Source organism: Bombyx mori, chromosome 22, assembly GCF_030269925.1.
Source record: "Bombyx mori chromosome 22, ASM3026992v2".
Lineage (NCBI taxonomy): Eukaryota > Metazoa > Arthropoda > Insecta > Lepidoptera > Bombycidae > Bombyx > Bombyx mori.
In genome coordinates this window covers 14,616,714-14,679,174 of record NC_085128.1, presented here as the reverse complement: position 1 = coordinate 14,679,174, position 62,461 = coordinate 14,616,714, and the positions used below count along the sequence as shown (strand labels likewise).

Here is a 62,461-nt window from a genome sequence, read left to right as displayed (position 1 = left end):
AAGAATAACAGAAATACGTTTTACAATCACTAACAAACTAACATCTCATTGAGGGCTTCGTTTTTTTCCCTGCCTTATTCTCTGTTAACATAAGAGGCTATTTTGCAGGTACGCCCGGAAGAGTGTCTGAGCTTACCGGCTCAACCTGAGAGATCTCGCTAACACTAGTCCTAACAAGAGCAGTGCTTCGCAGAATCTAACACCGGATCGGAATGACCCGCGACCCACTGAGAAGATCCAACGAGAAACTCAGTGGGCTGTGTCTATGGGTTAGTTCGCTCCTCGAAGTACGGTGACCGGTGCTTGAGATGACTAAAAGCACCGAGAGTGAAATCGGGGAATCCAAGAAGCCATGTTTAGGGCGACGACAGCTTCGCGTTACAGGGTTACTTTTGTTTATTTTCGTGCTCACAGAATTTTGGCCCCGAATACGGGTCAGGCGCTGATCAAATTTTCATATTGTTACGCCGGTAAGAGTAACGCCATCTATCGCCGAATAGTCGAACGAATATCGAAGGATCTAGTACTTAATATCTAGAACGCTCGAGAAGTACAACGCCATCTATTGTCGGATACCGGAAACACAATACTAAAGATGTGTGGAATATTCTCGATAATTCTAGGGATGTGGTATCGGCTTATGCAAGCAACCGTGAATGAAGTGTACGACAATAAGTTCACACGTTACCGAATGACCGTGGGTTGTTGCGAAGCCTCCAGTTTTATTGTCTTTATACCTCGAATAGAACTTAAAATTATTATTTTTATAATAAGGAACTTCGTTCCTATCCGGCGTCCTACGACACCACACATATTTTTTTCTAATCTCCGCTAGATTCACGCCTGGGTAAATAATAACGCTTCACACAGCACAATTCGGAATTTCGTTTAGTACTACATCCATGTTATGGACGGTGCTCCCAAATATCTGCTAATTCTATCACATTCCATTCAGAAGAGGGCCGTTCGGAATGTCGTTAATCCCATTCTCAAAGGTCGTTTGGAGCTTCTGGATCTCTTCGGGTCTCATTGTGTTCTTTACCATATGTTCCATTGGGAGTTCTCGAAAGAGTTATTTGAGATGATCCCATTATCTCCATTTTACCATCATACCTCTCGCCGCCGGAGTAGAGTACATCCATACCACTTGGAAACACTACAATCAACACACTTAGTTTCCAAATATGTTTTTTCCATATTTTTTTTTTTTATTCCCCTTGTAGGCAGACGAGCATACGGCCCACCTGATGGTGAGTGGTTACCATCGCTCATGGATGCCAGAGACAGAGCCAAGCCGCTGCCTACCGCATATACCATATAACTCCGGAATAAGCTCCACTACGATCTCAAACCTACACCAGATTTCAAAAGATTCTTGAGCCTTGAGCAGCAGCGCAGTTGAGTCTCAGACATTGCAGCTGACCACTCACCACGTTTGATGACCACTCATCGGTGATCACTTACCATAATCCAATGACTGATAATAACCGTAATGATTTTCATTTTATTTGACAAGTAACTCACCATCAGTACTAGATACGTTATACAGTTTTTTTACCAATTGATTTATCCTTAGATAAAATTGTTATAGTCAAATTGATATATTTACCCTAGTATGAGATAATATTTGAATTTTAACAAGTTAGCATTTCTAAATGCCAATGACCTTTTCTTTTTTCTTTTTTTCGGGATGGGGTCCGAACCTCCTACGAGGTCCGCGCGCCTAGGGGGAAATGCCAATGACCTAAGAAAGCCTTTAAAATTCGAACTATTTCACTGAAGGGCGAACTTACTTTGAATTAATTAGTAACTCAAACTGATGATTCACGGTGCTCGCGCGCTCATCGTTTCATTCTGTAATGACAGGCCTGTAACCTTCATTAAAGTATCAAAAAAACATTGAAAAATAGTATAAGCGAGACAGTTTGGACATGGTACTAAATGTCGTTCAGGATGACCATAATTCTAGTCACAAGGAGCGTGACGAATTTCTGAAGAACCTTCTGATTTGGCATCGTATTTTCTTGGAGAGCGCTCTGATATTATTATTTTTTTGGAATACGACAACGTATACAATGACGAGCAACAATCTGACTTTTAAATGGGCTTAAATGAAAATAATTTGTAAACATTAGAAAAATCCCGATTCTTTATTTTCTCTAACAAATAAAACAAGTCTTATACAATTTCAAAAAAGTACACACTAAATTAAAAAAATAAACGATACATACTATCTAGTCTATAAAAAATTTAGACAACTAGGTTGTCAAGCATTTTAAAATTCGAATTTAGGTGTGGTTAAGTAGGTACACATTAAGGTTTACTGAAACTTTTCAATAAATAAATCTTGTTCCTACCGTTTTGAACTCGGAAAATACAGAGTAAATAAAGTATACTCCTTACAGAATATCCTTAACCTGAATAAACTATTAATTGCACATTGACAAGGTAAATCGTATCTACATTATGAATTAGTAAAATAACGAAATACTTATTTAGATTAAACTAGAAAGTACACTAATTACTAATGAATTGCAAAGAAATAGAATTATGACGTGGCAAACGTGAGAGATATTGTAGTATACCCAATCTTTTACTTTTATATGTACGTAAATATTTATTTGTCTGGAATAACTAATTGATTTTCAACGCAAAGCCATTGTGGTTACAAATTTGAAATTTCGGTAGTTGATTCGTCTTCCGTTTTGTAATCATGCGCTAAAGAAGGATTATTGGAATCGTTCTCCCTCCCTACCCCCCTTTCTAGGACCTCGTCACGAGTTAGGCGTGGTAATTCAATTTCCGTTATCAAAATATTTGGCCAGCCCATACCATACCAGGCATCGAAAGCCTATGGTATGGGCTGGCCAAGGTAACGCCTAGGTACTTCCTAGATTTTACCTTGGATAGAAGGATGACATTCGGTCCCCACACTAAGTCAGTACGCAACCAAGCCGCGTTAATATTCGGTAGACTCCATAGAAAATAGTCCATTCGCAATAATGTGAAACTCTACAAAACTTGCATATGTGCGGTAATGACTTGTGCAAGTGTAGTGTTTGCTCACTCGGCCCGCCCTCACATTAACACCCTACAAGTAATAGAATCCCGTTTTTACAGGACAGCCGTCGAAGCGCCATGATATGTGAGGAATGTAGACCTTCACAACGACTTAGATTTCGAACCGATTTATAAATACCCGAAAACAGCGTCAGAACGCTTTTTCGAGACTAGGTAACTACGGTACTTTTAGGCCTTTCAAGTGCCAGTCACCGTTCTCTTTGAACTCGTCAAATGCGACAAAAAGTTCAACGTGGAACTTAACCCACAGATACAACCGACTTTGTTCCTCACCGAATATCCTCAGTGGATGGTAGAAAATTCAACCAAGGACTGTTTTAGCTAAGGCAGACAGCAAATCCATTCAGGCTGAGCCCCGTGAGTTCACCCACCAGCCATGGTGAAGCCAGGGTAGTCCGTCTAGACTTGCACATGTGTAGGTAAAAGAAAACCTAATCGGTATCACGCGCGATTCTCATTGAAGACGTCGCAGATTCAACATTTTCAGGTCGCATAATCTTAATGATAATAGTCTGGGCGGCTATTAACAGAAGAATCAGTTATACGACCCTGGCACTCCAGAATATGTATTTAACAAATGTTCACGATTGACTTCCACGGTGAAAGAATAACATCGTGTAATAAAAATGACATCAGCAAAATTATAATTTGCGTAATTACTGGTAGTAGGACGTTCTTTAAGTCATTGGAACTGATTTCTGTCACTCGTTATCAGAGGTGACGTTCAGCTAGAAATAACATAAGGACAGATTAGCAAAAAAATATTAGGCCGAAAAAAAAGAAAATGCTGTGATACATAATGGCTTTCACAGTCAATGAAATGAAAATTGAGAAAACCCGGTTGCGCATTAGAATGTTAACTAGCAATAGTCGTGAAAGATTTACAGTGTTCAAAAAAAACAATTGGAATAACTATTATTTTATATCGAAATTCTGATTCTTTGCATTCCATTACCAATACTAAACAAAAGGCTTGATTTACAAATTTGGAGGAAAGAATTAAATATCACCATTAACTCCGTGCCAATAGGAACTTGACACATATCACATGCCTAAGTTTGTACTTTCAAAATTATTCTAGACTAACCTAGTAATTTGAAAACTATCAAAGTAATATCGAGGGGTGAAAGAATAATATTTGGTATAAGTGACATTTTTGCAACTTTAAAGTACCTATATGTAGAAGCCACATAAAGTTTAAAATTTGAAAAAAAATATCATAGCAAAAAAAAAAACTTCAGATATTTCAATGGAGAAAACTTAATTGAAGTTCACTGTTGATGCTAATGCCAAATAAAACGCACCTTTGATTACAATGAAAAATGTCACGTATTAAGGGAAATATCGCTTAAGCCAAATTACCTTTTACCACTCGTATGAACTTCATATTATGATTTTATATTATGAACGCCATTATTGACATTTTATTATCTTTATAGCAAAAATATATGCTCTAAAATTGTGCTGGAAATCAAAAGGCTTGATATTGAGTGGCACACATTATGACTATTAATTAGGCATCTGCTAAATTTTAGCTAAGTATATGTGATGAACTATTTTAAGTATTTAAACTATATTTTGAGTACTAACGATATATCTATTTAGAGTATTTATCATTTTCTATATATATATAGTATTCGTAAAAAAACAGTCACGAATTTTTTGTTAACTATATAACATTCGGATATAAATTGGAAGACCAAAAACATTTAGTGCCATTTTCTTTTTTGTTGGTTAACTAATTTTTTTCTTTAGCTTTTGTTGACCGTTGGCGCTATAGAAATAATAATTAGGAATATTCTGTTATTCACTTCAAAGTTTCAATAGTAAAACAAAAAAGAAAATATATTACATAAACTGAATTAGATAATAGCCGAATTTCGATTATTGAGCAAAAATTGGTTAACGTAAAATTGAGAATAAACATGCTTATAGTAGTTTTTTTCCTAATAGCGATTGTAAAATAAGCCCACAAAGTCTTTTAACTAGCACTCTTTCGCTTTTCCGTTGGCAGAAATTTCGGTAGGTTGCGTTTTGTTGATTTGCAGCTTAGGCTTGATGTAATTTCTGTAGTAGAAGTTTCCGAACATGTACAAGAAGAGTGCAGCGTTCAAAGAGAGAAGGAAGTTGATGAACTTGGGATAGTTGCAGTCTCTGAACATCACGGTGAAGTTGTGATAGAAGATTATGCAGAACTGGATCTGTAATGTTTAAAAATCAATTAACAATGTATTAATTGTATGTATATTTACGGATATATGTATGTATGTATGTATGTATATAAGTATGTGTACATAAATGTATTTATGTATATGGTTGTCTGGAAGAGATCGCTCTTAGCGATAAGACCGCCAATTGTACTTTTTTGTATTTAATGTATCGCACTGTTTATTTGTTTTTTTTTTGTGTACAATAAAAAATACTCTCTCACTCTCCCTCTCTCTCTCTCTCTCTCTCTCTAACATCCAATGGCTGCAGTCAGTCGTACTTAGGGTTGCCACTCGTACTTTATAATAAAGTATTGTACGTTATTTCAGGTAATTGTACTCTATACTTTATGTGAAAAATAAAGTAAGTACACGAAAATACTTTATTTGAAATGTTTTAGTCATATGTAATTTTTCGTTAGGCGAAATACATCGATCGCTCAATCGATGTCGACGCTCGCCAACGCCACAGCAACTAACGTTTTTGTAACAATTAAATCTGAACGCGACTTAACCTCAAATGTCAATAATGTCACTGTCATTATTTTGTCACAATTTCGTGTTTAATTTTATCAATTGTAACAAACAATATGAATTTAAACATAATAATAATAAATAAATATTACTTTATTTTAATACTATGTACTTTCCTACCCATAATAGCCAACGTACTTTATCTGCAAAAAAAAAGGGTGGCAACCCTAATCTTACTGTTAAACAGAGGATATGGGTGTATCCACACCAGTAGGTCGCTTGAGCTGCTATCGAACCTTATTGGGACTAAAGGGTTGAAGTTAAAAAGGCCGTTTTTTTTTAAAACTGTAAGTTAGATCAAACTGTTACGAGTTTTCGGACACTAGCCCTAGCTAGAGTAGTGCTTCGCAGAATCTACCACCGGATCGGAATCGCGACCCACTTAGAAGATCCGGCGAGAAACTCAGTGGGCTGTTAATATTGTCTTGAATATGTTTAAAACTAAAAATGTAGGTGGCTGCCTAATTATTGCGTTGTTTTACTGTTGATTTCGTTATTTTCATAATTCATGAACTCAATATGATTTTTTCTATTGTATAGAACAGATCTTTTGAACAGTCTCGTAGTTGAGTTGGTACGCCGATTAACTATTTTTAATTTTTATTGCTTATTTGTGTGGACGAGCTCACAGCCCACCTGGTGTTAAGTGGTTACTGGAGCCCATAGACATCTACAACGTAAATGCGCCACACACGTTGAGATATAAGTTCTAAGGTCTCAAGTATAGTTACAACAGCTGCCCCACCCTTCAAACCGAAACGCATTACTGCTTCACGGCAGAAATAGGCAGGGCGGTGGTGCCTACCCGTGCGGACTCAGAAGAGGTCCTACCACCAGTAAACTCAGAAGAGGTCCTACCACCAGTAACTAACAAAAAAGCAGTGTATTTTTTGGCCAGGTATTTTCGCTAATTCTCTTTCTGTTAGTTACCTCGCTGTTAAAATTGAAAATAAAACCAACGCATTACCAATTGCAATGTTGTAAGATGCTTCTTCCACCACAAGAACTTCTGGTATTGTGGACCGAGACCAGAGATGAGGTAGTAAGTGTACATGATGATGTGGATGAAAGAGTTGATAACTCCGAGTAGGGTGCCATGTCCACCTGAAATTTGAAACATAACAAATTTAAAAACAGAATTGTTCATGTTTTCAATGAATGTATACACATAAAAAGTCATCATTTAACGGCCGTCTGGTGTAGTGGTGAGTGACATGGTCACTACACAAGGGGGTTGCGGGTTCGAATCCCGCCAAAGGAAGATATTTGTATGATAAATATAAATGTATATTCCAGGGTTATGGATGTATATTAAATATATTATGTATGTGTATAATAAAAATCTTACATTTATTTCCGTTATCTGGTACCTGTAACACAAGTTCTTTACGAGCTTATCACGGGACCAGTTAACGTGGCGTGATTGTTAGTAAATATTTATTTATTTATTATTTATCTTGTGTTTGGAAATTTTGTTTGTTTACTTTTTTATTTACGAATTAGTACGTAAATTGTTACGTATCGATTTTAATAATTTTAATCGCATTTTCTTGTAAAAGTAACTTTTAAAACTCATTCATTATAAACGTTCTCGATTGATCGTTCAAAGCAAATGTATCGGAATGAATTACACAGATCTACAAAAAAAAAACTTCGTTCTTTGTCCTAACGTTTATACTAACGTTTTTCCGGTTAATTATTCACAAAAATGAAAATAAAATACCTTTTTTTTGGTATAAAGTTTAGACATTCTTTAAATCTGTTTTTTATTGTATTTTCTTTGTGTGTACAATAAGTATAAATAAAAATAAATAAAATAAAGTTTGTTATAGTTATAGTAATAATACTTATTTTTAATTTTTTTATAAATATTAATTATAATTAAAATTTAATACTTTCAAAAAAACCGCGCTATGAGAGGGGTGTTTACGTTTACAGTGTCACTAGATGGCGCTCGAGTCATAAACAATGATCAGGTGTTTTGTACAAGCCCAGAAAAACTTAAAATGTCACGAAAGTGTAAATATGATGCTGATCCATTTTGTTTCATATGTGGTCAATTTATTAAAGTTCAAAAGCAAACTGTTTCATGTCATGTATTTTTTTTAAGTCTAATTAAGATCTAAAATATCGAAATTTTATGCTTTGCAATCAAAGTAAAATTTGGTGTTGACCCGTGTTATCAATTGATACTTGATAAATTGATAATGTAGGGAGATTTTAAATTGGAATAGCATTTAATTTAATATTGAATAAAATTACTAATAGGGAAGTTAATTCATAGATAGATATGACACAGGAAAAACCATTTCTCTCTCTAGCAATGTATCAGAAACTAAACATAAATGCGTTTTAGTTGTTGATAAAATTTTTGTACCTGGCAAGAACTTTGCACCGATCCAAGCGCAAATGGGCATCATAAAATGGTGGTATAAATGTAGAAAGGAAATCTGCCTGTTTTTCTTTCGAAGAACGAAGAACACCGTGTCGAGGAGTTCGCTTATTTTTGCCGCGAAATACCACCAGACTGCTGCGGCCATCTGTATAGGCAAACCATCAGTTACTGATTATTCGTATAAAATAATTATCGAATAGCACTTGTCATACTTTATATAACTTTATATACAAATATATTTATATTGACTATAATTTAAGAAATGGGTGTCGTAATGAAATACGAAGTAATATTTTAATAACTAATCATTTGGCGAATGAAATTGACGTAAATTTTAATCCAACTTTATATATATCTACACTAATATATACCTAAATCTACACTGTTTTTACGGATGTTCTGTTATAACTACTGAAACATGCATCCGATTGACTTGAAACTTGGTATCCATGTAGAAAATACATGTACTTAATGGATAGGCTAATATTTATATGAGTGTTGGACTCCCTAATAATAATGACAATAAATAATAATGTTAATTTTAAATTCCCAGCGAAGCGGGCAAGTACGGCTAGTTTATTATAAAACCGATCACATTTCGTTGTGATTGTGGCTACAGGCTAATTGCATGGAAGCATCGAATTTTGAAACTTCTCAATCGCCATCTATTGTTTGTTAATGGTACTATAACAGAACCCTGTTCTAAAGCTACAAACAAAGTGGTTCCAAGTTTCATCACAATCCAAAGAACAGTTCAGGAACAGATAAAGGACATACGTTGCTCTGTATTTTAATATACATATAAATTATATCATTAATGAAACGTTTAAATTTAAAATTCAGCCGCATCTATTAAACACTTGAAAGTCCGGATTGGAATACAGCGCCATCTATTAGATAGGTACTTGCAAGTTCGGATTGGACAAGTATTTGATAGATGGCGCTGTATTATTGTATGTCTAAAGCTGTCTAGCTAGCAAGATAACTTATAGCCCCATGTGATAGAAATTTTTAGAGCTCATAGATAGTCTAATAAACGAATAATTTGCAATCAAAGATATTATTATTTGGTTGAGATAAAAAAACCTATATCTCAAGTTATAACACATTGAATGCACCGGCATAACTAAAAATTTTTAGAAAATAGTTTTACATTTCGAACGACTTATGAACATGTATTCTATCAGTTTATAAAATTAAGCCGTCTCTTATAGTCCAGAAAAGAGAAACGTACTCTTTCCATCATTTAGCGCATACCTCAAATTATTAAAATCAAAAACTTAAAAAATTACAATTCTTCAATTATTATATTTTTGGCATTTTCTAAAAAAACGTAAATTTTCTTGTCTTCAGTTCAATTCCAAAAGTGAGATTCAGTTAGTTTTCTACAAACATCGTCACATGTGAATTACATCTTGATATAAAGGATATGGACCACTCTCCATACATTGCGCGGCCCACTAAACGAAGTTCAAGGACAGTAATGAAATTAAGTTTAAATAACAGACTATATTATTATATCCCTTTTATTATAAACAAATAAAAATCAATATTGTTCATGGGGATACAGAGATATTTAAAAAATGAGATTTGAATTTTAGGTTATATCATATGATTTTGCTGTCAATACACTGACACTTTAACATCATCATCAGCATAAATATTATTTATATTACTATACTTTATATTACAACAAAATATAATAAGCAGGTATATCGCAACAAAACATTTAATAATCAAATGTAAAACGTCAACAAACATTAGAACAAGCGTAGTTTTTTTTTTTGCTTAAGATCAATAAATATTCCATGTAATGATTTATTCTACGCATTTAAAAATATAAAAATAGATTTTTGTTTTCGATATAATATTTTATATTAATTTTAAAATCCATTAGTTAAATATGTTAGTATATTTTGCTAGTTTTTGGCAATATAATGATTTTTTTTAAGAAGATATAATGTGAATTGTTTGAAATATAAAATTAAATATATTTTACCTATGGCAACTCCTTCAATATTGTCAATGTAGCTTAGTCATGCTAATTTCTTTTTATTTATGATTTTAATTATCCCACCATTAAAATACCCTTAAATTTTATAATAAGTATGTAAAAATGAAATGTTTTTTTTTTCAATAGATATTTCATTAATGTCCTTGAGAGCACGAGTAGTTGGGCCCTAAATGGCCCATGTCCTTTGCGTTGGATACATGGCAGTTATCTGAGTATGTAACTGCCAGTCATCATCTAAACCTTTAAATTTTTTCTTAAATAAATTCATAGTCCGGTTTTAACAGCGACATAACTACTTTTCGACAAAACAAGAATGTCAAAGTCGTTAATTTATTCTACTACTAGGCTCAACGCTATATAGGAAATATGTGAAAATTTTCACAAGGCCTCCAATATATAGCAATAACCCATTTCTTGAGCCAATTAATACAACTAAGACAAAAGAGGCACTTGATGTTTTTGGGACAATTCGATTGTTTTCTTGAATCGTTGTTTCCATTTTTTTATATTGCTTATCTGTGTTGACGAGCTCACGGCCCATCTGATGTTAAGTGGTTACCCATACACATCTACAACGTAAATTGCGCCACCCACCTCTAGACATTAGTTTTAAGGTCTCCGTTTGTACCGTATAACGGCTGCCCCATCTTTCAAACCGAAACGCATTACTCCTTTACGGCAGAAATAGGCAGGGTGGTGGTAGCTACGTGTGAGGACTCACAATGCGTCCTACCACCAGTAAAGGGTCGTTATGCAATACATTCACGTTATGCTGATATCAATGGGCTCCGCGAACTTGAACTCAGGCGGCCTCTGGATTACGTTCGCTTGTCTTCAAAATACATTAAGATACAATAAATTCCGTAACCACATAAAACACGTTTTGAATAATTTATACAAAACCTTACCTAAATTATCAATATCGGTCGGTAATCGGAAATTATCCGACAAAAACAACGATATAAATATATATATCTAATAATATTAAATGATCTCATATACATATTATATTATTACATCAATGAATAATATATAAAGATACTGTTATAAATTTAAAGTACTACGCAGAATATTATTCATAACAAAATATTCTTCCGTCTTATAATATTGTATGTAGAAGTCTAGTGAACCAAACAATATATACTAACCCAAATCGCATAGAGCTTAAGGCTACAGAAATCAACAATCACGCAACTATAAAATTTATCTAAAATAATATAATAATAATATTGTGTGTTTGTTTGCTCGTAATTTATCGTGTATTTACGATTCATTCGATTAGCTTAAAACTTGGCACAGTTATTGTAATCACTTGTAAAATAAGTTTTTCATAATAGTACCATTAGGGTTATATGGTCAGATCGAAAACAATTATTACATAGTAGCCGAACACGCCCGCTTCGCTGGGCATTTAAAATTAACATTATTATTTATTGACATTATTATTAAGGAGTCCAACACTCATATAAATATTAGCCTATCCATTAAGTACATTTTCTACATGGATACCAAGTTTCAAGTCAACCGGATTCATGGTTCAGTAGTTATAACGGAACATCTATAAAAACCACTGTAGATTTATATATTAGTATAGGTATGTGGATTAGCTATATATAAAGATCGTCAAAACAGAGCGTGCATGCTATTTACCGATGTGGTAAATAAATAAGTTTTTGGTTTATCTAAAAAGCAAGGTTTTTTTCTATAAATCAAGAGAACGGGATTAGAAACATGACGTCATACCCTCTTGGCCTTTGGGTCATCACTGTAATTGACTGGTTCACAGGAAAAATTGTAGTCATTCCACCATCCCGCTATGAGACCCTGTAAATTACAACAACCATAAGGTCATTATCCCACATAAATAACATAAACATAATATAAATCACATCGTAAATCACAGATTTTATTGGATCAGTTTAATGACGTTGTCTCTAAGACAGTTTAATCCTACTAAAAATCAGTATGGTTCTTCAATAGCTAAAACTAAAAGTCAAGTCATCAAAGCACGAACCTCGTAGACCAAGTAAGCACTCATCAGAATTTGGACTACATTGTACAGTATTATTGGGTTCTTCAAGTCATAAGGCTTCCGGTCTCTCATGTAGCGAGGTCCCACTGATGTGCAGAAGTAGACGTATGTCGCCAGCAGAGTGAGAAGAGGTCCCGGGCCGGACATTAACCACCAGTTTTCTGTCCGCGGATCTGTGAATGAGATTTCGTGGAGGTTAGATCGTATACCACCCTGCCTATTTCTACCTATTTTGAAGGGTGGGGCAGCCGTTGTAATTATACTTGAGACCTTAGAACTTATATTTCAAGGTGGGTGGCGCATTTACGTCGTAGATGCCTATGGGCTCCAATAACCACTTAACATCAGCTGGGCTGTGAGTTCGTCCAACCATCTAAGCAATAAAAAAAATAGGCAGCGGCTTCACTCTGCCCGTGGCATTGCTGAAGTCCATGGGCGACGGTAGCTCACCACCACTCACCACTCACAATCAGGTGGGCCGTATGTATGCTCGTCTGCCTACAAGGGCAATAAAAAAAAGAACAAAAAAAAAATACGGCTTAACAATATTGATAGAAACGTAATGGTAAATCGCAAAATGTAACAGATTGTGTTCATAACTGCAGCAAATCTTATACCTTTAAACGAGCAATTCTTGTATATATATATATAATCTGAATCACGGAAACTGCTCCAACGATTTTCATAAAATTTAGTATACAGGGGATATCGGGGGCGATAAATCGATTTAGCTACGATTTATTTTCAGAAAATGTTGTTTTATTCGTGTTTTCAATAATCAACTTTATCGATAATCAACTTTATGACTCTTACCGACATCTATTGGCGAATAATAATATATGTACTATATTTACTGCTTTAAAGACACAACAAGATGGCGTTAAAAAAAAAAACAAAAAAGCCGAGCTAAGCTCGGTCATCATCCAGTACTTCTTAATACGAAATAACTAAAAAAAATCCCGAACTCTCCCCGTTCTTTAGATTAGAAGCTTATGAATCGTGAACTTGCTGAAACTTGGAATGTTCGGTATCAAAATATATGTATATTTGGAGATTTATAATTAAAGATGTTGTGTATCGGTTTCTAGTTCTTATAAAACAGGAAATTCTAGTTTGATTGCGTGTTATTTGATCCCGTTTATGAATTCATTTATGTTAATGAGCATTGTTTTCCTTTTATTTGACAATTACTGTTTTCCTTGCATGTGTAAACACTATTGAGTTTTTTGGTACAAAGAAAGAAGTATTCTATATCTGTATATATAAAAATGAATTGCTGTTCGTTAGTCTCGCTAAAGCTCGAGAACGGCCAGACCGATTTGGCTAATTTTGGTCTTGAATTATTTGTTGACATATGAAAATGCTCGGAATTAAATAAAAATAACAATTTTGTTTTCCCTTTGATTTGTCCCCCGTCGGACGGATTCCTTTTGTTTCCTTGTCTTAAGCTTATTTTATACAAAAGTTTAGGTCTTTTATCTATCGTTGAGGCAATACGAAGTCTGCCGGGTCAGCTAGTTATTAATAAAATAACAAACACAAGAGATACACTAAAGGGGAGAAGAATTGGTTGATTTCTTCAAACGGGCTTTGAAAAGAACCGTTAGTATTGTTAGTGCTAGTAGTAATGCCGTTACTATCTACCGTTAGCCAGATTGCTACCAATTTAAAAAAGATGATAAATACCGTTTAGTTTCTACCAAAAGTATACAAAATAATAACAAATGTATTTCTGCCGCGAAATATGAAGCATTTCGGTATCATTCGTAGGACAAGCGCTATACAAAACTGAGGCTTTGACCCAATTAACTGTCCAGCATTCACGTAGTCGTCGTCTATACCAAAAAATATTTATTGCATTCCTTTAAAGTGCGTACAATGAGAATGCTTCTTTATACGGGTACAGTTAATTACAAAGTTCAAGTTTAATGCTGTTTTGCAACTAGCAGTGTCACGGACCGAGGTAAATCTGTTTATGTGTAGTCAGAATCGTAGCTGATTCTCCATTTTTGTGCTAATTCGTTAACTGTGGCTCAGCTGGTGATTGATATATCGCCGAGCGAAAGCTGCCAATCTCCAACTTTGGATCGAAGTCCCAAATGGCAGAATGACTGACCAAACCTTAAAACATAACATAACAATTTTTTTTTTGCCATTGTAGGCAGACGAGCATACGGCCCACCTGATGGTAAGTGGTCACCGTCGCTCATGGACGTCAGTAATGCCAGGGGCAGAGCCAAGCCGCTGCCTACCGTTAAATGTGCAGAGTGACCTCACTTTTTCAAGTTAAATAATATTTTAGATTATCAATTCCATGTACGCAAGTGTATCGCAAGTGGATCGTAGGGAGACCCACGTACCGTTGGTCTGACGTTGTGGAAGTAAACTTATGTGATGAGCTCCTAGTGTCGGACAGACAAAGTATTACGCAGTGCCAGAAAGAATGGCAACTTTTATTGTCGGAGACCAAGACCCACTTCGGGGTCATAGCGTCAGTGCAGTAGTACCTAGTAGTAGTAATTCCGTATGTGATGTTAGGCGGTGATTTGGTCGTAGTATAGTGTAATGTATATAGTATTTGTTTGTATGTGTGGGAAACGGAACGCTTAGAGTGAAAGGGATGAATGTATGAGGAAGAAAGGGACGGAGGGGAGAAGATTAAGATAACCATAGCGAAGTGTGTGAACATTTTACGACGTGTGTTAAAAAAATATATGTGGTGTCGTGGGACAACGGATAGGAACGAAGTTCCTTATTATAAAAATATTCATTTAAAGTTCTATTCGAGGTATAAAGAAAATAAAACTGGAGGTTTCGCAACAACCCACGGGCATCCGGTAACGTGCGAACTTATTGTGGTACACTTCGTTCACGGTTGTTTGCATAAGAGTTAGTGTATTGCGCAAACGAACGCTCTAAGATCGTGGTCAGTGAATGATAAAAAATATGTTATTTTTTGGACGTTATTACAAAGTTAAGTCGTACAGTGTGTGCATTACTAATAAAAATCTTACGTTACGGACGTTTTTTCCCAGTTAGGGACCCCTCCGCATCTTCCCATAAGGAGCTTCGTTCCAATAATAAATTTTGTTACTTTTCCAAAGAGCTACTATTTACTTTGACCTTATCCCACATATATATATATATATATTTTAGTATTGATTGTCTTCGATATATTGAAGAAAAATAAATTTCTACTGATAAAATATTTTATTTTTCAACAATAAATTTTATCAGTAGATACTCGGCAAAAATAACGCCAATAAAAGAAAATCGGCTAAAAAACAGAGGAGATACTGAACTGTTTTGACTTTGCCAACGTATAGAGATTTTTCTAAGCTAATGATAAGTAAGTATTGCAAGGAAATGATTCATACGTGGAATTATAATATTACGTGTCAATAAAAATATGGAAGATTCCATTTGGTCTGCACTGTGATTAACATAATTTACATATTTGTTTGCTGACAACACGCCTTATGGATTTATTAAGTGATTCTGTTATTTAAGAGCTGTTTTTTAAGAATTATATGATCTGCCCTTAAATTGATTGTGTGTAAACAATGGTGTGTAACGATGCATTGATATTGCCGCAATAACTGATGGTCGTTCAAGATCAAGGTATATAAATGTTATTATTCCTTGGAAGTGTTGAAGAACTTTTATTTTTACTATTGACTTGAGTTTTGTGTAGTTGTTCTTGGCACTACTGAAACTGATATCGAGGGGTGAAATTCTGTTTGGTTTAAACGCCATTTCGCTTATTACGCGACATTTATATTTTTAATTCTTTGTAATTAAAGGTGCCTTTTATTCTGTATTAGCATCAACAGTACGACGCTTTTAATTGAACTTCAATTGAGTTTATCGGTGAAAGATCTTCTGTTTGTCGTCTCATTTAAATCACATTTCTGATCATTTGAGATTTAAAAAAAAAATTGCTTTGATGTCTGAACGAGCTCAAGGCCCAACTGGTGTTAAGCGGTTACCGGAGCCCATAGAAATCTACAACGTAAATGCTTGCACTCACGTTGAGATCTGAGTTCTTAGATCTCAGTTTTTGCAGAACAGGTTTATTAGGATCAGATATCAGATACAGTACAGTATTAGGACCCTTACTTCTTTTTTTGATTAGCCTAACCTAAACTTCAGTGCAATCGAAACTTTAATCAAGAGAGGCAGCAGTGGACCTTACACAGAATAGACGGCTTAAAAAAAAAAACAATGTAATTCATGACAATGCTATCGTGTCATAGTGATTTATCGTTTTTGATACTGTTAAAATTAATTTTAGCCATCACACGAAATTACTTAATTATTTTGGCGAAAGAAACAATCGAAAACATTAAAATAAAGGTCGTTTTGTTTTGAAACAATAGTCAATTGATCGTTTCAAACGTACGTAGCGCAATAACGAACTGATCCCTAATCAAAGAATAAAGAAAACAAAAGTAATTTCACAAAGATTGCACCTCGCTAACAACTGAGCAAGTTCGTGTCGGATATAACATCGAATGGTTCAGTGGCGAGAATTGGGATCACCGCTAAAATTTTAGTAGTAAATTTAAAAAATTTTGGTTCTTTAAATAGAAGCAGGGCTTAAAGCAAAATATTGCTTAAAAGGTACTTAGTCAATGCCAGTTTTGAATTGCTCGCGAAGCCCATAGTAAACACATCACATCATCATCATTTTCCTAAAACATTGCCTTACCGTTTAATTTTTTATTTATTGCTTAGATGGATGCACGAGCTCACAACCCATCTGGTGTTAAGTGGTTACTGGAGCCCATAGACATCTACAACGTAAACGCCACCCACCTCGAGATATAAGTTCTAAGGTCTCAGTATAGTTACATCGGCTACCCCACAATTCGAACCGAAACGCATTACTGCTTCACGGCGCGGAAATAGGGGGGGTGGTGGTACCTACCCGTGCGGACTCCCAAGAGGTCCTACCACCAGGACCTAAATCCGAAACCACTACTTTACACCATAGAAATTTATTTATTAAGTTGCACCAACAAAGTGATCATCAATACAAAACATTGACCAATTGAAAAAAATTCATGGCAGATGTCACCTCAATTATAGGTGCAATCGACAGTGCATTAACAAAAAAAAAAAAAAAAACAGTATAGCTAAGATTTGATTACATTTGATGGATTGCTTAACATTAATTTATATTTAATTGGGAAATGATCCGCGACAGATTTTTCCTGTAAGTTGTGAGACAATTAGAAAAAATATACAGGATGGTGGCATACAGTTATGTAGAGGGCGTTCCCAAAGCAGAAACACAAACACAATTCGTTTTTGACTAATGGTCAAGAAACCTTTACTATATTTCTGTTCAGAGGAATTTTATTAAAATATTTTTGCAGAATCAATTTCTTTCGAATTTTCTTTTTATTTAATAATTGAAAACGAGGTATTCTTTATACAATTTAAATCAAAGAAGAGCCGATTTCACCGAATTTTGATATAACCAAATTATATTTATAGGATATTTATATATATAGGAACCGTTAATGGGTAGGTACAATTTTTTTTTTCATTAATCTTCGTCATTAACAACAATTCCTACTTTTTTATTAAAATTCAAAACTCCGATGTGTAGCAGCAGAGAGAATCTTATATCGACTATTAAGATACTTAGCTTAGCTGTAATACTTTGCTTTAAATAACATATCTACGTCGAATAGAATGGTATAACGAAATTGTTACTTTACTGCTATTGTATTGCCAACGGAACTCCGAGAGGTGAGATTGATTTCCGAAATAGACCATAAATTGTCATAAAATTGCGGTATCGAAATGATAAACTTTAAATTGCCGTTTTAATGTCTTTAATGGGAACATTATTAAAATTGATATTGTACGTTTTGTGCAAGTTATTGCTTAAGGTCAGTTTTATTAAATTTATCAATATTATAGCAATAATTGGTGTGCACGTAATCAGAGATAGTGTGATGATGATGAAGTTGAGGGATCTCTGTCAATGAATTTGGACTAACTTTTTTCTTTTAAAGGATCATTAATATTGTTTATTAGTAGATGAGTTCACGGCTCATTCGGTACGATGTGGTAAGCAGAATTCACAGAAATCAAAACGTAAACGCTTACCCACCTTATGACAGTTGAAGGGTTAATTTTTTTTATTTTCCTACCTATACTGATAGCCTTGAGAGGCTATTTCAGCTTACCCTACCCTAGCATATGTAGGTGAGCTCACGGGGCTCTAACCGGAGAATTGCTAACAATGACCCTAGCAAGAGCAGTGCTTCGCAGAATCTACCACCGGATCGGAAGCGCGACCCACTGAGAAGATCCGGCGAGAAATTCAGCGGGCTGTGTCTGTGGGTTAATTCGCTCGTCGAGCCCTTCGTCGCAAGCGACGGGTTCGACGAGGACGGTGACCGGTGCTTGTAGTGCCTAAAAGCACCCAGTTGAAGGGTGGGGCAGCCGTCGTAACTATACTGAGACCTTAGAACTTATATCTCAAGGTGGTTGGCTTATTTACGTTGTAAATGTCTATGGGCTTCAGTAACCACTTAACACCAGGTGGGTTGTGAGCTCATCCACCCATCTAAGCAATTAAAAAAATCAAGGAATGAAAACCTTAGATTGTGATAAATAGAGACTAACTAGTGCATATAATTATTTCGCGGCAGAAATAGGTATACTGATTGGTGATCTACTCGTATAAGCTCACGCTACGCGAAGCCGTTAGAAAAACTTTAGTTATCATTAAGTAAGTAAACAAATTTACCTAACACGATCTATGTTTTTGTCTTCTGTCATTCTGCATAACATTTGTGAGCTTGATTGAATAATCAAATAAAAGAATAACACAAAATATGTAATTTGTAGTATAATCTGTTCGAATAAAAAAGTGATTCATGGCTTATCATAAAAATAGCTATTATCGGATTTATTTTTGTTTAACTTTTTTTATTTTAATGTAGATATTTTTTAATACGTTATATCACAAGCTTACGTAAAAACTCAATGGTTTTTCCAAGATCCTTTAATATTTTAGGAATTGAGATACGATATTTTCCGCCTATTTCTGCCGTGAAGCAGTAATGCGTTTCGGTTTGAAGGGTGGGGCAGCCGTTGTAACTATACTGAGCTCTTAGAACTTATATCTCAAGGTGAGTGGCGCTTTTACGTTGTAGATGTTTATGGGCTCCAGTAACCACTTATCACCAGGTGGGCTGTGACCTCGTCCACACATCTAAGCAATAAATAAAAAATAAAAATTTTATAGGATGTTTTTAATTTTTGTTTTTAATTTTTTTTAATGGATTTTATTTCCACTTAGAATATTTGGCAGCTGGTATAAAGATTATTAAGATGACGAAGCGCTATTCTTCTGGCGGCATTATTGACTCTGCAAAAGCCAAGTCTCTGATACATTTGACTTAACTATTATATAAAAAAAATACTTACCACTGTTTCTCTCCATGAATTTCCGATACGAATCCACGATCGATATGTTGTATGTGTTTTCTACAGCTCCTGTAAGTAAAAGGATACTTTAACAAACAAAAAAACATGCACAATGTGTTCATAGCTGTTAATTTAATTGATTTTTTTTAGTTTTTGTTATAATAATCAATCACCAAAAATTTAATGCATACGTATTAAAACTAGATATTTAAATTTATTTTAATGTCAATATTTAAATGTATGTCAACATCTAAACCCAAAACTTAGTGAGCTAAGCTAAGCTTAGTAACCAAATTAGTGTATCGATATTATTGAGTCAAAATAATCTTATACACTAGAGGTCCCCCGTGCTCGAATCGTGGTCGAGGCGGTTAGCCAACCCCACGTGGGGCCTACGGACTGTCGAGGCGGTTTACCCAGTCTTTTATGACTGGGTGAATCGTGGCCGAGGACGCCTCACCTTCCGTCTGGTGCAGGTGCTGACTGGGCACGGATGCTTCGGGAAGTACCTGCACCGGATAGGAGCTGAGCCGACGACGAGGTGCCACCATTGTGGATACGACCTGGACACGGCGGAGCATACGCTCGCTGTCTGCCCCGCTTGGGAGGTGCAGCGCCGTGTCCTTGTCGCGAAGATAGGACCAGACTTGTCGCTGCTTAGCGTCGTGGCGTCGATGCTTGGCGGCGACGATTCTTGTAAGGCTATGCTCGACTTCTGCGAGTGCACCATCTCGCAGAAGGAGGCGGCGGGGCGAGTGAGGCAAAGCTCTCCTCACTATGCAGAAACCTGCCGCCGCCGAGCAGGGGGTCGGGACCGGGGTCCCGCCCGTAACCCGGCCCCCTAAGAGCTTCGGGCTCCACCCGCTTTGTGCGGGAAGGAACCTAGGCGTGGGGCGGCGTGGTAGGTCGCGTTCCCCCGACCGCTCCGGGGGAAGGTGTAGCGCGGCACTATCAATCGGGCTCTTGGCCCGTCGACCGAGGGAACCGGCGCGGCGGTCATGTTGCTGGCGGCCGCCGGTCCGGCGTCTGGGAGAAGGCGGGATGGATGTAATGTGCTCTGCGTAAACCCTGTCCCGCCGTCTCAATAGCTCCGACTGGGTTTCCGCCCGGTCCGGGGTAGGGCGCCGGCTGTGAGCGGCAGGAGTTTTTAGTGAGGTTCGACTCCCACATACCCCACCTGCCGTGCGGGTGGGGATCCGGCGACTTTCTCATGTGGTAAAAAAAAAAAAAAAAAAAATACTAGAGGTCCCGCAGTAATCGAAATTCGACTATAATTAATTGGAATTGTATGTTTGTACACTATTATGATTGTATTTTCAACGCCAAGACTACAACACTATAGAAAAATATTAATAAAGACAAACAATATTTAATCTATTCTCAATTTGACCACAGACGTCAAGAACAAAAGTTTGACAATAAATAAATAGTACCTATGCATGCGTGTGTGCGTCAAATACATGGTAGTGTGTGTAATGTTTTCTTTATTGATTTAATGTAACTTTTGTGCATTAAAATTTTAAAATAATATGAGCATTGTGCACTCCTTCTCTATATTCTCTATAAGTGTGGAAAATTTCATACTTCTCCGTCCGCGCAATTTTCGTAAAAAGGGTTACAAAGTTTTTTTTTTTACGGGGTCGTCGTACTCCCTTACGGGGGCACGGAGCGGGCCTCGGGGTAAACCCCACTACCCGGGCAGACGCTCCCTGCCACACAGGGCAGGGGTGAAATAGATGCAAGACTGAATTGGGGGGAGGGCTGTTCGCAGCGTGCTTCGGCACACTCACATCGACAAAAATACATACATATATATAATACGACGGGCTTGATGGTGCAGGAGGAGTGATGCCCGTGGACGACGCTCCCCTGCGCCGGCTGCTGTCCTCTGCTTCCTAATGGTAATTGTTTTTTTTTTTTTTTTTTTTTTTTTTCCTTATTATCTAACTACAACTAACTACAACTAAACTAAACTAACTAAACTACTATATACAACAGGGACAACAGTCAGCAACCGTGGGGCCCGCCACCGGCCCCATGCCGCGGCCCCACCTCTACAAACCAGAGGAGGAGCCGCGGCACTAGTTTGGCGCTCACCCGTTCCCGTTTGGGCTCCCCAAAAGGAGAAGACCATCGCGGGGAGGGACCGATATGAAACACTCCCCAGACGGGGGAGTGGTCCACCCAACGGGGGTGGAAAATGGGTCCCCATAGGGGGGCACCCCAACGATGTGGGGGGAAGTGAAGAGTGTGGACAGCTCAGTCCCATGGGGGCACTCATTATGAGCACTCCCATATCACTCCGGTTAAGCCGACTATCTTACCATAGCCGGGGGTTCCAGTAGCTCCCTTGGTAGCGCCCGACCATCAGGTGGTCTGGCGTGCAAGGGAGCTATATTGTGGAGGTGCTCGTGGGGTCCACCGTCAGCCCACTCGTAAAGATTACGAGCTAGCCTCCGGATGAACTCCTCGAGCGACTCCACATCCAGATCCCGGGCGATTACGTCATTTCTGACGTAACGCCCTGCTCCGACTATCGTGCGAAGAGCCAGATTTTGCTGGACCTGTAACCTCGCCCGCATACCCTGCGGGATGAGGTGATACCAGGCCTCAGCGGGTTACAAAGTTTTTCCTTCACGTATTAATATATAGATTCCATTTATTTCGCAGCGCTTGTGCAGCAGCGTTTGTGTTTGGCTAGAATTCGATGGTCATACTTCTGACCGATCCCTACACTCAAAATTAAACTTTAAATAATGAGCGAATAAAATTGAAATTTTAAAATCCAAACGTACCCGTCATGGCTGAAAACCATTTAATTACAATAACGATAAAATTTAATAACAACTGTAGAAGCATTTCAGTAAATTCAAAATATAGAATCGCAATTTAGTGCATTAAATATATTAATTAAAAATCTACACGTATGTACTATAACTTAAGATACAAAAATAAACAAGCCACAAGAGCTTTAATAAAGAAACTAGGTATATATTATATTATCATATTCTATTTACCGGTATATATAGATTTATTGTATGTATGTATTTTCTTTAACAATCTATTATTAATAGTACATCGCAACATACATATCTGCTGTACCTTTATCTTTGTTAGAATTTCTCTTAAATAAACGATTTTCTGGAAGAAATCGCTTTTAGCGATAAGACTTTTCTAATGTTAATTATGTTTTTGTGTGCAATAAAGTATGCTCTCTCTCTCTCTCTCTGATATTACAAAATATATTGAATCAAAAACCCGACTCGACGAAATTACAATTGGAAAGTGACGCACGCCCTAAAATAAAATCAACTTTAAAAATTACTATATTATTTGTTGCGCAAAATTCACAATCAGACTAGTTCATATTAAATGAATGCTATCAAATCAGTGTTTCAATCAAATTGAATTTCACTTATATTTGCATAACTTCACAGCGCTTACATATTTTGTTAATTTGACAAAACAATTTTAGTTTGGTTACTATGGCATTAAGTCCGCCTTTATACTGTCAAGTATATAAAGTTATAAATAAATATTACCCACGTTAAGATATTACGAATTTAAAGTTTGAATTGCGCTTGGATTAATTTTTTAAAGTAACGTTTTTTTTTTTAACATTAACTTTAAATGTAAATGAAAAATTAATCTCTTCAAAATAACAAAAAATCTAGTGACGTATTATGAAAGTATAGCATGACTTGATCTTTAATCTTGGCTCATAGCATCGCTCTTAGCGATAAGACCGCCAATTGTACTTTTTTGTATTTAATGTATCGCACTGTTTATCTGTTTTTTAGTGTACAATACAGAATATTTTCTCTCTCTCTCTCTCTCATAATTATTTTGTAGAGATATAAAAGAAAACTGTATTTATCTGCTGAGAAACGAAACAACATTCATCATAAATCTCAAAAAAAGTAATTGACCATAATAAGGAATCTTTAAAGATTGGTTCTTTAGTTATTTTCTTTTGTTTCAATCTTAATGAATCTAATTATATAAGGTACAAATCAATTCAATTCAAATCACTACATACGTATATCAAATTACTATTCTTCACGACATGCTTACCCAGTATGAGGCACGCCCCGCATTATTGAGGTACCTTTTATTGACATACTTAAAATAGCTGTCCATCTCAAGACTGAACTGGTTGTGATATCAATAGTATTGTTACTATACCTATTTTTCTCCTTTAATCGGTATGCACGATTAATTCGCAGTATATGTGAGTGTGGTATAAGAGAGTCAATATATATATAAGCAAATAGTGCTCGTGAAAGCCAAAGATTATTCCCAGAAACCAATTGTTTCAAAAATCGATAGTAGATTAATATAATTATTCATAAACTAAGAAACTGCCCTAAAACAGATACACATTAACTTTACTAAGCTAGTTCCCATTTAGTATAATTTACCCATTAGCATCTATTTTTTTCCAATTTAGAGACCATTAAAAAACAGGAATTTATTGCAGGTTTTTGATAGATCAATTTTATCATTTGTTGTCTATACGATCTATCAAGGTTTTTAGGAAGTAGTAACGTGTTTTATTAATGGTACAAATCGTCAGACGACCTGTTGTCATTAAGTGACTGTAATGTCATTTTATTGGTGGCAGGATCTCTAGTGAGTCCGAACGGGTAGGTACCACCACTCTTCCTACTTTTGCCGTGAAGCAGTAATGCGTTTCGGTTTGAAGGGCGAAGGGAGACGTCGCACTGTAAAAACTGAGACCTTAGAACTCACGTCTCAAGTTAGGTGGCGGCATTTACTTTGTCAGTGGGCTCCCGTAACCACTTAACATCTGGTGGGCCGTGAGCTCGTCCACCCAATTAAGCAATAAAAATTAACAAATAAAAAGTGAAAACTAGAGGTGTGACGTCGAAAACTCAAATGTAGTGAAATAACTTTTTTTTTGGTTAGGTGGACGAGCTCACAGCCCACCTGGTGTTAAGTGGTTACTGGAGCCCATAGACATCTACGACGTAAATGCGCCACCCACCTTGTGATAAGTTCTAATGCATGTGATAAGTATGCACAACGGCTGCCCCACCCTTCAAACCGAAACGCATTACTGCTTCACGGAAGAAATAAGCGGGGTGGTGGTACCTACCCGCGCGGACTCACAAGAGGTCCTACCACCAGTAATTACTTTTACAACCAGAACATTTCATTGTTATGTTGCAAAAATAAGGAGGTATGAACTGTCCGTTTCGAGTAGTTTGGATTAATAGCATCGTTGTATAATTATAAATGTCGCGTATTGTTATTATTTGAAATATATTTAAAAGAATCGTTGCTTCATCGTGGAATTTCAATGCTAGGTGCAATTATCAAGGGAAAGTAACTCATGCAACACAAGTTAGGGCAATCTATTACTAAGTAGGTACACGACCATTTTGTTTATTGGCAGAGAAGAACAACAACCTTGGCGTGATTGTTCATTCTATTGATAATGGAAATAAATCAAAAATTGTAGCAAGTTATTCCGTCTTAGAGTCAAGATCAATAAAAATCGAACGTTTTTTTGGATGTTTTGTCTTGACCAAAATTTGTTAAGCGCGATATTGATTGAAACATTTAAACTTGGTGCAAATATTTTAAATGAATTATGTCCTGTAATGTTTGTTCATTAATAACATTCCTATATCGTTCTATTGAGGTAGCAACACTGTGTCCGATCGATGACTTGAAGATGTGGCCATCCGATCGATGACTTGAAGATGTGGCCACTTAAGTAATGTACGTCAGAACGAAGACAAATATTTGATAGACAAAAATAATCTACTAAGATCCGGTACTCATTGAATTTAAATGAGGCAGAATATTTTAGTTAAGGTGGAACTATTTCCATCGTATTTTGAAAGCATTTTGACCTTCTACTTTTTTAGACCTCATCTATTTTGTACTTCGGCTACAATAATAGAATAGAAAGTTTGGTTTGGCGAGTAAGCTAACCCATAGACACAGCTCATTGAGTTTCTCGCCGTTTTTTTTTTTTTTTATTGCCTTTGTAGGCAGACGTTCATACGGCCCACCTGATGGTGAGTGGTTACCGTCGCCCATGGACTTCAGCAATGCCAAGGGCAGAGCCAAGCCGCTGCCTACCGCCTTCTCAGTGGGTCGCATTTCCGATCCGGTGGTAGATTCTGCTCTTGCTAGGGCTAGTGTTAGTAAAGCGCCCAGATTAGAGCCCCTACACGTAAAGTTACTCTGGCATAGCCTCTCAAGGCTACCAACTTTGGTAGGCAAAAAAATGAACTCACGAAATAAGTATAAGGAAACTAAAACATACGCTCCTGTTGGTTGGATAAAATATCGAGGTCGACTCGTCTGAGTAGGTTTGACACTGATCATCAACTAATTTGGTACAAATAACGACTATTGTGTCAATGACACGTATAGAATCTATATTGTAATGATGTGTCGGACGTATAACGGAAATTTAAGAGATCGCGCACAAACGTATGTATGTTGCACAATTTTTTTTTTTTTAATTTTTTTTTTTTTTTTTATTGCTAGATGGTTGGACGAGCTCACAGCCCACCTGGTCTTAAGTGGTTACTGGAGCCCATAGACATCCATAACGTAAATGCGCCACCCACCTTGAGATATAAGTTCTAAGGTCTCAGTATAGTTACAACGGCTGCCCCACCCTTCAAACCGAAACGCATTACTGCTTCACGGCAGAAATAGGCAGGGCGGTGGTACCCACCTGCGCGGACTCACAAGAGGTCCTACCACCAGTAATTACGCAAATTATAATTTTGAGGGTTTCATTTTTATTACACTATGTTATTCCTTCACCGTGGAAGTCAATCGAGAACATTTGTTGAGTACGTATTTCATTAGAAAAATTGGTACCCGCCTGAGATTCGAACATCGGTGCATCGCTCAACACGAATGCACCGGACGTCTTATCCGTTAGGCCACGACGACTTCATACATAAATGAGTAAGTCAGCTTGTTTTTAGCGCCATCCTGCCTCAAGAAAACAGTCATGCGTTCGGCTTTGAAGGGTATGATCACCGCTTTATATAATAGTAAAAATTGAGACTTAGTTACCATGCCTTAAGATCGAATATCTACTGAACCTAATACGCATTTAAAGTAAGCCGTGATCTCGATGATTACAGTGCAATTTAAAGTATGCTTTTGTTTATTCATTTTTTAACGGCAAATAATTGAAAAAATCTGGGTACATATTTAATGTGTTTGAATAGGGGATGTGGATATTTTTGATGGAAAAACAACATAATTTTTGCGTCAATCACAGGAAATATAATTGATTAAGTACGTAAACACGAAAAAAAAACAGGATATAATTAAAATTTCGCGTGACTTTAGACTGTCAATTTCAACATAAGTTAACTAATTTCATACATACGAGTATAACAAAGAATAAATGTATACATATAAATAAAATTGGTGTGTCTGTTTGTAATATTGAAATAGCCACTTTTTACTACATGCATATGAATATATATACGGTACATACACCAAAATAATTTTTTTTACAATTTTTGTTTCTGTCTGTCTGTCTGTTTGTTCTGGCTAATCTCTGGAACGGCTGGACCGATTTTGACGGGACTTTCACTGATAGGTAGCTGATGATATAAGGAGTAACTTAGGTTACTTTTTTTAGACTAGCTTTGCCTCGCGGCGTCACTCGCGGTACGAAAATAACTGCGGGTTACATATGTTTCCGAAGCGAAGCGAGGGCGGGTCGCTAGTAAATAATAAGTTCGCTTAAATAATGGTTATTCAATCAACTCCCAATCACGTCACAGCCGGAGTCCCGCAAGGCTCCACCCTCTCCCCGTTACTATTTAGTTTGTATACCAATGATATACCCCGGTCTCCGGAGACCCATCTGGCGCTCTTCGCCGATGACATCGCCATCTACTACTCGTGTAGGAAGAAGGCGTTGCTTCATCGACGACTTCAGACCGCAGCTACCACCATGGGACAGTGGTTCCGGAAGTGGCGCATCGACATCAACCCCACGAAAAGCACAGCGGTGCTCTTCAAAAGGGGTCACCCTCCGAACACCACGCTGAGCATCCCTCTCCCGACTAGGCGCGTCAACACTTCCGCTCCCGCCATTCGCCCAATCACGATGTTCAACCAGCCCATACCGCGGGCCCCGAAGGTCAAATATTTAGGCATCACCCTCGACAGTAGGATGACATTCCGCCCTCACATCAAGACGGTACGCGACCGTGCCGCCTTCATTCTAGGACGTCTCTACCCGATGATATGTAGGCGAAGTAAAATGTCCCTTAGAAATAAGGTGACACTCTACAAAGCTTGCATACGCCCCGTCATGACCTATGCAAGTGTAGTGTTCGCTCACGCGGCCCGCACTCACTTAAAGTCATTCCAAATTATTCAATCCCGTTTTTGCAGGATAGCCGTCGGAGCCCCGTGGTTCGTCAGGAACGTCGACCTCCATGACGACCTGGACTTAGAGTCCACCAGTAAGTATATGCAGTCGGCGTCGATGCGCCACTTCGATAAAGCGGCACGACACGAGAACCCTCTCATCGTGGCCGCCGGTAACTACATTCCCGATCCTGCGGACAGAATGGAAAGCAGTCGACGTCGCCCAAAACACGTCATCTCGGATCCTCCAGATCCACTAACGGTGCTTCTAGGTACTTCAAGCACCGGTCACCGTTCTCGTCGAACCCGTCGCTTGCGACGAAGGGCTCGACGAGTAAATTAACTCTCAGACACAGCCCACTGAGTTTCTCGCCGGATCTTCTCAGTGGGTCGCGTTTCCGATCCGGTGGTAGATTCTGCGAAGCACGGCTCTTGCTAGGGTCCGTGTTAGCAACGTCATCAGGTTTGAGCCCCGTGAGCTCACCTACAAAAGTTAGGGTTACGCTGATATAGCCTCTCAAGGCTATCAGCTTAGGTAGAAAAAAAAAAAAAAAACTCCCAATGCAACTAATGGCTTGCCGGAAACTACAAACGTCACACTAAGACCTAATTAATCGTATTCACCAGATTGACAAAAAAAAACATTATAAGGTTTTAGAAATAAATCGTCACAATTACATTCTTGAAATATGTTTTTGATTTAATTTTCAGACGTCATATTTGGTCATTTTATTTTGAAATTAACTTCACCAGCTTACATCAGTTTCCATAGCAGTATCTGTAACGAACCAATGCTCTTCAGGTCAAACAAGGTAATTATAATCTCAATATTCTAGATGATTGTAAACTACCTAATAACATTGTAGTTCGGTTAAGATTTAAAAATAGTAACTCGACGGATAGGTAAAGATTTAAAAATAGTAACTCGATCCACATATTGTTTCGTTTTTAAATTAAAAGTTTATTTTAAATTTAATTTGTCGCGTGGCTTTGTATACTTTTACTCGGTATTAATGATGTAGAATGTATTGGAAGCCCGCACGTGTAGGTACCACCAGGTAGGTACCATAAGTTTTATTAGATATTGTTTCTAGATTATTATAAATTAAATTCATACATCGAATAATATATAGGCATATTATAGTATATATATCGAAATATTGAAAGACAACAAGGACAAATCATTTTACAAATTTCCATATTTTTTTTTTTTAAGGGATTTCATGACCTTGTAACTAAGACCTTTAAGTCATGTCTTATTTTAATTTATATTCATATTTTTATGAAAAATTATATTATGGAGAGAAATGAAATGAAGATGTATAATTTGAGACATTAATCAACTGGAATAAAATTAAATGAAATGAAATGAGATGATATGGGATGAAATATAATCTCAGTAAAATGGTGGTCATTTACTAAGATTTTTTCAGTGGACTTTTTGGAGGATCCCGAGAAGTTACGTCCAGCGGCTTTGTTTCATTTTCCCACATTTGTGCACTTTCACAGATATTAAACAGTTAATAAACCACCGTTATTACACATTTAAACCTGAAGAAACACTAAATAGACAAAATAAAACAAATAACACAACTTCACTCCTCGCGTTCCCGCCAAAAAGTCTATTTTTTTTTAAATAGATTATGGAATTGAATCTACCCGTTTTCACGCCAAACAAAACGATTTCCAAATTAAGGAGTAGGTACCTATCGCAATAATGGCGGACGGTCATCACAATACGTTGTTATTAAGAAAATTGCAACTCTTAGAGAATAAGCACTAATTCCGGCAAAAGATGTGCTATTTTTTAATAGATGCACTTTACAATAGATGGAAACAGTCGTTGAAGTGTTTCTTGAAACTTTTACTGTTTAAGAATGTGTTGTTCCATAGCTACAATTGTAAAGTATTGTAAATGCAAGATTGAAAACTGAACAAAATACACGACACGTAATATCGCGTCTTCGGAGTGGACGACAAGTTTAAGAGATAATAAACGCATAGTGCTGAACTTAAATCTTGTTCATTACCCGTGTACCAGACTAGGTGTGCATTATACTACTACCATTGTGAAGCCGTGTCGTAACGTATGAGAAAAAAACCCAACAAGCATTCAATGAACATATTGTGTCGCATACGCTTTTTACAAAGAATTCCCTCCCTCCAAGCATACGAGCGTGCAAAACCATAGCAGCGTTCAAGAAATCTGTTAAAGAACACTATTTATCTTTGCCATCTTAAATAAAAGTATATATATTTGTATAATGTATTATAATATAAATTAAGTATATATGTGTGTGTGTGTGTGTGTGTATTTGTATGTATTAATATTGTTTTGTATCTTGTAATATGTATATATTATTATATGTAATGTTTACTGTATGCACTAGGTTCGTGTTCCTAATTCTTCTTTCCTTTTGCGGGCCTACTGGAAGAGAGCTGGTTGAGCCCCGCGAGCTCACCTACAAACGTTAGGGCGAAGCTGAAATAGCCTCTCAAGGCAATCAGCATAGGTAGGAAAAAAAAAAACTGGAAGAGATTTCAACATGAAATAAGTAGTGCCCTTGTACTCTGTATCCTTATTGTCGCGTTTTTTCTAACAGCTGTGTGTAAAAAATATATTAAATGAAATAAATAAATAAATAAAATTAATTTTATAATTATCATTCTGCAACGGAATAAGCACTATAGATTAAGGTGCCGTCAGTGTTTTTTTTAATATTCTTATGTAGTTTCTTTGTTTAGTTACGCCAAATCACTTTAATTACAATAACATGCATTTTAAATGTAATAGCTGAAGCTAATAGCTGATAAAATTGTGGTAGGTGGCGACAACAACAATATGCAATTTATGGATTCCGGTAACCACACAATACCAATTGGGCCGTGACTGCTAGGGCCGGTAAATAAAAACCTGTAATACGTACAGATTCAAAGGTCGAACCGTTGATTCACGATAACTTAATTCGATCTTAATTAAAACGGTCATGATAAAACATTTTAATGTTCATATTCATTAAGAAAAACGTAATTACCTTGCGGTTCAAAGTTTCATAAAACCGATTTATTTATTGTTATTGTTAACTTCTTGATTGTTTAACAATAAAAGGTCGGAATTTTGAAATATATGTCCCTTTACTTTTATTTTTATTGCTTAGATGGTTGGACGAGCTCACAGCCCACCTGGTGTTAAGTGGTTATTGGAGCCCATAGACATCCACAACGTAAATGCGCCACCCACCTTGAGATATAAGTTCTAAGGTCCCACATATAGTTACAACGGCTGCCCCACCTCAAACCGAAACGCATTACTGCTTCACGGCAGAAATAGGCAGGGTCGTGGTACCCGCCCGCGCGGACTCACAAGAGGTCCAGAGGTAATTACGCAAATTTTAATTATACTTATTATGCATTTAGTGCTACAATTATAAAGTATCCAATTGAGTCTTCAATCCTATGTCTTCCGGTAACTGGAGCATTCACGCTGTGATATTTATAGACTCCAGTGACCTCCCACTTTGATAACAAAAGCAGCAACGGCTTATCATGATGCAATGAAATAGTAAATCAACATATTGATTATAAAAAAAATCAATTAACATAAGGTACATACAGACTCAGACAGACAGATCCTCAGTTGAGAGGCTAACAAAGATTTGGAGAGATCGCAGAAAAACCAAAAACACAAAAGTTCGGTTAATGAGATGCCTAGTCTTTCCAATCTTTCTGTATGGGGCCGAGACGTGGACGCTGAGGGTGCAAGACCGTCGTAAGATTAATGCACTTGAAATATGGTGTTGAAGACGTCTCCTCAGAATTCCGTGGACCGCGCACCATACCAACGTTTTGACCCTGAAAGAGCTCAACATTAAGGAGAGACTATCGTCAATAGTCCAAATTCGAATTCTCAAGTTCTTCGGTCACATCGCTCGTAATGAGTGATTGGTGGTGCAAGGGAAAGTCGAGGGAAAAAGATCTCACGGATGATCATCAACACGATGGACCGACCTCATAAAATCTGTGACTCACTCCAACATAAATGATTGCTCTCACTCTGCGAAACATCGTGCCACATGGCGTCGCATTGTGAGAGCATCGGTATCGCAGGGTTCGACTTAGGCAAGACCACGACCACTTTGTCAAGAGTGCACGACTAGGAAGAAGACATACAGACTGTACGACAAAACAATCGTCACAAAGATCGGTCCTTTCTTAACTTCAACATGTGTGCGGTCCCCTATGCCGAAGACCTAACTGCGCTACGCCTTTGGGTACACAGTCATCACGTTCTATGAGCAATGTGGCCTTACGTACTGCGAGTACAACCTCATAATCCTCCGGACTGTGTTGATTATTATCGAATCTTCTCATTCCTGATTCGATCTTGCAGATAAACTAGGAAATTTTCTATAACTTAATGGAGAGGACTATACTCGATGTATAGTTCAATGCTCTTTGCATCTTTTGAGGCTACTGATAAAGCCAATGTGATTAATTAAGTCTTACCGCTGAAATACGTCTCACAATATAGACTGATCAAAGTCTTTCATCTCGAGACACTTGTATTAAGAATCAGAAACTTCCCAAACGTTGCCAATTCCAGATAAACGTATCCGTCAACAGCTTTGAGCGTAAAGCTTCAAAGATCTTTGTTGGAGTGAGTACTATCAGTGAATTACCCAGGTTTGGTGTAGCCGGTGTGGTGGAGTTCGATTGGGCTTAGTCGGTAGTTGGTTTTGCGGGGCGAGAGCCTTGCGCGCCTTTTTCAAGGCGTAGTCTCCTTCGAGGAATTTCGGGAGGTGGAGGACCTTGGCCCTCCTTATCTCCCTCTTCCTCTCTGAAGTCCCACATAACCTAGTTCGTTACCCCTTTCGACCGGGTTTCAGTAAATGGATTCCCCCGCGTTAAAAAAGGGGATTTTCGTCTTGTCCATGTTTATTATAAGGCTCACATGGATAGGTGGTGTACTGAGTTAATTGAACAATGCACTGATGTCCTCCAGGATTAGGGCTTACTATTTTAATGTTTTTGTTTTTCTGTTTTTAATTATATTTACTTATTATTCTTTAATATAATTTAATTAAGATGGTAATTAAACAGGCGCAATAGAGTAAAAAACACAAACGAATCTCTTAAATAGCTAATTATTTTTCATAATTAAATTAATTATGCCTCTTCATTGTTTTATAAAACTATGCTTAATAATAATATAGAGATACAGCAATAATAATCTGTGTTACAATTTATGTAAATATTTGTATGTTTGGATGTTTGTTGCTCAATTACGTATATAAATGAATATCGATGAGATCTTGCACGAACTTAGTTAAATTCTAAGGAGATTAAAGGAAGTATGTCGTAGGAAGTAAGTCGGTAAGCAGCGGCTTGGCTCTGCTCCTGGCATTGCTGTAGTCCATGGGCGACGGTAACCACTTACCATCAGGTGGGCCGTATGCTCGTATACAAAGGCAATTAAAAAAAAACATATCGCAATTTGCAGGTAAAATGATACGTGATTAATGGACATTTTGACGCTGAATTAAATTGGCAGGATGCATTTTCCCGCGTCGAATTTACAATTCAAAAATTATTATTTTTTCACGTTTCGATTGCTTCACAGCTCTCGTGGTTCGCAGACACTGAACTATTTCGCAGACGGCTAAGAGTTGTCATTCATCGACATTTGAATATCTTGACAACTGATAGAATAAATGAAAACTAGAGGTCCCACAGTAGTCGAAATTCGACTATAATTAATTGGAATTGTAAGTTTGTACACTACTATGATTGTATTTATACTTCTATAATCACAAATTTCGCCAAGGCTACACTATAAAAAATATTAACAAAGGCAAACAATATTTAATTTATTCTCAATTTGACCACAGGCGTCAAGAACAAAAGTTTGAAAATAAATAGTATGCATGCGTGTGTGCGTCAAATACATGGTATGCAATGTGTGTAATGTTTTCTTTATTGATTTAATGTATCTTTTATGCATTATTTAAAAAAAAATATTAGCATTGTGCACTTCTTCTCTATATTCTCTATAAGGGTGGAAAATTTCATACTCCTCCGTCCGCGCAATTTATGTAAAAAGGGATACAAAGTTTTTACTTCCCGTATTAATACCTATATATAGATAACTAGCGACCCGCCCTCGTTTCGCTTCGGAAACATTAAAACACATATGAAACCAAAAAAAAAATTATAAAAAAAAATTAAAAAAAAGTAGCCTATGTTCATCAGGGACAATGTCGGCTTCTAATGGAAATAATTTTTCAAATCGGTCCAGTAGTTTCGGAGCCTATTCGAAACAAACAAACAAACAAATCTTTCCTCTTTATAATTTTATTAATTAAATTATAATTAAATATTACATTATTATATTATAAGATAAATTAAATTGTTGCTTTAATTACGTCTGCGACTCAAGAAAACGAAAGAAAATTCTGAATTGTTTCTGAATTACAAATTTGCCTATATAGGGTGAAAGCGCGGTTCACTTCTCGTGCTTAATAATTTGTTAGTAAATTGTAGGTATAAACCTTTTTCTGTTTCATATGCTAATCTACTCATTATTGTTTTACGCTAACAATTTCGAAAACAATACATTACTTCCTGTAATAATTTACAACAAAAGGTCTATTTGAATATAAAGCTTTACGATTTTTACTGAAAATAATTTAAATTTATTGTACTCATATAATATAATTCTGATTGATAATTAAAATATGTAAAAAACGATAACGCGTGCCGAATATTTTGTCATTGTTTGTCAACCAATTGAACTTTACTCTTGACTTTTCTGTTTCGTACTGTGCACGCTACGAATAAATAATTATTTATTCGTAGTGGAATAAATAATTATTTATTCGTAGTGGAATAAATAATTATTTAGTAATTAGTGGAATAAATAATTATTTATTCGTAGTGTGCACGACCTATCGAAATAACATTGAAGTGCTTTGGATATATAAAACGATTTCAAGTTTAATAATACATTGACCGAATCAATTAATCCTAAGTAACTTTATTCTTTATTTTACAAATAACATATTAATTAACCAACCAAATATGAAGTTAAAAAGTTCCGTAAAAATTCATGGTATATGATATTTTTTATGCTTAAATCAAAAACCTTACCACACGTAAAACAATAATGAAAATAGAACGACAACTTATTTGCCGAAATGTGATCTGTACTTTTAAAGCTCCGAAGGAATAAATGTATAAACAAACATAAGAACTTCAGCGTTGAATAACAAATATGACTTCAGACTTGTGGAAATTTTTATAACTGTTTATAAATTAAACAAAAATTATACTACAAATCATAATATTAATTAGCATAACATGTTTAACAAGAATTAATAGCGACATTTTGTTTTCGTTAGAAGTTAAAACTTATATATGAAATTGTTTGCACGTCATAAAAATAAAACCTTCTAGAATTTAATATATTTATACTTATATTATATAATTATAAAATTTAATATAACTAGTCAGGTCATAAGTATTGTCACACAGTAAAAACTTTTCTTTTAGAATGCTGGCCACAAAAAAGTTTATTGAATTGGAATTTCGAATTGTTCATGAAAATAAAAATGTATAACTTTTAGAATTTTACTCATTTTTAAATATGGAGTGGACGCTTAAAGAAGACCGTGTTGCAGTTATTGCGTTGCATCGTTGCGGTTACGCGCGAATTCAAATTTTTAACATACTGAAAATTTTGAATATAACCAAAAGATTCGTTTATCGTACCATCAAACGATACAATGTATACTCTAGTGTAGATGACAGGTCAAGAAGTGGTCGCCCTCGGTCTGTTAGGACTCCAGCAGTGATAAAAGCTGTGAAGGCGCGAATTCAAAGAAATCCCAAACGTAAGCAGAAACTGTTGGCCCTTCAGATGGGGTTAAGCAGAACCACGGTGAAAAGGGTGTTAAATGAAGGCTTAGGCTTCGGGCATATCGAAGAAAAACAGGACATCGTTTGAATGCTCGTCTAATGGACCTGAGACTGAAGAGATGCCACGCTTTGTTGAAGCGGTACGCGGGAAAAAAATATCGGGAAATTCTTTTTTCGGATGAAAAAATTTTTACCGTAGAAGAGAGCTACAACAAACAAAATGATAAGGTGTAAGCACACAGTAGTGAAGAAGCGAGCAACCGTATTCCGCGTGTCCAACGAGGTCATTTTCCATCCTCGCTCATGGTATGGTTGGGAGTTTCTTATTGGGGCTTAACAGAGGTACATTTTTGTGAGAAAGGTGTAAAAACGAATGCAGTTGTGTATCAAAATACAGTCCTGACGAACCTTGTGGAACCTGTTTCTCATACCATGTTCAATAACAGGCACTGGGTATTCCAACAAGATTCGGCGCCAGCTCATAGAGCGAAGAGCACACAAGACTGGCTGGCGGCGCGTGAAATCGACTTCATCCGGCACGAAGACAGGCCCTCCTCCAGTCCAGATTTGAATCCGTTAGATTACAAGATATGGCAACACTTGGAGGAAAAGGCGTGCTCAAAGCCACATCCCAATTTGGAGTCACTCAAGACATCCTTGATTAAGGCAGCCGCCGATATTGACATGGACCTCGTTCGTGCTGCGATAGACGACTGGCCGCGCAGATTGAAGGCCTGTATTCAAAATCACGGAGGTCATTTTGAATAAACTTTAGTGTCATAAGAATCTATGTTTTGTTAAGTTCATTTTGGTATATGAATGGTTACATAATGAATAAACTTGTTTCAATTATTTTACATTAAACATGTGACAGAATTTATGACCTGACTAGGTATTTATAGTTAGCAAGGAAGACGCGTATAAATAGTTCCTCATTTCTAATGTAGGTGTAGATTTGAGTTGAGACATTATTTCGTATGTATACTTCGCTTGTTCTAAACAATTTACTTCTTGATATTCAAGGTTATCAATGCTGATTTTATTTCTATTCAAACTTAGAATTGAGTAAAATAGATATATTGGCATTTAAAAATAAATTTTATGTATAGTTTATTAAAAATTTTATAGTTTGGATATATGCAAACATTATGAACACTAGATGATGACTAGATAATAATATATATTTTTTGATAACGCCATCTCGTTGTTTCTTTAAAGTAGTTAGTTGCTCTCAATTAAAAAAAATAGTATTATTATTCGCCAATAGATGTCGGGAAGAGTCACAAAGTTGATTATCGATAAAGTTGATTATTGAAAACACGAATAAAACAAATTTTTTTGAAAATAACTCGTGGCTAGATCCATTTATCGCCCCAAAATCCTCTGTATATTAAATTATTAATAATTAATTTAATATTCAATTTACTGGTGATAGGACCTCTTGTGAGTCCGCACGGGTAGGTACCGCCCTGCCTATTTTTGCTGTGAAGCAGTAATAATGCGTTTCGGTCTATGGGCTCCAGTAACCGCTTAACACCAGGTGAGCAGTGAGCTCGTCCACCCATCTAAGCAATAAAAAAAACCAATTATTTCCATTAACATATTATTATATCTGGCCATAAATGTATGTTTCTGACAGAATAATTAGAGAACCACACGCGCCCTATACAAACAACATTTTAAGCTGTAATGTTTTTTTTCTTGTACGCCCAGCTCATAAATACTCATATAATATGAACACCGAAGTATAATTGGGTATTTTAATATTTTCCATATAAAATTTTATTTTTCAGTCGGTCTATTAAAATCAGACTGTTTTTCTGTCGTATCGGATTCGCCAGACGTGTTAATTTGATATTTAGCGAAATTTGAATTGAAACGATTTTTAGTTTTGTATGGCCTCCCTCCCGGCTGTCAAATTGAGTGGGGGCTTCCAATGTGAAACCAAATAATGGGTGGATAAACGCAGTGTTAAAGGATGTTACAGTGGTAGGTTTCAAAAAACGACTTCAAGAACGAATTGAATTTGTTTGTTTGTCTGGCAACAACATCAAAAGTCTATCCCCGAAGGTGTGGTTTGAAAAAAGAAAGAAAGAGACAGCCTATGGACGGAGGTGTTAAATTTTACTACGTCAAACTAATCAATAATACTCCTTCCATTTTTATATGAAAATGGAACATTACGTCATAATCTATTAAAATTCCATGAATTAACATAATATCACGTTAAAACGCTCGCTTCGGAATAATAGTATCAGTGGAATGTTTTTACTAATCAATCAATTAGATTGACGAGGAAAACAAAAATATCTTAAGCGATGTTTCGATTTGTAAACGCAATTAAATTACTTCCTAGAATTCCTCAGGTCCTTGAGTAAGCGGTAACCTCAGTCATTACAGATACTTCCGATCCAGTAACGGTGATTTTAGGTACCTCAAGCATCGGTCACCGTCCTCGTCGAAGCCGTCATTTGCGACGAAGGGCTCGACGAGTGAATTAGCCCATAGACACAGCCCATTGATTTTCTCACCGGATCTTCTCAGTGGGTCGCGTTTCCGATCCGGTGGTAGATTCTACGTAGCACTGCTCTTGCTAGGGCCAGTGTTAGCAACACTTCCGGTTTGAGCCCCCTGAGCTCACCTACACGTCAAGGAGAAGCTTAAATAGCCTCTCAAGGCTATCAGCATAGGTAGGAAAAAAAGGTTACCTCAATTAAAACACTATCCATATAATATAAGCATTCAAACAAACAAAAATCATTCGATCCCAACTCTAGATAGAGAGCACGATGCGAAAAACATGCTAAGAATTCAAAATTACAATCTCGTTTTAAGCAGCGCGCATTACTAAAATTAAAACTACCCAATTGACATTTCGTATTATTTTACATGAATGATTAAAAAATTGGTATTAAGACATGACAAATAGCTTTGCGATCACGAAATATATATAAAGTATTCAGACGTTTACCTCAATTCAAGGATTAATCCTTATATAATTTCCATTCGAGTATCACCTGTTTGTAAGCTACCTCGATGGTGGAGAAAAGAAAAAAAGTTGAAATGAGATTTAGTAATGTTAAAAAGATTTTTTTCTAGAGCATTCATGACAAAAACACACGATTGATATGTAATAAATACGTCTTTAGAGTATCCATTATCTACTGGTCAACAATGGTGAAGTTCGCAATTAAAGATAAATATTTTTAAGTAATTTGTATCTATCTAAAACCTCCCACTGGATAATTTGATGATAGAGAAACACAACAAAAAAAATAGTGACCTGAGCTCTCACGGGCCATTACTATCTGACTGTATCTGTTGTGCCAAGACCGGTTAGGAGATATCCATTAGAATATATTAAAGACTAAAAAAAAGATTAAACCGTAAAATATTTTGTTTATTATATTATATACCTACGTTTTGCGAGAACAGAAGAATATTTATATATTTTTTTTCCCTACCTATGCTGATAGCCTTGAGAGGCTATTTCAGCTTCGCCCTAACGTTTGTAGGTGAGCTCGCGGGGCTCCGGAGAGTTGCTAACACTGACCCTAGCAAGAGCAGTGCTTCGCAGAATCTACCACCGGATCGGAAACGCGACCCACTGAGAAGATCCGGCGAGAAACTCAGTGGGCTGTGTCTATGGGTTAGTTCGCTCGTCGAGCCCTTCGTCGCGAGCGACGGGTTCGACGAGGACGGTGACCGGTGCTTGTGATGCCTAAAAGCACCGTTAATGGATCAGGAGGATCCTTAATGACGTGCTTTGGGCGACGTCGACGGTTTACCATTCGGTCTACTGGGTCGGGTATGTAGTTTCCAGCGGCTACGATGAGAGGGTTCTCATGTTGTGCCGCCTTCTCAAAATGGCGCAGCGATGCCGACTGCAGATACTTACTAACTGAATCGAGCTCCAGGTCATCGTGGAGATCCACGTTCCTCAGGAACCATGGCGCTCCGACGGCTATCCTGCAGAATCGTGATTGAATAACCTGAAGGGATTTCAAGTGGGTGCGGGCTGCGTGAGCGAATACTACGCTTGCATACGTCATGACGGGGCGTATACAAGTTTTGTAGAGAGTTACCTTATTGCGGAGGGACAGTTTGCTTCAACTACAAAGCATTGGATAGAGTCGTCCTAGTATAAAAGCGGCGCGGTCGCGTACCGTTTTTATATGGGGACGGAATGTCATCCCTCTGTCGAGGGTGACGCCTAGATATTTAACCTTCGAGGCCCACGGTATGGGCTGGCCAAAGAGAGTGATGGGACTAACGGCGGAGGAGTTTGCGCGCCTACTACGGAGTGGGATGCTCGAAGTGGTATTCGGAAGGCGACCCCTTTTGAAGAGCACCGCTGTGCTTTTCGTGGGGTTGATGTCAATTCGCCACTTCCGGAACCACTGTCCCATGGTGGCTACTGCGATCTGGAGTCGCCGATGAAGCAGCGACATCTTCGTACACGAGTAGTAGATAGCCGTGTCATCGGCGAAGAGTGCTAGATGGGTCTCCGGAGACCGGGGTATATCATTGATATACAAACTAAATAATAACAGGGAGAGCGCGGAGCCTTGCGGGACTCCGGCAGTCAGTTGACGGGGACGAGAACGAGTTCCCTCTACTCGATATCAAAACGAACGGTTATATTTATATTATAATATAAATATAATATATTATAATATAAATATAATGATATATGATATATATTACATTATCATACCTTTACAATGTTTTATGGTCTCTGGATGGCAGTTTTGCTGATTTATTCTGAGCTCACACGATATGTGCCGTCTTACTTATTTCTGACGTGTAGTAGTAATATGTGTATAGAATGAGACGGCCAATAAATACAATTGAGACATAAACCTCAAGCTATTCACGTTGTTGTATTGTCTATAGATTTCGGTAGCCGTGTATAACCAGGCTTACCTTGAGATCGACAATGACAAATTGCAAGAAAACTAAGCGCTAATGCAGAAACTATTACACTAATAATTATGCTATTTTTGCCGTCGCATTTGAATAAATTTTTATTACATGGCCTAACGTTATTAATTTAAATTTGTTTAATCTGTTATTCATTTAATTAGTTCCTCTTAATTGAAATTCGTAGGTAAAAAATATTTCATTCTGAAGATTAAATTTAATTACTAAAAGGCGAAGAACAAAAATACTTATAGTGCAAAAATATCTTGATTAATTTAGATGATATTCGAAATATAAATAGTATAAATCCATCTAAATTGTTTACATGTGTAAATGTAATTAACCTTCGTCATATAATTTCATTAATATATTAATAAAATATGTTTTTTTTTGAGGATTTTTCAACAACTTCCTTCACCAGACCAATTTTATCTATTTAAAGCTAACAAAACCTAGGAATGTCAGGATTCTGTAATAAAATTAGGTATGTAAAACGGCATCCGAAATAATACTGATAATAAAATTAATATCTCACAAAACAAGTCATACCAAAAGACATGATAGATCTCACAAAGTTTTTGTCAAATTCTAACAACTATCACGGATTTGTCGCATCAAATTATCTAACATTAAACTAAACTATAGTAGATGGCGGCGTGGGCGCCCAAGCGCCCACAACCTGTCGATGTGGAAACCGAGGCCGAATGGTTCCGGGGCGCGATGCACCGCATATGTGATGCCTCGATGCCCCGGGTCGGCTCTCGGCACTCTGGACGGCGACAGTCGCCCTGGTGGTCGCCCGAAATTGCAAGACTGCGTGCGGTCTCCATTCGGGCGAGCCGCCGGTGCACTAGACACCGCCGTCGCCGCCGCCTGCGGCGCGACGAGCCCGTCGCGTTCGCGGAGGAGGAAGCTCGGCTGCACCGCGAATATCGCGCTGCGAAGGACGCCCTGCGGCTGGCCATCAGGCGGGCCAAGGAGCAGAACATGGAGAGACTCTTGGAGGCGCTCGAAGCGGATCCGTGGGGGAGCCCATATAAATTGGTACGCGGCAAGTTGCGCCCGTGGGCCCCCTCTATGACTGAGCGTCTCCAGCCCCAGCAGCTGCGGGACATCGTTTCGGCGTTGTTCCCGCAGGAGCGGGAGGGTATTGTCCCTCCCGCTATGGGCGGGCCGTCTGACACCGTCGACGGCCAAGCTCCTGCTGAGGTGCCCCGTATTACCGAGGCAGAGCTCCGGGTGGCCGTTGTCAAGATGACTGCGAGAGACACGGTATTGGCCTTGGCCCTCGGTGCCCTGGGGGACCGGCTCCTTGAGCTATATAATGGCTGCTTGGAGTCGGGACGGTTTCCGTCGCTCTGGCGGACGGGTAGACTTGTGTTGTTGAGGAAGGAGGGGCGCCCGGTGGATACAGCCGCCGGGTATCGTCCTATCGTGCTGCTGGACGAGGCGGGAAAATTGCTGGAACGTATTCTGGCTGCCCGCATCGTTGGGCACCTGGTCGGGGTGGGGCCTGACCTGTCGGCGGAGCAGTACGGCTTCCGAGAGGGCCGTTCGACCGTGGATGCAATTCTTCGCGTGCGGTCCCTCTCGGACGAGGCCGTTTCTCGGGGTGGGGTGGCGCTGGCGGTGTCTCTTGACATCGCCAACGCATTTAACACTCTGCCCTGGACCGTGATAGGGGGGGCACTGGAGAGGCATGGAGTGCCCCTCTACCTCCGCCGGCTGGTTGGGTCCTATTTGGGGGCCAGGTCGGTCGTATGTACCGGGTACGGTGGGACCCTTCATCGTTTTCCGGTCGTGCGTGGTGTTCCACAGGGGTCGGTTCTCGGCCCCCTCTTGTGGAATATCGGGTACGACTGGGTGCTGAGGGGCGCCCTCCTCCCGGGTCTCCGCGTTATTTGTTACGCGGACGACACGTTGGTCGTGGCCCGGGGGGATGATTTTAGGGAGTCTGCCCGTCTCGCCACAGCGGGAGTGGCCCTCGTCGTCGGAAGGATAAGGAGTCTGGGTCTCGACGTGGCGCTCAGTAAATCCGAGGCTCTGTGGTTTCACGGGCCGCGGAGGGCGCCACCAGTTGACACCCACATCGTGGTTGGAGGCGTCCGGATAGGGGTCGGGGTGCAGTTGAAGTACCTCGGCCTCGTGTTGGACAGCCGGTGGGCTTTTCGTGCTCACTTTGCGGAGCTGGTCCCCCGATTGATGGGGACGGCCGGTTCTTTGAGCCGGCTGCTCCCGAATATTGGGGGACCGGATCAGGTTGTGCGCCGCCTCTACGCGGGGGTGGTGCGATCGATGGCCCTGTACGGTGCACCTGTGTGGGCTGAGCCGCGCAACCGGGCCACTATGGCTCGGTTTCTGCGCCGGCCGCAGCGCACCGTTGCCATCAGGGTCATCCGCGGATATCGCACCGTCTCCTTCGAGGCGGCGTGTGTTTTGGCGGGGACGCCGCCATGGGAGCTGGAGGCGGAGTCGCTCGCTGTCGACTATCGGTGGCGCAGCGAGCTCCGTGCTCGGGGCGTGGCGCGTGTCCCCGAGAGTGAGCTGAGGGCGCGGAAGGCCCATTCTCGGCGGTCCGTGCTCGAGTCGTGGTCGAGGCGATTGGCCAACCCCACGTGGGGGCTACGGACCGTCGAGGCGGTTTACCCGGTCTTTGATGACTGGGTGAATCGTGGCGAAGGACGTCTCACCTTTCGTCTGGTGCAGGTGCTGACCGGGCACGGATGCTTCGGGAAGTACCTGCGCCGGATAGGGGCTGAGCCGACGACGAGGTGTCACCATTGTGGACACGACCTGGACACGGCGGAGCATACGCTCGCTGTCTGCCCCGCTTGGGAGGTGCAGCGCCGTGTCCTGGTCGCAAAGATAGGACCTGACTTGTCGCTGCCTGGCGTCGTGGCGTCGATGCTTGGCAGCGATGAGTCATGGAAGGCTATGCTCGACTTCTGCGAGTGCACCATCTCGCAGAAGGAGGCGGCGGGGCGAGTGAGGGAAAGCTCTCCTCACTACGCAGAAACCCGCCGCCGCCGAGCAGGGGGTCGGGACCGGGGTCGTATCCGTGACCTGGCCCCCTAAGAGCTAGGGGTCCCACCCGTTTTGTGCGGGGAGAGACCCAGACGTAGGGTGGCGTGCTTGCACGCTCACCCGCAATAGGAAGCCGGGTGATGGCAGACCGCGTTCCCCCGACCGCTCTGGGGGAAGGTGTAACGCGGCGCCATCAAAGCGGGCTCTCGGCCCGCTGAACGAGGGAACCGGTGGTCGTTTCGCTGGCGGCCACCGGTCCGGCGTCCGTGGGACGGTGGGATGGATGTAATGTGCTCTGCGTCAACCCTGTCCCGCCGTTTCAATAGCCCCGACTGGGCTCCGGCCCGGTCCGAGGTAGGGCGCCGGTTGTGAGCGGCAGGAGTTTTTAGTGAGGTTCAACTCCCACATACCCCACCTGCCGCGCGGGTGGGGATCCGGCGATTTTCTCCTGTGGAAAAAAAAAAAAAAAAAAAAACTATAGTAGATAGTGTATAACATACTAGTAATTATATTCTCGATGCCGAAATGGCACCTACCTACAGAAGAAAAACGTGGAAATAACAACATTGCGCAGATTTGTCTAATTATGTTAGCCTATTTTTGGAATTCCAAAATGCTCACATTAATTTTTGACGAATTATATAAAATGGCCGTCATTATCAATACAGTAGTATTCATTTACAGACGCTATCAATACAACATTTGCAGCATTTACTGAAGTTTTCGGGTAAATGTAATTTTGTTTATGTATTAAAAATACTTTTTGGAGATTTGCAAATTTTGATTACCTATTATGTATAATTTATTGAAAATTTTGATTCAATGTCTTTTTACTTTTTGTATATATCTGATATTGATTTGACCATGATGATATTTTAACGCAGCAGAGTTGAGGCCTCTATCTTATGTTTTAATAGGGCTGGTTGGTTTCACGATGTAGCATCTAAGAGCTCCAACAACCACATAGCATCAAGTATACCATGATGTCATCCACACATATGTGCAGTGAAGAAATCTTAATAGTTCAAATTGAACATTTCAACATTTATGGTTCTGATGTCTATGCTTGACTGAGCAATTTATTGTCTTGACATTCGTTTATTGGGAGATAAATGATTGTGACGAAACTTTTATTGATTCCAGTGTGTATGTTTGTACGTCAACAACAAATATTTCATATTTGAGGATTTACAGTTGATTTTTTAAGATATGTTTTCTCATTTCCAAGGCTAACCACCAATTGTTACCCTCCTGTTTTTTATAGTAGCATCGTATTTTTTTAATTTTTTTTATTGCTTTGTTGGGTGGACGAGCTCACAGCCCACCTGGTGTTAAGTGGTTACTGGGGCCCATGGACATCTACTACGTAAATGCGCCACCCACCTTGAGATATAAGTTCTAAGATCTCTATAGTTACAACGGCTGCCCTACCCTTCAAACCGAAACGCATTACTGCTTCACGGCAGAAATAGGCAGGGTGCTGGTACCTACCCGCCCCGACTCACAAGAGGCCCTATCACAAGTAAAAATAAATAAATATTATATCGCACCTTTAGGATTATTGAAGGAGCTTAACTAAAAATTTTAAGAAAATGCGGTTTTAACTTTGTTGAACTGTTTATAAACATGTATTCTATCAGTTTATAAAACAGTCTTTTTCCGTCTCTTTAAAATCATGCGCAAACCTTAAAGTATTAAAAATCGAAAATCTTATATTTATAGTTAATTCTTAATTTACATTTTTGGTGTTTACCAAAAACCAAGAATTTTGGATTAGCATTGTCAGTAGTAGAGGTAAAACCAATTTGCTGTGTACCACGGAACTGTCATAGTTTTATAATTACTAGTGGTCACCCGGTAGTCGAAATTCGACTATAATTGATTGAAATTTTATACACTATTATAATTCTATTTTCGAAGACTATTCTATAATCACAAATTTCGCCAAGACTACACTAAAAATAGAAAAATATTAATAAAGACAAACAATATTTAATCTATTCTCAATTTGATCACAGACGTCAAGAACAAAAGTTTGACAATAAATAAATGTACGCATGCGTGTGTGCGTCAAATACATGGTAGTGTGTGTAATGTTTTTTTAATTTATTTAATGTATTTTTTAGGCACAATTTAAAAAAATATTAACATTGTGCACTTCTTCTCTATATTCTCTATAAGTGTGGGAAATTTCATACTCCTTCGTCCGCGCAATTTTCGTAAAAAAGGAGTACAAAGTTTTTCCTTCACGTATTAATATATAGATACATTATTTTCAGAGTTTAAGTTCGCGTTTCTTATTATCATTATATTATTTCCAGCGTTTCAAATACTTTACAGTTTTCGTAGTCACCACGGAAAACTAAGGTATTATTTGAGTCGTCTATTATCAAAGGTGGCAATCTGTGCATTTGGACAAAAAATTTTTATTGATATGTCAATACAGATTGATTTGAATATAATCGTCTCCTTCAAAGAATACGGTTCAAAACCTGCATTAAATAAAGGTTAATACTTAACCTGTTATTTATCTAAGGTGTCATTCAGGAGAGTTTTGTGACTGCCAATGGAATACAAAGTCAATAATTCGTTTTCCTGATTTACCAATAATTGTCCAAAAGTCACATTGCCGGCTTTGATAATAGTCGACTCATTTATCGCCATTTGAATGCTGTGCCAACTTCCCTCTATTTTAATATAAAAAAAACATGTTTTATTTACATTCGCGACACTCCAAAACCGAAGAAAGTACAATACTAGTACAAATGTTCACGAGTGACTTCTGCGGTAGAGGAATAAAACATCATGTAATAAAAATCAAACCGGCAAAAAATATAATTTGCGTAATTACAGGTGGCAGGAAGTTTTGTGAGCTCATACGGGTTGGTACCACCACCTTGCCTATTTCTGCCGTGAAGCAGTAATGCGTTTCAGTTTGAAGAGTAGCAAAATTGAGGCATAGCACTGAATGAATCAAGATGGGCTGCATTTTCACCCATCTTAGAAATAAAAAAAATGTAGTTCTATTTTAATTCATAAAAATAAATAGCTGTCCGAAGCTTTAAAATAATTTTAAAAGTCCTAAAATTATTGAACAATTTTATCATTATGTTTTAACATCCACTATTTTAGGTTTTTTTAAAACAGTCTTGTCGAGAGACAAGCTGTTTTTAAAACCACACCGAACGCCGAACGGAATAATTGATATTGATTATAAGTTGCACTTAAATTTAATTTATTATTAAGTAATGTATTAAGTTAGTAAAACAGCAATAAAGGCTTATTATTATTATTATTATTATTATTATTATTTTAGGTTTAACTCGGAAAAAATATGGACAAATCAGTCAAGTGTCATGTTAGGTTTTTTTTATTGCCCGCGCAGCCTGACGAGCATACGGCCCACCTGACGGTAAGTGGTTACCGTCATGGGCGTCAGCGATGCCCAGGGGCAGAGCCAAGCCGCTGCCTACCGCTACTGCCGGTTTTAAATAACCGAGTCTTAACCAGTTATCCATATTTATTTACCTACTCTTTAATATCGGCTTCGGCTTCTTGCAATGCCATTATTGCCAGTGTCAAGTTTAAAAACAATTAAGAGGGAAACTTTGGAAAAGCGCTGTGGACGTATAGTTTAGGTGGGCCAAACTTTAGAATCGTAATTTTATAAAAATTTACTTTAATCATATTTACATGTAAAAAAATACTTAACCGGTAGAAAATGATCAGCAGAAGTTTTAGTGGATTAAGAAAATAATATAATAGAGAAGAATCAAATTCTAAACCAGTATCAAAGGATATGGTTGTTATCATCAATAAATGTAATAATCTTTCACTTACCATTCATTTTGAATCTCTCTTCTATTAGTCACTGTCTAACACTATAAGAAGTCACTGATCTGTGTTGTAAGGATATTTAAAAAAAATCCAGATACATACACAACTCTATTATGTATTTAAAAAATAAACGCACAATACGTTTGCTCGTAATTTAAATTAGTATTAATGAGTACTTTAATATTTTCATTTAGATTAATAATAATAAAAAAACAATTATATTTAATATCGACTTTCGAATTACGATTTCCAAAATCGAATAATTCGATTCGATCTTCGCGTTATAAAAACATGCGTACTTCTTGCAGGAGCATTACAATATGCAAAAGAATCGAGTTGACGCGTCCGTAATAAGCCGTGACGATTGTCGTTATGAACGACGGTAAGGTTTAATTTCATTCTCTGCGCCTAATGCTTTAAGAAGTATCGTTTTAAATTTTAAATATTTCGTGCTACGGAAAAGCGTTCATTTCGCATAGATAATACTTATGGCAAATTGAATAATAAAATAAATATTTATTTTATTTTTTATTGCGTAGATGAGTAAGTGATTGTAAGTGGTTACCGGAGCCTATAGACATCTATAACGTAAATGCCGCCTCCCGCATTGAGATATGAGTAATAAGGTCTCAGTATAGTTACACTATTACTACTACTACTACTACTAGTGTTGGTAGGACCTCTTGTGAGTCCGCACGGGTAGGTATCACCACCCTGCCTGTTTCTGCCGTGAAGCAGTAATGCGTTTCGGTTTGAATGGTGGAGCAGACCTTAGAGTTGTGTTTGTTGATCTAGAACAATCCCAACCAAGCTCTTAGATTGACCTCTTCACTGGTTGTATTAGTAGTGCGTGTATTTAATTGTGCGTCACAAGTGTGAGGCAAGCGTGTATTCCAGTTTGTGGGATAGGACAGTATAATGATATAATACTCACCTTGCTCTTGTTGCTCTTGAATTGTTAAGTATCCTTTGGAGGCGTTCGGGCAGCTGTTAGCAAATCCCACCCCTCCTAACTGAGCCTGCGCTCGCCCGTCTGTCCTGGTGAAACTAGAAAGGCCTCTGGGCCACCAGTAATCCATCTTTCATAAAAAAAAGATATAATACCATTGGAACTTCCATGGAAGGGCGCGGGACCCCACCACGTATATTTTCCTAAGAAAGCTTGATGAAGCCACGACCCTCAGCATTGAGGGTTATTGACGCAAGGAGGAGGAAACTTCAGCTTCTGTCTCAAGGTGGCATCTGGACTCTGCTAATAACTTGACAATACACATTCGAGAGCTCGTTCGACCAATTGTTAGACCTTCGGAAAACCATAAAGCATACAACTGTAGGCACGTGTTTATGTAAAACAATTTTATTGTTATGTTAAAACATTGAAGAATGTATGGAACTGTATGGAAATGGTAGTGCAAGGAAGAGGGGGAAGAGGTCTATTAAAAAAAAAAAAAGCCTTTTATTTCTTGCTTTTCATACAAAAAAAAAAAATTACACTATTAATATGCATGCAAAATCATTCACATTTTTAAGTTTATTATCCCATATTCAAAATAATTAACGAAATAATTTTTAATTGAATCTTGATTATGATTTTTGATTATGTACATGTTATGAGTGATAAGAAGTATTGAATTGTGTTCTTATTTTAAGAAATAATATACATAACATTTGGAATAATTTTTACATTGAAAAGTACTAAATATTGATTTAATTGATTAAATTAGTCAGGGTTTATTTATGTTAGCAAGAACCCTCTCAATGAAAGGTGAAGGCCTCCTCCAGAGATGACCAGTACTCTCTATTCTCTGCCGCTCGCGGCCATTGTATACCTGCTACTTTTATGATGTCATCTGCCCATCGTGTAATTGGTCTACCTCTTTTCCTCTGTCCTAGTGGACCGCCCCATGATTGTTGTCTTTGCGGTCCAGCGGTTGTCGCTGAGCCTCGCTATATGTCCAGCCCATCGCCATTTCAGCTTTTGTGAATAGCTGAGAGCGTCGATGGCTTTTGTTTTCTGTCTTATAGTCGTATGGCGGATCCTTTGGATTCTCTTAATTTTCAAGATGCTTCTTTCCATGCTCCTTTGACAGGATATAATTTTGTTTTTTACTTTTCTGGTAAATTTCCATGTTTGACAGGCGTATGTTAATGAGGGTAGTAGGCACGTGTTCATGACTTTCGTTTTCATTCGTATGGTCATATCGCTTTTGAGTATTTCTTTGAGACTCCAGAACTTTTTCCATGTGTTGTTGATCCTTCTCTCCACTTCCAATTCGTTATTTTGTTGGTTGAATGAAACTTGCTTACCCAGATAAATGTAAGCACCGACATATGCTAAAGAAGAATTTTCAAGATATATCGGTCTTTCGATATGGTTCGTCATGATATTGGTTTTTGTTAGATTGATCTCCAAGCCTACTATACGACTTTCTTCATGTAGAGTGTTTATCATTGTTTGCAGTTGGTTAATACTTTCTGATAGCAGGGCTATGTCGTCGGCAAATCTCAAATGGCTCAAGTAACATCCATTTATATTTATGCCAACTCTTTCCCAGTTTAACTTGCCAATGATGGACTCTAGCACCGCTATGAAGATGGTCGGCGAGAGTGGGTCTCCCTGTCGTACGCCTTTTCTTATTTGTATGGGTGGCCCTGTAGTTTCCAGCTTCACTCTGCTAGTGCTGTTGTCGTAAATATTTTTTAGGACTTTTATGTAATCTAGTGGTACTTGTTGAGAGAGCAGAGTTTCCCATATAGATGAGTGAAGCAGAGAATCAAATGCTTTTTGGTAATCGATAAAGACAATGTAGAGTGGTCTGTTGAACTCTTGGTACTTTTCTATCAGCATTTCTAGTGATCTCATTCCATCAGCATTTCAACACTGGACCACATACGTGGTCCAGTGTTGAAAAGCCTCTTCTGAAGCCTGCCTGTTCGATGGGTTGGTATTTCTCTGTGCTTTCTTTTATTTTTTTCTCTATTATTGAGGAGAACAGTTTATATAGTGAAGGTAGTAAGCTTATCGGTCTGTAATTACTTATATTATTAGGGTCTCCTTTTTTGTACAGTAAGATGATATCAGACTCTGACCATTGACGAGGTGTATACGAGCTGTTCAGTATCTGATTAAATAGTCGAGTTAGTGGTTTTGCTAGATACGCGCATCCGAGCTTTATGGTTTCGTTGGTGATCCTGTCGGGGCCTGGACTTTTCTCTATTTTTAGTGATTTAATCCCCACTTCGGATTCGTCTATGACTGCTCTCGTCTCTACTTGATTTGTGCCCGGTAGTTCATATGTACATTGATTCGGTGCGCTATATAGCTCCTTGTAAAATTCTGTGGCTATTTTCAGTATTTCTGTTCTATTTTGGGTATTTTTTACTTTGTCTTTCAATTCTTCAATCCATGTTTTGTGTTCTGATTTCTTTGTATGCTTTCTTGACACTATTTGTAGTATTTAGATGTTTTTCAATGATTCTTATGCGGTGCACCTTATAGTCTAGATTAATACGTTTACTTATGAGTTTGTAGAGTGCTTTTAGTTCATTTTTCATGGTTCTGGATTTCGGTTTTGTCCTTTGTAATTCTTGTCTTCTGCAAATTAACGCCTTTGTGCGTGCTGATAGTACTTGGTTTTTAACTGAGTTTCTGTTGGATGAAACCTCGTGAGCTTTTTTCAGGCTGTTGTTTATTGCGTTTATTATATCATCATAATAATTCTGAACGGTGTCCTCATCTCTCCGGTTCTCTAGTAGGTTTATTAAGTTGCTATTTAGTGTCTGCTTGTAGGTTTCCACTTCTTCTTCGTTTTTTAGTTGGAATCTGGGGCACTGACCGAACTTCCTACGACTTTTTGTTTTGGGAACAATGTTTAATGATGCTCTCATTGGTCTATGATCTGGAGGGTAAGTGATGTTTAAAACCTGAATATCATATATGTTTCTGTGTAAGTTTGTTAAAATGTAGTCTATTTCATTTTTTATTTTCCCGTTGGGTGATATCCAAGTCCATCTTTGTTTGTTTGTTTTTTTGAAAATGGTGTTCATAATTGCAAAATTGTTCTCATGTGCAAAATCGATGAGCCTGTTTCCTCTACAGTTTCTATCTCCATATCCGTGGTTACCAGTGACTGTTTCGTTGGGATTGGTTTGTCCTATTTTGGCGTTAAAGTCACCCAAGACTATGAAATTTTTTTCTGAGAGTTGTATGGCTTTGTCAGCAGTACTGTAGAAAAATTCCAATTCTTCGTCGCTCGAGGCCTCTGTTGAAGCGTAAACTTGAATTATGCTTAATTCTAAGCTATCGATATTCATCCTTAGCAGCGCTACTATTTCTGAAAGACCTGTGAAGCTTGTAATATATGTTTTCAGATATTTTTTGACAATAAAACCTACTCCGTATAATCCGGGCGTATCTCCGGTGTAGTAGAGGATAAACTCATCATGTTCTTCGATTGTGTTTCCTAGTTTTCTTGTTTCCGAAAGACCGATAATGTCAAAGTTTATATTTTTCAAGCATTCTGTTAATTCCAGTAGTCGTAGAGGTCGTTTTTTTTTTTTCTTTTTTTTTTTTTTGCACCTCGAGATATAACTTCTAAGGTCTCAGTATAGTTACGACGGCTACCCCACCGAACAGAACCGAAACGCATTACTGCTTCACGATGGAAATAGGCGGGTTGGTGGTACCTATCCGTGCGGACTCCCAAGAGGTCCTACCACCAGTGATTACGCAAATTATAATTTTGCGGGTTTGATTTTTATTACACGATGTTATTCCTTCACCGTGGAAGTCAATCGTGAACATTTGTTGAGTACGTATTTCATTAGAAAAATTAGTACTCGCCTGCGGGATTCGAACACCGGTGCATCGCTTCATACGAATGCGCCGGACGTCTTATACTTTAGGCCACGACGACTTCATTTTTTTTATGCTGTTACTGTCTTCGCACTAATATTCCTTACAAAAATTGATAGTATAATAAAATAAAATAGAATTCAAACTCATATTGAGCTAGTCTCAGTCGAAATTCAATAAAACTTCCTTAACTTAAGCCGGACCTCATATGTCCGCATCGCGATAGAAACAGGATGACGGTGATCTACCAGCACTATCTTACCACTAGAGAACGCAGATTTCTAGAACTTTCCCGAAGCTAAGTACAAAAGCTCCGAGATCTTAATTTACGCAATGATATTCACCTTCGTAATAACGGAACTTGCTTATGTACAGTTGGTTTTTTTTTAATGATTGATATGGAATGTATTTTGACGATCATTAAAGTCCTTCCCGTGCCAACCTTTGTCGATTAAGGCGAAGGCCTTCACTAGATACTTTCAGATTCGATGCGGAATAAAAATCTTTAATTCGTTTATTTTAAGGACTTTTGTGTCACGGCAAAGATTCTCGCAAGGCTGCTTAGTTATTTATGTATGGCTTGGATGGGTGACTGAATTCACTTTCCACTTGGTGTCACATCTTAATGTTGCGTTGTGATGAATAAGAGTGGACTGTATTTGTTAGTTTGATATCTTTATTAGTCCATAAGTGACAAACTAAAGATATATGAATATAAGAAATATGATATCGATGTGTCGCCCTTGGCAGCTGGGAATGAAAAGGGGTAAAGCTTCATAGCGGACGTCGCTCGTTGACACTTTTGACGTTCCGAATTCAAACAAACGGCTATCCCTACTTCGAACCGGTATGACTGCTTCACGGTAGAAATATATGGGATAGATGACGCCTTCAGATCTAACACTAGGAGCAAGCTTAGGGACCCCGGTAGCTGTACTCGTAGAATTCGACAAAGAGTTCGACGTGCAACCTAACCCATGCACCAGCCCGCTAAGTTTCTCGCCGGATCTTCTCAGCGGGCCGCGATTCCGATCCGGTAGTAGATTCATTCGTGAAGCAGCTGCTCTTGAGTTGTTAGGTCTCCTTCGGAGGCCGTCGGGCAGTTGTTAGCAAATCCCACTACTCCTGGCTGAGCCTTTGCTCGCTCACCTGTTCTGGTGAAACTGGAAAGGCTTCGGGCCACTGGTAAAACTTCAATCATAAAAAAAAGATGGGATGGTTAACGGCCTTTTCATTTCGGACAGGAGGCCTAACCTCCTACGAGGTGTCCTCGCCTAGGGGGCACGCGGGGTATGTGGGATTTGACAGTCTGCAGATTCTGCGGGCAAACCACAGACCCCAGGATAGATAGGTAACGGCCTGTGTACGCGTGCACACAACACACGTTAGCACTATTAAATGCTGACGACAGATAATTTTGTTTTGAGTTAATTTAAATTCGTAAATGTGTTAGCAAAAAATATTAACTCCCACATTACTTGGTCTGAAGCTAACGACATTGGCATTGAATAAAGGAATCATATACAGAAAGCTATACACACCATTTTGCTAAACAATATTTGTTCAGATACTTATGTTTGTTTTAATCTTCACATCAAAGAAAACATCTTGTTCAGATCGTGCCTGTGTTTGTAGGTATATTTTTTATTTATTTATTACGTAGGTGTCCACCACTCTCTTCGACGCTTAGAAATCTATGTCTCTATCGTTTATTAATTGCGCGTTTTACAGCTTTTGCCATTTTGATTTTTATTACACGATGCTATTTCTTCATCGTGCAAGTTATTCGTAGATATGAGTTAAGTACTTATTTAATTACGTACGGAATAGAACACCGGCGCCGGCAGACGTATCGCTTGATACTAGTATACTTTATTTATTTATTGCATAGAGAGGTGAACGAGCTCGCAGCTCACCAAAACTACTTAAGTAGTTACCTGATCCCATAGACATCTATAGCATAAATTCCACTACCCACTTTGAGATAAGAGTTCTAAGGTCTCAATGTAGTTACAACGGCTGCCCCGCCCTTTAAACCGAAACGCATTACTGTTTCACGGCAGAAATAGGCAGGGTGGTAGTACCTACCGTGCGGACTCACAAGACATAGCACCAGTAAGACGACAATAGGCGTCATATATTTTAGGCCAGATCGACAGATACTTGTGGATATAAGAAGGTCATAGAACTTTTGCGACTAAAGCATAGTTCGTTCTATCATAACTAGCTGTACCTGTCCGCTTCGCTGGGCATTTAAAATTAACATTATTACTTCTCAGCCCCACAAAGATTCTCATCATTACCGCCCCCGCAACTGGTGTAGAGAGTCCAACACTCATATAAATATTAGCCTATTCATTAAGTACATGTATTTTCTACATGGATACCAAGTTTCAAGTCAATCGGATGCATGGTTCAGTAGTTATAACGGAACATCCGTAAAAACCACTGTAGATTTATATATTAGTATAGACTAGAGGTCCCGCAGTAGTCGAAATTCGACTATAATTAATTGGAATTGTAAGTTTGTACACTATTATGATTCTATTTTATACTTCTATAATCACAAATTTTGCCAAGGCTACACTATAACAAATATTAACAAAGACAAACAATATTTAATCTATTCTCAATTTGTCAACAGACGCCAAGAATAAAAGTTTGACAATAAATAGTATGCATGCATGTGTGCGTCAAATACATGGTATGTAGTGTGTGTAATGTTTTCTTTATTGATTTAATGTATCTTTTATGCATTATTTTTAACAAATATTAGCATTGTGCACTTCTTCTCTATATTCTCTATAAATGTGGAAAATTTCATACTTCTCTGTCCGCACAATTTTCGTAAAAAGGGATACAAAGTTTTTGCTTCACGTATTAATATATAGATATAGATTTTGAGTGACAGACATGCAAACATGTATAGCGTAATCGAGAAAATGTAGGTACGATGTCGACGTACGGGTGATATATTTTATCGCAAGCTAAATTTGACGCGAAGGACACTGCACCCGGCCCGGACGGCGTCCATGGTCGGGTTTGGGCCTTGGCTCTTGGTGCCCTAGGGGACCGACTCTTGAGGCTTTATAACTCCTGCCTCGAGTCGGGACGGTTTCCTTCATCGTGGAGGACGGGCAGACTTGTGCTGTTGAGAAAGGAGGGGCGCCCGGCGGATACTGCCGCCGGGTACCGTCCCATCGTGTTGCTGGATGAGGTGGGCAAGCTGGTGGAACGCATTCTGTCGTCCCGTATCATCCAGCATCTGGTCAGGGTGGGACCCGATCTGTCGGCGGAGCAGTATGGCTTCCGAGAGGGCCGCTCAACGGTAGACGCGATCCTTCGCGTGCGGGCCCTCTCAGAGGAGGCCGTCTCCGGGGGTGGAGTGGCTTTGGCGGTGTCACTCGATATCGCCAATGCTTTTAACACCCTGCCCTGGTCCGTGATAGGGGGAGCGCTGGAACGACACGGAGTGCCCCCCTACCTTCGCCGGCTGGTGGGTTCCTACTTGGAGGACAGATCGGTCACGTGTACCGGACACGGTGGGATCGTGCACCGGTTCCCGGTCGTGCGCGGTGTTCCACAGGGGTCGGTGCTCGGCCCTCTTTTGTGGAATATCGGGTATGACTGGGTACTGAGGGGTGCCCTCCTCCCGGGCCTAAGCGTAATCTGTTACGCAGACGACACGTTGGTCGTGGCCCGGGGGGGGAGTTTTGCTGAGTCTGCCCGTCTTGCTACCGCTGGGGTGGCGCATGTCGTCGGCAAAATCAGGAGATTGGGCCTCGACTCCGAGCGCCACTCAGTAAATCCGAGGCCATGTGGTTCCACCGGCCCCGGAGAGTGCCACCTGTCGATGCCCATATCGTGGTTGGAGGCGTCCGTATCGGGGTCGGGGTGCAGTTGAAGTACCTCGGCCTCATTCTGGACAGTCGTTGGACCTTCCGTGCTCACTTTCAAAATCTGGTCCCTCGTCTGTTGGGGGTGGCCGGCGCGTTAAGCCGGCTTCTTCCCAGCGTTGGGGGGCCTGACCAGGTGACGCGCCGTCTCTATACTGGGGTGGTGCGATCAATGGCCCTATACGGGGCGCCCCTGTGGGGCCAGTCCCTGGCCGTGGGGGTAGCGAAGCTGCTGCAACGGCCGCAACGCACCATCGCGGTCAGGGTCATCCGCGGCTATCGCACCTTCTCCTTCGAGGCGGCGTGTGTACTGGCTGGGACGCCGCCTTGGGTTCTGGAAGCGGAGGCGCTCGCCGCTGACTATCAGTGGCGGGCTGACCTTCGTGCACGGGGCGTGGCACGTCCCAGCCCCAGTGTGGTCAGAGCGCGGAGGGCCCAATCTCGACGGTCCGTGCTGGAGTCATGGTCCAGGCGGCTGGCCGATCCTTCGGCTGGTCGTAGGACCGTCGAGGCGATTCGCCCGGTTCTTGTGAATTGGGTGAATCGTGACAGAGGACGCCTCACTTTCCGGCTCACGCAGGTGCTCACTGGGCATGGTTGCTTCGGTGAGTTCCTGCACCGGATCGGAGCCGAGCTGACAGCAGAGTGCCACCATTGTGGTTGCGGCTTGGACACGGCGGAGCACACGCTCGTCGCCTGCCCCGCATGGGAGGGGTGGCGCCGTGTCCTTGTCGCAAAAATAGGAAACGACTTGTCGTTGCCGGGTGTTGTGGCATCAATGCTCGGTGACGACGAGTCGTGGAAGGCGATGCTCGACTTCTGCGAGTGCACCATCTCGCAGAAGGAGGCGGCGGGGCGCGTGCGAGAAGCGCAGGCCCGCCGCCGTCGAGCGGGGGCCAGGGAGGCGGATTTCGCCCAAGCCCTGGCCCTCTAAGTGTTCCGGGTCTCTCTCACATGTCGGCCTGGGGACCGGCGAAGGGGACCTAAGAAGACGACGTGCAAGCTGCTCTGCACGCGTTTTATGCAAGAGCGTCCGGGTGATGGAAGGCCGGCTATCCTCAACCCACGCTGGTTCTGACCCAGCGGGGTATTCCGAGGGTAGACCATTCTAACCGGCGCCATCTAGGCGGGCTTCGGATAGCCTGCCGACCGAGAGGACTGGTGGCCGTGGCGCCGACGACCGCCAGTCCAGCGTCCCGAGGGGGAGGGTGATGGGAGAGATGTGCTCCGCACTAAACGCTTCACTTACCCCCTTTGCCTTTTCATGAGTTCTGTCTCATGCGAGGTTTGGATGCTGGTTGTTGAGCGACAGGAGGTTTTAGTCGGTTCAACTCCGACATGCCCCGCCCTCCATCCCCAGTGGAGGGCGGAAGTCCGGTGATTTCCTCCTGACAAAAAAAAAAAAAGCTAAATTTGAAATGTTCGCAGGCGTTTTTTTTTAAACGTTTTTATAACGAATAAATTAGATTAGGAATATTGTGATTATATTATACTTAAACAAAGAGTGTGAATCTAATAATGTTCGCGTTTTATATAAATCCAAACTAGTTTTTTTTTTCTGGCAGTCATGCTCTGGTTGAAGGATATAATAAAGTTTATTTCTTGGTTCCAAGACGTGAACACAATTATGAACGAATTTAAAATTAACAAAAAAATAATAATAATGTGCATGTTTTTTCGTGCGTTAATAGGATAACAGGCTTAGCGGTCCTCTTTTTTCTTTCTACCTAAGCTGATAGCCTTGAGAGGCTATTTCAGCGTAACCATAACTAGTAGGTGAGCTCACGGAGCTCAAACCGGAGTGATGCTAACACTGGCCCTAGCAAGAGCAGTGCTTCGCCTAATCTACCACTGGATCGGAAACGCGACCCACTGAGAAGATTCGCGAGAAATTACGTTAGGGACGTTTTTTCCCGGTTAGGGTAACCCACCGCATCGTGCCATAATGAACTTCGTTCCAAAAATATTTCTAAGTAAATTCACGATTTTTTTCCTTAATAAAATAATAGCAACAAAGGCTTGTTACACCTAAAAGAGTTGGGAAAATTAAAAATCTGAACGAATCTTTAATGTTGTGTTTCTTAAAGCTATCGTCTTTAATATTTCTATCATATTATATATTCTCTTCGGCTAATACGATGTATACGAATTCATGTTTCAAACTGGACACGTGTTGGCCACATCTGTTGGCCCCAGTTGCCAGTCAGCATTGGCAAGTCCATGATCACATCAGCCGATTTACTGATTGTTTTTAAAATCTTGATCTGGTTTAACTGGTTTATCACGAATATCAAAAACGTATTTTCAATTTATTTTCCGGGGAATTTGCCAGTCTAATTTTTTCGATTTGATAATTTTACAATTTATTAAAAAAATCAAACTTAGCTAGTAAGTTTGACTGGTGCAACGTGGGTTCTGAATTCGATTCCCTATTGAAATGAATGTCTTTATTTTATTGTTCAGAAGGAAATCGTTGTACTTAGTTGGGGGAATCGAGCTGACTATAATAGCTCACTGTTATACAGGCTTCAACTGAAGCATGAGGTATGTTAAGGAGATTGGCACGGACTATGAAACCCACTATTCTTCCCTCCCGGGACGCCAGAATGGCGGTCGTTGACACCACATTCAATTTTCTTCTCGGCTGGCGTGTGCTTTTATTTATAATACTAGCTTTTGCCCGCGACTCTGCTCGCGTGGAATAGTTACTTTGGCATAACGCAAAATTTTACCCCCACTTCATTTACGTAGAAAGTGAAACACATTTGAATTATAGTACGTTAAGGAGCAATTTAAGCCCCCGTTTTGAAAATTTTTTTATTGGTGCTCCATTTGTAGCTCGAGGAAGGCTCGATAAATGAGCTATCTAACACTGAAAGAATTTCTCAAATCGGACCAGTAGTTCCTGAGATTAGCGCGTTGAAACAAACAAACTCTTCAGCTTTATAATATTAGTATAGATATTCGGTTTTTTTATTTAATGGTTTTTCATTATAAATACCTAGCTGTTATAACGTATTTCATCTCATGTGGTACTCTTAGTCTGGGTACCATTGGGGTTAGATGTTGAAGATGCCCAGCATCAAAGAGCCACTAACGTTAAGTGTCAATAAGGGACAATCATAACACGTGCTGGTGATATTTATGTTAAAGCTCTTCTTTAAAATAATCAATCTTGATAAATCTTGCAATATTTAAAGTCATACCGCATTAGTAGAATATTGCGAGCCCGTGCGGGTAGGTACCACTTGTCTGAATATTTTTACTGCGAAATATGAAATAGTTTTAAGAGTAATTGAGTCTTTTAAATTGAGATTTCAATCACATGTCTCTAGCTAATCAGAGTCGTTCGCTTTGAAAAGCAAATACAAAAATAGTTTCATTGAATTCTCAAATTTACTTTTCTGCTGCACTGAAACGACATTATTAACAGACTATCATCAGATTTCAACGTTCCTGTAAACATCATTCGTGTCGTATATGAGTCGTCTATTATCAAAGGTGGCAATCTGTGTATTTGGACAAAAAAATCTTATTGATATGTCAATACAGATTGATTTGAATATAATCGTCTCCTTCAAAGAATACGGTTCAAAACCTGCATTAAATAAAGGTTAATAGTTAACCTGTTATTTATCTAAGATGTCGTTCCGAAGAGTTTTGTGACTGCCAATGGAATACAAAGTCAATAATTAGTTTTTCTGATATACCAATAATTGTCCAAAAGTCAGATTGCCGGCTTTGATAATAGTCGACTCATATATTTTAATGGCCCCAAGGTCAACATCCCGCTTTTGCGAAGCAAAAACCAAAAAACGTACCATGCGAATTGATTTAAAATATCTCGAGAATATCTTAAAGAATTTTCTTATAATTAATAGTTTAAAAATTCATGATTTGAATAATTCATTTATGAACTACTTGTGGGTTTTGAATTCGATGTTTTTAATAAAAATTGAGTTCTATTAGATACTTCAGACTGGTTGAAGGCGAGTGTACAATCTCGTGATAAAGGTACGACCGAAGTATTCATGTCCTCAGACGATTACGAAGATTCGCCCAACTCTCAAACATCTTTGTTGATTCGAAACTAATTTCGTGAACTAGACTGAGGAAAGACAAATGTTTTGTTTTTTTATTGCTTAGTCGGGTGGACGAGCTCACAGCCCACCTGGTGTTAAGTGGTTACTGGAGCCCATAGACATCTACGACGTAAATGCGCCACCCACCTTGAGATATAAGTTCTAAGGTCTCAGTATAGTTACAACGGCTGCCCCACCCTTCAAACCGAAACGCATTACTGCTTCACGGCAGAAATGAACACCATAAATTATATCTTAAGCTTTACCGGCAAACTGAGAACTGGTTATGATGATTCTTTCGTCCACATAATTTACCTTTGTTTTATAAATGCGTGTTACATAAGTTTTACTACAAATGTTGTAAGCTAACTTTCACATATGGATTAAAACACTTAATTAATTAATAAGTATTATTTAATATAGGAGCGCACACTTGAGTCGTCTATTATCAAAGGTGGCAATCTGTGCATTTGGACAAAAAAAATTTATTGATATGTTAATACAGATTGATTTGAATAAAATCGTCTCCTTCAAAGAATACGGTTCAAAACCTGCATTAAATAAAGGTTAATAGTTAACCTGTTATTTATCTAAGATGTCGTTCAGAAGAGTTTTGTGACTGCCAATGGAATACAAAGTCAATAATTCGTTTTTCTGATTTACCAATAATTGTCCAAAAGTCACATTGCCGGCTTTGATAATAGTCGACTCACTTAACTGAACACTTAGGAAAAAGACAAGACGGAAGTTGAGTAAAGAGCGAGATAGCTACATTTTAGAATTACAGGTATCGAATGCGTTTAGGAATTGGTTTGATATCTCACACTAACAAAACAAATTTTAATGAGAATTCAAACAAATCACAACCTGTATTACTACAAAAAAAAACTCCAGTTAATTCTCTATAAGCAGATGTACTACAGTGTACTCTAAGTGATACAGTTTTAATAACGTGGAATGTATTGCCACTCCTCAGTGTAAAGAGAATCTTTTACTTTGTACCAGAACAGTTTGTGGTACAAAAGTGGGACTTAACTGTACTAATAGCTAATGCGTACAAACAACATATTATATACACATCTTCGAACTTCTTGACGAACTGTCTTCTTAGAAGTTTTACCTTTGATTTGACCCTGCAATCTCCATATCCATAAATTTGTAATATACGGGGAAGGTATTTATTAGGCGCATCCCACATGCCTACGAATGCGAGAGCCCTGCGCCGAATTATCTAATTTTCAATTTTCTTTTTAAATCCAAATTTTTTTTTTTTTTTTTATTGCCTTTATAGGCAGACGGGCATACGGCCCACCTGATGGTGAGTGGTTACCGTCGCCCATGGACTTCAGCAATGCCAGGGGCAGAACCAAGCCGCTGCCTACCGCTTAATACTCTCCATAAGCCTCGTTTGAAGAAGGACATGTCATAGCGCTCGGGAAACACCGTGGAGGGGAGCTCATTCCATAGCCGGATGGTACGTGGCAAAAAGGATCTCTGGAAACGCACTGTGGATGACCGCAGTGGCTCCAGGTAGTATGGGTGAACTCTACTCCGGTAATTGTAGTTTTCAATTATTTTTTTTTGCTTAGATGTGTGGACGAGCTCACAGCCCACCTGGGTGTTAAGTGGTTACTGGAGCCCATAGACATCTACAACGTAAATGCGCCACACACCTTGAGATATAGTTCTAAGGTCTCAGTATAGTCACAACGGCTGCCCCACCCTTCAAACCGAAACGCATTACTGCTTCACGGCAGAAATAGGCGGGGCGGTGGTACCTACCCGTGCGGACTCACAAGAGGTCCTACCACTAGTAAGAAAATA

At 38.9% G+C, this 62,461-nt stretch overlaps 2 protein-coding genes across 2 annotated transcripts; both read right to left on the bottom strand.

The window, feature by feature from the left end:
• Positions 1-2,121: 2,121 nt before the first annotated feature.
• LOC101737905 (elongation of very long chain fatty acids protein AAEL008004) lies at positions 2,122-48,237 on the bottom strand. Its single transcript, XM_004924719.5, has 7 exons — positions 47,808-48,237; positions 19,716-19,784; positions 12,246-12,436; positions 11,975-12,055; positions 8,200-8,362; positions 6,790-6,926; positions 2,122-5,282 (listed from the first exon to the last, which is right to left on the bottom strand). Exons 1-7 carry the CDS (start codon positions 47,812-47,814, stop codon positions 5,067-5,069), a joined length of 864 nt encoding a protein of 287 aa, XP_004924776.1. The 5' UTR covers positions 47,815-48,237; the 3' UTR covers positions 2,122-5,066.
• Positions 48,238-51,203: 2,966 nt separating this feature from the next.
• Positions 51,204-52,118, bottom strand: LOC134201035 (craniofacial development protein 2-like). Its single transcript, XM_062675101.1, has one exon. The coding sequence runs from the start codon at positions 52,116-52,118 to the stop codon at positions 51,204-51,206; it is 915 nt and encodes a 304-aa protein (XP_062531085.1).
• Between the last annotated feature and the right edge of the window lie 10,343 nt (positions 52,119-62,461).

Bases quoted from the DNA above. Each gene is read 5' to 3' on its own strand.
- LOC101737905 (XM_004924719.5), bottom strand. The intron at 6,927-8,199 runs GTACAAAAATTT...TTCAAATTTCAG, and splicing joins CGGTGCAAAGTTCTTGCCAG to GTGGACATGGCACCCTACTC. The intron at 5,283-6,789 runs GTAATGCGTTGG...TAAACATTACAG, and splicing joins ATCTTACAACATTGCAATTG to ATCCAGTTCTGCATAATCTT.
- LOC134201035 (XM_062675101.1), bottom strand. From the start codon at position 52,118: ATGAATATCGATAGCTTAGAATTAAGCATAATTCAAGTTTACGCTTCA.